We start from the raw sequence: 72089 nt of genomic DNA on the forward strand, positions 1-72089 counted from the left end.
TTATAGAGAATCAAAGAGAAAGAGGGTGCTGTAAAGAGAAGAGAAGAAAAATCAGGAAGAACAAATATTAAAATTGTTTATCAAGGGGATGGTGTCTGCTTTAGGTAGGTGTCTGAAAATATCAACAGGTTGGTGACTGCAAATAGTGGGAGTTTATAATAGCCCCTGATTCATTTTCTATGTAAATAAAATAAGCCAAAGGTCATGGGACACGTATTCCAAGTGAATGGTGGGCAGATATTATAGTGGGGACCACTTTTGGTTTAATTAATGGCTAAAGAAATTGGTCAAATCATTGGCAAAGGCAAAGAGACAATAATTGACATATGAATTTATGAAAATAAAGGAAAATAAGAGAAAATGAAGGTGAAGAGACAAATTTGCATGCAAGGGAAATTAAAGGAAAAATAAAGGAAAATGAAGAAATTAGAGGCCTCAATGATAAAAAGGCTTATCATGATTAATTCACAACATTTTTTTTGGTTTAGTTTTGGGTGGAGCTCTCTTTCATTCTCTCATTCTCTCATACTCTTGCACACTTAGAGCATTCTTGGAGCACTCTAGTATTTAGTTGGACTTGGAGAAATAAGGAAAAGGAAAGCAAGAAAGTGCAATGAAATAGTTGCATCAACATCTACAACTATATTTATTTGTAGGTAACAGGTTGCATGTGTGATTTCCTTACTGATTTCTAGATGCATGGTACATGCATGTGATTCTCTAGTTATGTGTTGTCACTGGCATGGAGATTTTCTTAAATTGACAGTGGTTTCAACCTTGCCTTGCCATTTCCTAGATAGCCATGGCGTTGTGGAATTTTCCACTTGTTGCTTTTCTAATTGGTGCTTAGGTTCCTTATGGCTGTGGGTTGGAACAAACACATTGGAAGCCTGGAACAACTTGGGTTGAGTTATTAGTCCTGGAGTATAGGTTGGGAAAAACACTCTGGAGCCCTTGGTGGGTTGAGTTACTAGTCCTTGGAGTCAGGTTGGAAAAATTCTCTAGAGCCCTAGAAGGCTGTGGGTTGAGTTACTAGTCCTTGGAGCCGGTTTGGACAAATGATCTGGAGCCTTGGAAGGTTGTGGGTTGAGTTACTAGTTCTTGGAGCCTTGGAAAAATTGGGTAGAGACCGATCTGGTTGGTGTTAGTGATGTCCGACTATAGAGGTGGAATCAATGTGGTTGAGGATTGAGGTGGTTTGGCCTCTAAAATCCCTGGTTTGTTTTGTCTTGGTTTATTCCATGATATTCCACATTCATGCTTGGAATATGGCGTGAGGGTGATTGACTGAAAGAGAGATTTGGTTTAGCCCAATCTATGGTCGAGTGGTACGTAGAATTCCTTGATCTATTTGGTATTTTCATATATTAATACGAGTTATTATTCTAATGTGATTCATGTATACTTGTAGTGATTATGTTGGCAATATTATGGCTGAGTTGCCATGGTTTCCACGTTGGTTATTTGTTGGTTATGCTGATTATATGATGTATATTATCTATGGAATTTGACATGTTTGATGAATATATGATTGGTTGATTAATGTATGGACTAATAAGTGTTGTTGTAGCTATGTGGAGAGGGCATAGAGCCTTCTTGGTGATTCTCGGATGAATCTTAGACTATTATGATCAGATATGTGATGAGCCATGGTATTGCAACAAGAATGTTGCGAGTCCCAATGATACCGACTTAAATTATCAACATGGGGTTCGTAAAAACTTAAGGGGGGTGAGAATTGTATGTGCAACAAACACCTTACTCTTTCTAGTCTAATTACCTTTAATGCCAATGAAAGAAGGCAATGAAATAATTTCAAATGAGTAAAGGATCTAGGTACATTGTCAATACTAAGTTGCAAAAGGTAAATAACAATAAGAAAACCTATTCTACTTTTGATGGAAGGTAAATGGAAGAAAGGAAATATATTCTAAAGCTAAGAAAACAAAAATTATCTTGTTGGAAAGGAAATGAAATTAAAGGAGGTATATATTACGCTTGCAAGAAGGAAATCACACTTTGCGTAAAGTAAATTGTAGAAAGGAAATCTAGACTAATTGAAGAAATAAACATTCAAGATGCAAGAAATGTAAGAGATAAATGATGACCTAACCAAGCATCAACTCAACCAAAGTAGCCTCATATAATTCATAGGCTATAAATCTACTTCTACCATGAATTTGGAGTGACTTTGGGAAAGGAAGATCTCGAAACAAACTGCTACATGAATGCTACTCCTCGAGATAACTTGTCGAATGCCCAAGAAAATAAAATGAAAATGAGATGAGACAAATTTTGTTATGAAGTATGATGTCTTAGGATTCCATTCCAAGTGGAATCACTCAAAAATACCCCTATTAATATATGCTAAAAAATAGTAGAAAATTAATATAAAAACCAGAAATTCAAGAACTAGTGAGCTAGTTAACCTACCAAATGCCTAACTTAATCAAGTGAAAATGATATGGGGTGAATTATTTTATTAACTTGAATGTTTTTATGACTCAACACAAGTGAAATAAAATCAATTGAAGCTCATTAACACGTTCTAGAAAATAGAAGAAAAATACTACTATTTTGCTAAAGAGACTTCAAGAAATTATAGATTTGTGAACTAGTAAATCAATCCTAGTAGCTCAATGGTGAATATGACTTTTTAAAAGCTATTATAAGAATTCATCATTCATTTGACTCTATAAATAACCTGAAAAACAACTCACTTCAATCATTTAACCAATGTAACCTACAACAAAAGAGACATGAGCACTAAATGTAGAAATAAGAGATGCAAGTGAAAAAGACATTCAAAGGAAATAAAGAAATTTAATATTATTTATTAAAAGAGTCCTTGCCAAATGTTTGAAGCCCCTTTTACTTGTCAAAATTATCCAATGTTCATCTTCTAAAAACCATCCCTTTGTCTATAAAAACAAAACCTTTACACCTTTCATTTGCAAGAACTTAACACATATCCTGCCCCTCTGAAATCATCGGTCACCCCTAAGGTAGATAACATAGAGATCATTTCGACTAGAGTTTGGTTATAATTTTCTTTTGGAGGTTCATTTCTTTTGAAGTCACCTTACAATAAGAATTTACAAACAAGGGACAAAATATTGGGAAGAAGTTCACACTTGTGATTAAGAGTATTCCTCCTTAAGGTAATAATTTGCAATATCTTTTATTGATTTGATCCAAAGTTATGGCCCTCAAAACAAAATATATAAAGGCTCGTTCAGAAATGAAAGTATAGAATGTGGCAGTGGGTGAAGTTCAGAGTTACTTATAGCATTAACTCGGTGAAGATTGTTGACCTAGGTTTTCATTGATGTCAATATGGAAATATTCTAGATACTAAATGACGATATGAAGCCAAGGGGAAGCAGAGAAGATCCATGAAGAGACAGGAGCAAGGCCATCAAGATAGCCAAGCCATAAGCAAGAGTCTGTTAACGGAGGAGTTAGCAAGAGAGGCATATTGCAGAATATCAAAGCAAACAAAGGAGGTCTCTTTGAAAGACATTGCCAAGCCAGAGGAGCCACATTTGGAGCAAGAGGAACCATGTCGGAGGAGCATTGCATGTAATACATGCCCAAGAAGAACCAAGAGGAGCTATAGGAGGAGCCATATATATATATATATATAATATATACACTATCGGCGGAAAAAACCATACATATATGCAATACACTATCGGAGCGGGCATATACATAAACATCGGCGACAGTGAAAATCGTCGGTTCAGCTATGTGCCATCACCCCAAACCCCCAATTGCGATACATATATGCGGACCTGACGACATATATGTCCGGGTATATAAACAGGTGAAGTCCAGGTAGTATTTCATATATATTGTTATGTATACGGGCCTTAAGCCTCGCCACGTTAAACACTTGCAAATTGCAATATATATATATATATATATATATCTATATATATATATATATATATATATATATATATATATATATATATATATATATATATATATATCTATATATATATATATATATATATATATATATATATATATATATATGTACATATACACACACACACACACACACACACATATATATATATATATTATATACGTGGACCCGCTGCAACATTGTGCTCTGGTTTAATGACATATCACATCTGCCATATCGCAAGAGCTTAAAGCCTTGCTGTTTCGAAAGTGCTGATTGCGATAGTTGCCGCGGACCCGATGGTTCGATTATAACACAATTAATATATATATCATGTCCATCGGCCATCGGCCATTAGCAATTGCCGATTGCGATTACAAGGCGGACCTGATATAGTATAGATGCGGGTATAATATTTTTTGAAGTCTGCCCTTAGCGCTTCGCTCATGGTTTTTTCTCATATTTCCTGTGTATTTGAATATTGGCCTTGCGCGTGGTTTGAAGGGCCAAAATGCATATGATAATGGTTCCGATAGTTCCGGAGGCCTGAACGATCGTTCCGTAGGCAGATGATGTCAATTGTGATTATGATGGTGACATGGTAGGTAAGGTCCGTCCTGATTGGTACAGTCATCTCCGTTAAGCTGGAAAAATCATGTGTATGTCCTTGATGATGAAAAAAGGATCGTTGTTATAGTTTAACTTGGAATATGTGTTCCCCGTGTGTTATTTGGTCCTTGCCCTTGAATCAACGTGTCTCAGGAGAGTTAGTGAGCACGAAGACACAGAGGAAGCCACAACGACCAAGGAGGGAAGCCGAAGGATTAAGCGATGTAGAGGAAAATACAGAGATCGAGGAGGAAGCCTAAGAGCCAGCGAAAAAAGGAAACCGATAGACAGAGGCATGAGGAATGCATAAAAATAGGAAAAATAGAGAAGAATGAGTGGAATGTTGTTGATACAGTTGGAGGAAACAGAGGCAGCGAGGGGGTCCAACATAACAGGAAAAAAGGGCCAAAGGACCAACAGGATAGGATATAGTCGAAGGGCAGAAGTAACTAGCAGAGAAACAGTCATGCTGAAGCATTCATTGTGACAATAACAACATATTCTTGAACGGAAAGCTGGTTCTTATGCAGAGCTTAGTGCAGCTAACAGTGGACTCGCTAAAGCTGTGTGGAGACATTATTAGAGGTCATGAATAATATTGAAGACTCTGTGAGGGCAGTATGAAGAGTTGTAAAGACTCCTTCATAAGAAGACTGGTTGTCATTGATGCTATAGCATGGAGACTACAGTGAAGCTGTAAACATACATAACTCAGTAATGAAGAGTTCTGAGAGCAGAACATTACTATCAAATGAGCCTTGACAAGATTGGGTCAGAACCCTTGGGGCTGGTGCCTCAGAAGTAAGAAGGATTGGAGTCCTTGGGGCTGGTGCCTTAGAAGTAAGAAGGATTGGAGTCCTTGGGGTTGATGCCTCATAAGTAAGAAGGATTGGAGTCCTTTGGATTAGCGCCTTAGAAGTAGGAAGGATTGGTGTCCTTGGGACTAGTGTCTCAGGAACTGAAAGGATTGAAGTCCTTGGGAGTTGGTGCTCCTAAGTCCAAGATTGTTGCCTTGGCGAAACAGAGTTGGAGCTCTGGAGGTTGGAGCCTCACAAAAGTCCAAGTTGGTGCTTGGAAATTGATTGCAACCACTTATATACTGTATCTATTTTACTGCAAAGATTATATTAATAAAAGAATTTATTCTTGTTGTTCATCTTGTGTTCTGAACATAAATTTTTTAACTTGCAAAACAATAGTCGGAAAAGAAATACTGATTCACCCCCCCTCAGTATTTCCAACAATTGGTATCAGAGCCAGTACCTTCATTCAAAGCTTAACAGCTTGAAGGTTGACCTTTAGAACACAAATGGCAAAGTCAAGGAAGAAAGTCTTTAATCCTCCTAAGGATTTGTCTCCCTCTACTACTAAAATAGAAGACAATCAATTGAGGAGGCTCCAAGGCTCAATGGGAAATTTAGTATATGGGAAGCAAGAATGAGGAACTTCCTACAGAATCAAGGCATTGAGATCTGGAAATCAAGGATTGTTGATAGCAGGATGGATGAAGAATCCAAGAAGTATAATACAAAAGCAATGAAGGCAATCTTGAATGGGCTACTTGATTCTATAAAGAACAATCTAGGAAGATATTCATCAGCAAAGGGTATATGGGACAAACTTCATGACCTTCACTCAAAAGGGGCATTGAGCATGACCATTAGTCAAGAAGATGATGGAAATCAAGAAGGAAATCTAGAACCAATCATAGAAGCTAAAAATGAGAATGATGACATCAAGGCTGAAGCAGGCCTAGAAGATGAAGAGAATGAAAAATATTTTGTAGAAGATCTACTTGCTTAACTTATGGCTGCCATGGAAGAGATTAACAATTTGAAAAAGGAAAATAAGGAACTTAAGAAGATAGCACTTGTTGGTGACCAAGATCAAACAAGGGAAAAAGTTGACCTTGTTAAGCTTCAAGTATAAGAAAGGGATGAAGAGCTTGCCAAGCTTAAGAAGTAATTTCATCAAAGCAAAAGAAAGCATCATGAAGAAGTCATATCTATGACAAATCAATTGGATAAAGCAAAGAAATGGGAAGATACTTTGTCAAGTCAACTTGAACAAAGGCACAAGAGCTTGAACAAACTTGAAGAAGAGATTGGTAAGTACAAGGAGCTAAGAAGACAAAGGAAGCTTTGGATGTCATAGAAGGACAGGCTGATGAAGTAGGAAAGGAAAGAAACACCATGATCTGTCAACTAAAAGAAAAGGATGAAGAAATCTTCAAATTAAAATCTAACATCAAGCTTCTCAAGGCTTAAACATGTAAAGCTACAAGGATCAAGCAAGAAATGGAGAGTAGTCAAGCAAAGAATGAAGAAATCTTCAAAATGAAGTCAGATATCATCTCCCTTAAAATAAAAGTAGATGAAGCTACTCGTATCAAGGAAGAAACTGAGAAACAACTTGCTAAGATGAATAATGAGTGTGAAAGATTGGAAGAAGAGATTGTCTTCCTCAGAACAAAGGTTGAAGGGTTGAACAAAATCTTGAAGAGATCTCAAGCCTTGGATAACATGCTCAACTATCACAGATGTCCATTTGATAAATCAGGTCTCGAGTATGCAGGTGAATCCTCAAGAAAGAATGATAATGCTTTAAACAAAAGGGATGTGAAGAAGCTAGAAAGAAATGGTGATGCTCCTAGTTCCAACAAAGGCAAGGAGAAACATCAAGGCTACAATAGAAGAAATCCTGCTCCAAGAAGAAATATAGATGATGTCAAAGATGCGAGAGGCAATGTTTATCATCAAAGGATCTCAAGGCAGAAAGGCTTCAGAAGTACATCAAGGAAATCTCCATCTCCCAGGTACCAAAGTTCATTTTTTGGTTATTGTTATTCTCGTACAAACTTTGGTCACATGGCAAAAGACTGTAAAGCATATCATAAAGATAGATGTTATGGTCCCCAATCATCTCATAGAGATAGATATTATGGTCCCCAACAATCTCCAAGAAACAATTTTGCAGGAAGAAATCATGAATTCTTATTCATGAACAATGTAGAATGCTTCAAGTGTCATAACATTGGTCATATGACACGTGATTGTAACTTAACTTGGGCTCTTACACAAGCTAGAACCATGCTAAAGAAGAAAGTTACACAAGTATGGAGAAGGAAGCAAATACAGTCTGAAAGTCCCTTGAGCTCTCCAGCCAACAACATATGTCATTGGCCTGAATTTTGACAATCTAAGAATTTGATGGAAAGACTCTGCCAAAAGAGATGATGCATACAGTTAGGGGGAGCCTGTGATTCTTGATCAGTATTACAGAAGCTATTAGTGAAAGGGTCCCTATGAAATCCTTGTTGAGCTATATTAACAATCATTCTTTGATAAAGATCATTTCTTAGGAGTACTCCATTGAAGAACATGATCCTATAACCATTCTTTGGACTGTTGTTAAAGATGCTTTCCACTTAATCACTAAGTAGTATTTGGAGCAACAAAGAAAGTCATCTAATGCTAGAGAAATAGGGAAAATAACTATGGTGCTGATATTACAGATGCTAAATGTCTTGACTCAGGGATTTAATGTGAGAGTAGATAAATTATAGACACTAGTAGAGGCAATCTTCAAACAAAAAGATACATCTGGAATGGCGTTTGAAGTAAGAGCAGCTGGCAGCATATAACAAACTGAAGCATTGCAAAAAGATGCAAATCAGTAGAATGATTTTAAAAGATAGTCACGGATTGGATATCTAAATCTGCTAGGGAAATAACTTGTTGAGATATGTACAAGAACACAAGGAAAAGATGGCTCATAGAAAGGAGAATGTTGTGCAGTCAAATATAACTTATGCTAAGACTGGTCACTGAGAAAATATAGCAACAGTAAGGCACAACTTCTCACCACTTCATCCAAATGTAGTAATGTTGAATACTAGATGGCAATGACCTAAGGAGAAGCACAAAGACACAAAGGAACTCAGATCTGAAGAAATATAACAAGAAATAAAAGTTAAGTGGCATTTTTCTCTTGATTCAGACTATGAAGGCCTCTCAATTCTGACTATGGAGATAAAAATCTGGATTGAAGCATAAAAACCTGAACTTGGACACTTGGTGTATGGTTATTTGAAATCTGATTGAAAGCATTGAAGAAGAGAATATTTAAGCATTATTGAAGCCATGATAAAGTAGTTCTGAGACATGAAGAGGGAATAATGTGATAATTGATGATAAAGCATCAATCCTTCTATCTTGAGTAAAAAGAAGAAGAGCACTATGACAAGGGGAGTCACAGACCCATGAAGATCTACCATTCATGAAGAACAGAAGCAGTTTGATAAGGGGAGTCCCAGAGCACTCCTTTTGCCATTGATGTCAAAGGGGGAGAGAAGAAGAATATTGCCATCAATAACAAAGGGAAAGATTGTTGACCTAGGTTGTCATTGATGTTAATATGGCAATATTCTAGATACTAGATGATGATATGAAGCCAAGGGGAAGCAGAGAAGATCCATGAAGAGACAAGAGCAAGGCCATCAGGATAGCCAAGCCATAAGCAAGAGTCTTTTAACGGAGGAGTTAGCAAGAGAGTCATATTGCAAAATATCAAAGAAAACAGAGGAGGTCTCTTTGAAAGACATTTCCAAGCCAGAGGAGCCACATTTGGAGCAAGAGGAGCGATATCGAAGGAGCGTTGCATGTAATACATGCCCAAAAAGAACCAAGAGGAGCCATATATATATATATATATATATATATATATATATATATATATATATATATATATATATATATATATATATATATATATATCTAGATATATATATAGATATATATATATGCCAAAACAGAGCTATCGGAGCTACAGGAGGAGCCATATATATATGCCAAAGAAAAACAGAGCAAACAGAGGAGCAAACGAAGCAAACAGAGCCAAAACAGAGCTATCGGGAGCTATATAGTATATATGTTCATTTACACTATCGGAGGCGCAGACTATCAGCGGCATAAACACACACACACACACACACACACACACACATATATATATAGGCCATATACACTATCGAAAACAAAAACCACACATATATGCAATACACTATCAGAGCGGGCATATACATAAATATCGAAGACAGTGGAAATCGACGGTTCGGCTATGTGCCATCACCCCAAACCCCCGATTGCGATACATATATGCAGACCCGACGACATATATGTCCTGGTATATAAACAGGTAAAGTCCGGGTAGTATTTCATATATATTGTTATGGGCCTTAAGCCTCGCCACGTTAAACACTTGCAAATTGCAACATTTATATATATATATATATCTATATATATATATATATATATATATATATATATATATATATATATATATATATATATATATATATATATATATATATATATATATATATATATATATATATATATATATATATACGCAGACCTGCTGCAACATTGTGCTCTGGTTTAATGACATATTGCATCCGCCATATCGCAAGAGCTTAAAGCCTTGCCGTTTCGAAAGTGTTGATTGTGATAGTTGTCGCGGACCCGATGGTCCGATTGTAACACAGTTAATATATATATCGTGTCCATTGGCCATCGGCCATCGGCCATTGGCCATTGGCGACTTCCGATTGCGATTACAAGGCAAACCCAATACAATATAGATGCGGGTATAATATTTTTTGAAGTCCGCCCTTAGCGCTTCGCTCGTGGTTTTTTCTCATATTTCCTGTGTATTTGAATATTGGCCTTGTGTGCGGTTTGAAGGGCCAAAATGCATATGATAACGGTTTTGATAGTTCCAGAGGCCTGATTGATCGTTCAGTAGGCAGAATGATGCCGATTGCGATTGCAATGGTGACATGGCAGGCAGGGGCCGTCCTGATTGGTATAGTCATCTCCGTTAAACTGGAAAAATCCTGTGTATGTCCTTGATGATGAAAAAAAAGGAGCGTTGTTACAATTTAACTTGGAATATGTGTTCCCCGTGTGTTATTCGGTCCTCGTCGTTGAATCAACGTGTCTCAGGAGAGTTGGTGAGCATGAAGAGACAGAGGAAGCCACAACGACCAAGGAGGGAAGCCGAAGGATCAAGCGATGCAGAGGAAACTACAGAGACCGAGGAGGAAGCCTAAGAGCCAGCAAAAAAAGGAAACCGATAGATAGAGGCATGAGGAATGCATAAAAACAGGAAAAACAGAGAACAATGAGTGGAACATTGTTGATACAGTTGGAGGAAACAGATGCAGTGAGGGGGTCTAGCATAATAGAAAAAAAGGGCTGAAGGACCAACATGACAGGATATAGTTGAAGGGTAGAAGTAGCCAGTAGAGGAACAGTCATGCTGAAGCATTCACTGTGACAATAAGAACATATGCTTGAACAAAAATCTAGTTCTTATGTAGAGCTTAGTGCAGCTAACAATGGACTCACTAAAGCTGTGTGGAGACATTATCAGAGGTCATGAAGGCTATTGGAGACTCTGTGAGGGAAGTATGAAGAGTTGTAAATACTCCTTCATAAGAAGACTGGTTGTCATTGATGTTGTAGCATGGAGACTACAATGAAGCTATAAACAGGCAGAACTCAGTAATGAAGAGTTCTAAGAGTGGAACATTACTATCAAACGAGCCTTGAAAAGATTGGGTTGGAACCCTTGGGGCTGGTGCCTCAGAAGTAAGAAGGATTGGAGTCCTTAGGGTTGGTGCCTCAGAAGTAAGAATGATTGGAGTCCTTGGGGTTGATGCCTCAGAAGTAAGAAGGATTGGAGTCATTTGGATTGATGCCTCAGAAGTAGGAAGGATTGGTGTCCTTGGAACTAGTGTCTCAGGAACTAGAAGGATTGAATTCCTTGGGAGTTGGTGTTCCTAATTCCAAGATTGTTGCCTTGGTGAAACAGAGTTGGAGCTCTAGAGGTTGGAGCCTCACAAAATTCCAAGTTGGTGCTTGGAAACTGATTGGAACCACTTATATACTGTATCTATTTTACTGCAAAGATTATATTAATAAAAGCATTTATTCTTGTTGTTCATCTTGTGTTTTGAATATAAATGTTTTAACTGGCAAAACAATAGTCGAAAAAGAAATACCGATTCACCCCCCCTCTCATTATTTCCAATAGATCAGGCTATTCCTTGAAGGCATTACCTCTGCGGCTTCATTATCTAAGAATATAATCTACTATAGCAGGCTTCTTGTGACTCTCGACGTATCTTATTTTTTGCAAGTGTAACATCATTTGATTGGGAATTATTATGAGCATAAGCATCCAAGTTATCAAAATTGAATCTTATAATTTGATGTCCAATGGTACAATCCAACATCACTTGGTAATGAAGTGTTTGAGGTACACAAAATAAACAAGTATTTAAAGATTTAGGAATTGAGATACTAACAACAACTTACAATTCTTTTAGTAGTGAATAATTCAAGTTCATTTTCAACGTTGAGTAGTACAATGTCCATTTTTGTTTCTATATAAAACAAGGAGGTACAATGGAAAACCACGACTTACAATTCCTTCAATAGTGAAGAATTAAAGTGCAATTTCAATGCTGAATAATACAGTGTCCAGTTTTGTTGCTATTTAAAACAAGGAGGTATAATGGCAAGCAGTGGAAAAATTGTATTAACAAGGTATGTGTTCTAGTTCCTAGAGAGAACCTCCGGGTTGAGAAAGAGATGAGTGCCTAGGACATCTTAAAGTGTCTGAAATATATATTAGTATTAATCAATATTTAAACACATGATGAGTTAAGTCTGGTTCAAATATATTATCCAAAGGTAGATTCAATAGACACACATATCGAGTGTTCTTCTATAGGAATTAACTTTCAGATTTGGTGGCCTATTTGCAGGACGTGTAGCTATATTGGTTGTTGTAGTTTAGATGGGAAAGAATAACACAAAGAAAGGAAATCAATGCAAAGGGTTGATATCAGAATCCTATGCATTAGACTCTGGTAAAAATATGGAACAAATTATGTAAATTAAATTCAGAAAACGCATAGCGCATTTTAAGGAATTCCAACCTCATACATCACATGCACCATTTATCAAAAACATGAATAGATGTATCCATGACTTTGAGATTATGTCCAACAACTATAATTACACATCTTCCGAGAGGAAAGGAACACATATGAAAAAATAAACAAAGGAATACTTACATACTATGCTTTCAACATTTGGAATCACAAAAACTTCATTATTAATCTTCAAAAAGAGCATACAACTTGTAGTTCTTCAAACACTTGCAAAATTGATAGGTTAGAGCTGCCACTGGACCAGAAAATTCAGAATCCTTTTAATAAGTCTCTCAAAGCATTTTTATAGGGTCACATAGACAAGGACTACTTACAAAATATTCCCTCTTAAAAATCTTATAACTTACTACCCACTTAACATCTCAAGCATGCTACTAGAACAATTGTCCTAATTATAACATAACAATCTTGATTCTATATTTGAAACAAAATATTTTACAAAATTTTCAAAATGACACAGATTATCATGACTAGCATATCAAAATATCTTCATTTCTAACCAACTGGTTCCATTGGGAGGGACCCTGACTCTATAATTCATACTTGTGGCAGAGTAATGAATTGGTCACATCTTTGCCATATGTTGGATTAGGTAAAGGATAGTGGATGAAATTCTGATAGGTTATCTTGAAATTGGTGAGCTCGGTGTAATTTGGCCTGTCAGAAAACAAAGTCTTTACCAAACAGAGTAGTTCGAAATCATTCTACAAAAAGTTGACTCTGGTCCTTCCTTTGAGTGTGGAAGTATTTTCATGAGAAGAATAAAACTTACTCTTGAATTATACTAGAAATTGTTGATACTATTCCCGTGAAAGCAAGGTCCCTTGTAAATCCTAGTAGCTGGGTAACCTACTATAATCCTCTTATCAGAACTTGAGAAAAATGTAGCTACAGATTTCAATAACTCACCTAAACATTGCTCAACTTTGGCTTGGGTTGTTTATTTCCGAATCATCTTGTAGATTTCAACAATTTTTCCTGTCCTAATGATGATTTCCATAGCCCTCAACTCATTGGTCGATTTCTCATTGAGGTACCTGGTGAATTTCTCTTATGTCTTGGCATTTTTACCATATTCTTTTTTGGGTGAGAGGATAAAGAACTCAGTCTCCTTGATTGAAATTTTTTTCTCTACAACTAGGGTCATATGCTCCTAGATGTTCTTTACTTCAGAAATAATTTCATCCCAAATTATATGCCTGGCTTGGATAAGAGACATATTACCTTTCAACTTATTTTTCAGTTCTTTGATCTCCTCATTTGCAGTCTCCAAGCTTTTGTTAATTTGCTCCACATTTTTCCTGGTTGCCTCAAGCTGCTTCTCCTTTTGTGTGAGTGCATGCTTGGAGTTCTCCAAATCAATTTGCACCTTTTTGAGCTCACCCTCTAACAACTGCAATTCAATTATAGCCTTGGTTAGTTGTTCAATGGGATTTCGTAGATTTTCTGGCACAATTACGACACAAATGTGGGAACCAATGCTCTATTGCAGTTATGCTACTTGTAGTTTGAGAACCATCATCTCATTGTTTCTGTCTATTAGCTCCTTGGCTAGGATTTATTTTTCACTTTCTACTTTGGCTAGCTCTTTAGACTATACATGTTCAAATGTAGGCATTTTCAGCTTGTGCCTCAACTCTTGGATTTTGGCTTGCAAGCCCTGAATGATGGCTTCTACAACAACTTTATCATTTGGGTTTACTCCTAATTTGACAATTAATTCTTTAAATATTTCATTCTGTGGGGGGCTCTAAAGTTAGCTTTTTCTTATTTTATTTTGTTGGCTTCTTTTTCTAATAGCTTCTCAGCCTTATTGATAGTCAAGGCATTTTTACTCAACTCACTATAGAGAATTTCTCCAGCCTGCCCATGCCAATTTATTTTGTCCTGCAGAGGAATATTAGCCATATCTAGTGATAGGTCCACCATCTTGAATTGTGATCCTGATGGAAGGGATTGTGCAGAAGGATGATACAAAGAGAAACTCATCTGGTTTCTCTCTAGGTCCATAGCAGCTAGGAGCCTGGTATGATAAGGAACCGAATGTGATGCCAAATGCTGCAAAATTTCATCTCTGACTCTTTTGTTTCTCTCCTATGTTCTTTCCCCTCTTCCCATTTAAGGTTTATTGTTGATGCACTTCCGAAAGAGCCTAGGATTGCTACCTTTGTGGAGGTGGAAGTGGAAGCTTGCTGAGAATCTTCTAGGAGTACCTGAATGGTCCAAATTTCTCTTGGTCAATCTGGTCTCAATTTCTTCATCGATTTTCTCCTAGATATTATCTTTCTTTCTAGATGATGCCTCCTCTATTTCTGTGTCTCCAGCTTCGTCCTTGCTTCTCTTTTGAGTCCTTTTCTTTGAAGCAGGCGTTTCAATTTCCATTTCTGTATTAATGGGCCAAGTATCTGAATTAGCCTTCCATTCAACTTCTGGTCTATACTCATGATCATAAGCTGAAGCATTAAGATCCCTTCTCCTCTTTGAGATGAAACCATGGGGATCATAACAACATGCCTCTCCCATTTCAAAATTAATCTCTTTCAACATGTCTTCTACTTGCTAAAGGGCTTGTCTGGTGTTAACAATGAATGGACCTACCACCCTACCCAACTTAAACATGTAGCCCATTTTGGTAGGAACAAAGTGGATTTGATCAGAGTTTAGACTCTGTTTGATAAATTATAGAGAAAATATTCTCATGGGCATGAAAAAAAGAAAGTGGTGCAGGGGAAGTTCTAACCCATAGACTCTGATTTCAGTGTAGTCCTCGAACAAGAAATAATTTCCCACTCAGGTACCTTCACTGAGTTGAAGATTTTTCTTTTGCTGGAGCAGGATTCTAGGAGCGGGAATGTTATTTATAATTATGTATGCAGTGGAAATATAAGTGGAAATGAATAGGGAGAAACCCTCATTATCAGAATTTTTCTTTAGGGAACTATCCCAATCGAACACAAACTTCCTCTGCTTGTGAGAATTAATGATGCTAAGGGATAAATACTGAAATTACTTTACACGAGTATACCATAAGAGATATAACCGTATAGAATAGTGTCTGAAAAAGGAAGTGACATGAAAATGGTTGAATTGGAATTTTATGGATTCTGCAAGGAATAAGGGTATGTCAAAGACAAACCCAGGTTTCATCATTGCTTGTAGGAAACTATGGAAGCTTTAGTAACATTAGCAACCTCTTCTTCGCTAAAAATCAAGGTGATAACAGTTAGAATGGGCTGCACAATTTCAGAAAACATGGAAATAGGGGATCTCTCTACGATGGGAGGGTTTGATTGTCATGTGCTAAAATCAACTGGAGGAAGTCTTGTTGTTCTCTAGATGAGAGCTCATTATAAGTGTAGAAAAGGGTAGCTTCTGTAAACATCTCAGGATTGGGAGATTTTGGGTACATGAGAGCATTTTGAATTAATTCTGGTGTGACTTCTAGAATCTTCTCTCCAATGGAGGATATGAAACAATTCCACTCTTTAACATAGGAAGCTGCGAGCCAAGAAACAAACTATGGAAAATGGTAGACCATGGGAATGATTTGGTGATACAACCTTGACTCTACGACCTAGAACAAGTATTCCTTCTTAAGGCGACATTCATATAGGTATAAGTGGAGATTAGATAGGTGGTAGGAGCATAATGGGTCACAAATTTCAGCCTCTGTGTCCATGAGAGGCTTAGTGTGGCCAGAAGGTTTCGTCTCTTGAGGTTTGGGAGTTACCTAGTGGCCGGAAGCAATTAAACGTAGTGGCGTTGGAAGAGCTCTGCACTGGCTAAAGGTCAAATGGGGTTGTGAATAGGCGAAGCTATGAGGGAAACTCGTTTGAATGAAGCAAATTTGAACTCTAATGGATAACGTGCCTCGTTTTATAGTTGGGGGAACACGGTGGAGTGACATGTGGGAAGAGACAAGGGAAGACATGTGGAAGGGACATGTGGTACTACCAGGTTGGATGAGAAGTGAGAGGGAGTGTCTGTGGCCCTGTAAAGATCTCGCTCGCCTGCTGACGTCAATGATACATTGGCATGATTGGTGGAAGGCATGGTCCCCGCACTCCAGCAAGGTGATTGAACGAGGTCAGAAGTGGGGCTCGACCCCCTGGAGTTGATCATGGCCATTTATCGTTAGGGCCCACCCCTTTGAATTTGACCATTCCTGGGCTAGTGTCAGCTTATCTACCTCGCTAATTACCCTGCTGAAATGCTTCCAGGACAGAGTGGCTTTAGGAAAAACGATGATCCTCCCCATAGTTTCTTGTAGTTTAACTATTATGCACATGATGCAGAGGCCAGGCCCATTGCATTTGTCTTTTATCCCTTTCTTTTTTCCTAGGTTCTCTACATTTCTCCAAGGTTCCGCCTTCACATTTTCTTTTGTCTTTTTGGCTTGTAGACTGAAATCCTCTACAAATCAACCATTATAGAAGAACATATAGGTCACAATAGTTTGTACATCCTACAACTATTCATTTTCAGAGTTTCATAATCTGTGTTTAAGGACTCTGTCAAATTTGTTAAGGCATGCAATATAATCACCATCCAGCACTGTTGTGTATAGGGTATTAACTCTTGTGTATTGAGTCTTGTTGATTGTAATAGGGAAGCAAGTAAAGTGGCCTTGTTATTAAAGTCTATCACAGTCAGTCCCTTGTAAAGTTGTTGTGGTTTTCTTTTGGAGTTCTAATCTAGATAGTAAGGTGTCCTGTAGGTCTATCAATATAAGCCAAATGCATTAAAAGTATGTCACATATCCTGCATTAAAGGTCTGTCACACACCTTGTTTTAAGTCTGTTATTAGGACTGTCAAGAAGTTTGCATGGTCTAGTTCTAGGTTGTAAACAAGTCAAGCATCTTTATGTGGAACCTTGAATAAATTTCTAGACTGTGTAAGGACAACATAAAAGGCACAAGCTACTACAGGTATGTTTCATTGTTGTTAATTAATATGTCTTCCATATTTATTACAAATTCTTGAATGGTTTTGTTATACTAACAAGTGTATTGCAGGGAGAGGTAAGTGTTATTTTTGTTCTATCTTTTGGATTGGGTCTTGTCTTTTGTTATACTAACAAGTGTATTCCATAAATCTCTCATGTTTTTCAAGGCAACTTTACTCTTAGCTTATGGAAGAAATCTCACCTATCCATGCATTTTATAAAGCTATGAATCATCTATTTCTAAAACTCATAAAATAGACCAACTTGGAAAATACAATTTATTTACATAGAAGAATATAAATGTCCCATTTTTAATATTTTACATATAAAAGATTTAATGGTTGAATTGTGGCTTTTGTGATCCATATCAAATTTACGAGAGATTTTTCGGCGTAAATCACAAGATAAATCATTTGTCGACGCGTTTTGAACCAACCAGTGTGGTTCATTGTCAGGACAAGTTGAAGAATCAGATCTAGCTTTGCATGTTAAATAGTTTGAGTAGAGCCTCCAACAGCTAACTAGACCAACAACTAAATTTGACTTGGGACTCGGGTCAAAAAACCAATTATTTAATAAATTAAATGGAAGTTAGTTATAATAAGGGACCTTACCTTAAAATAAATATATAAATTATATGTATAAAGTAATTTTAATTTAATTGGTTGTTAAGTTAATAGATAGTTAAAAGGCATTAACTAATTAATAAATATGTAGAAAATATAAATATTAGAATAAAACGTATAACTAACTAGTTATAGAGGTATAACTAACTAATCATATATATATATATAAAGAATTTTAAAATAGGTAGTTAAGTTAATAGTTAGTTAAAAAAAATAAAAAAAATTACGTGTATAAATGAATATACCTGCAGGATTAAACTACCTTATTAAATTTATAAACATAAATATAAAATATAAAATAAATTAATTAATTAAGATAGTAGTTAGTTATAAAGGCACTAATCATATAAAAATATTAAAAAAGCTAAGGGGGGGAACAATAAAAAATATTTTAACTAATCATAAAAAATAATTGTATATGCTAAATTAACTTATTATTATAATAATCTAACAGATCAAATAAAAAGACGAGTCAAAAAGCGAGGGGAGGGGGACGGGTGGAAAGGAAGAGAGTGACTAGGAAGAGAGAGCTGGGACCCAACACCTACTCATTTTCCAGCCATCCTCTCTATTGAGATTGCTTAGTCTCTTTTCAATCTCAAGAGCTTACCTAAATTTCCGATGATGGAACTGTGAAACTCTAGCAATGACACTAGCCTCCTCAATACAAACATGATGATTGGTTTTTTCCGCATGCTCAGCTAAAGCGGAAGACTTAGATCTCTTATGCTTAAGGTCAACTGCGTGCTCACTAATCCTTTGATTAATGGAGCGACCCGTCTCACCAATATAGGGGGTCCCACAGGAACAAGGGATAATATATACCCCTTTCATATCTTTAGGGTCGATAGGATCCTTGGCTGATCTGAGGGACATATGAATGGTGTTAAGGGGTCTAAAGGTCACAAGGACACTATGCATCTTGAGAATCCTTGCAATCTTATCAGTGGTCCCTTGAACAAATGGAAGATGGACACCAAGAATCCACTCCTTCGATTCCCTTTTAGCAAGAGAATTCTTGACAGCTTTTAGGAAAGCCTTCTGACTCATGTATCTACTATAACCATTCTCAACAAAGACATCAAGGAGATGGGATTTTTATTTCTCAAAACTCTTTTTATCCGAGATCCTTAGGGCCCGAGTAGAAAGGGTATTTAGAACCCCCATCTTCTGATCTGGGAAATGGTGGGAACTGGCATGAAGATACTACTCCATATGCATTTTCTTTGAAAAAACTTGGTGGGAGAGGGAACCATCACTATTCTTAGAAATAAGAATATCAAGGAAAGGGAGGCAACCATCAACTTCCTGCTCTTTAGTGAACTTAATGGCTGAGGATTGATTGTTGAGATGATCGAAGAAGAGATCTAATTCCTCTTGGTCGTGAGACCAGATAACATTGGTGTCATCCACATACCTTTTCCAAAGCTTGGGCAAGAGACGGGATGAGTTTAGAGCCTTGGACTCAAAATCTTCCATAAAAAGATTAGCAACGACAGGGGAAAGGGGTGAGCCCATGGCAACCCCACAGGTCTGCTCAAAGAACTCTCCCTCAAAACTGAAAAAGGTGGAAGTGAGGCAGATCTCAACTAACCGAGTGGTGTTAGGATTTGTTAGGCGGTTGATAATCTCCGAGGCCTCATTAATAGGGATGCAAGTGAACAGGGAAACAACATCAAAACTAACAAGAATGTCCCCAGGGTCAAGCTTAATGTCCTTGAGTTCATCAATAAAGGAAGCAGAGTCTTTTACGAAGGACTCCGTACGACCAACTAAGGGCTTAAGCTTTAACGCAAGGAACTTAGCAAGAAGGTAGGTAGGACCTCCAATGGTGTTGACAATGGGCCTTAATGGAGCTCCTTCCTTGTGAATTTTGGGGAGACCATAGATCCTAGGAGTGATAGGGTTGCTCTCAATGAGTTTATGGTGCAGGGAACTCACTGAGCTAATGGATTTAATGGCAAGAGCCACATTCCTAGCAACCTTTTTAACGGGTTTTTGGGAAGATTTTTATAGCTACCACTATTATGAAGATGATCCAACATCTTATTGCAGTAATCAACCCTATTAAGAATGACGGCAGCTCCACCCTTGTTTGCCTTTAGAACAACGATATCTTTGTTCTGGTTTAAGGATCTGAGGGCTACTGATTCTTCCTTGCTAAGGTTGCTCTTAGGGGGCTTAGCCTTTCTCAAGACAACCGCACAATCTTGCCTAATAGTGTCCTTGATCTTATCAGGTAAACCTCTGATCCCAAACTCTATGTCACAAATGATATCATCTATAGGAATTTTCTTAGGGGCTAAGGCAAAATTTAATCCTTTACCCAAAACTTTAAAAACTGAAGGGGGAAAAGAGAAACTAGAAAGATTAATAACCTTGTTATTAAAAAGAGAAGGAGGGGGAAGATTACTAGTACTATTATTATTAATAATATTCAATATCTTATTACTTTCCATGTTAGAATTATTTGTATTATTAAATACTGTATCCTTTTGATTAATATTATCATTATCCTCATTACTAATCTCGACCATAATACTATTACTATTACTACTATTATTATTATTCTTAAAAATATTATTATAATCATTATTATTATTATTATTATTACTATTATTATTATTATAATTATTAAATAAATTATTATTATTATTATTATTATTATTAAATAAATTATTATTATTATAATTGTTAAATAAATTATTATTATTATTATAATTATTAAAATTATTACGTGGTATTTTATTATAGGTTAGATTACAATTGAAAGAGCACAGAGGAGGGATAGAACCCTCGCAGTCCATACAACACCGGCCGGCAAAACCATCCAACGGCTCCGAGATGCTACTTCGCAACGAAGATGAGGAGCTCTCCTCACGCGATATCCTCGAGAAAATCACCGGAAATGAACCGCTCAACGCTGGACTGGAACGCGAACCAAGTAAACCAAACATCTGCACATAGATAGAGCTGCCCTCAGCAAGGTTGCTGTCAATAAAATGATTCATGGCGGGAACAGCTTCGCGTTCTGGAATCTTGGTAACAGGAGGAGAGCCCGCGGTAATGCCAGCGAGATCACCCTCTACATCGGTACCAGGAAGAACGTGATCTGGTCTAGCAGAAGCATACTCCAAATTGTAGGGTGCGAGGGCAGCGAGATCGCCTTCTGCGCAGAGAAAAGACCGTTCATTGCTCTCCAGAAAACTTGAACCAACCCCAGATAAAAGAAGATCTGAAGGATGAAGCGGATCTAGGGGACAAACAGGACTGGTTCCATCAGAGGGAGTTGAGTTATCAGAAACCCCATCCGAGCTACCAGATAACCAATCCCTAATCGCTGAAATTTGACCAAAAGAGATACGGCTACGGGAAACAACTCTCGCGGCTCTACCAGAAAACGATGAATTTCTAGCTAATCTCTGAAACTTAGAAACCTGATTCTGCTTCCGAATTTCCTCCAACCGAATGGATTTCAAAGCTAAAAAAGCAATTATTCTGGCCCAAAGGAAGGCCGAAAATAAGTTCACAAGTTTGAGATGCAAATCCAAAAGAGAACCAGAAACCAGATTCAGGGATCTCCTAACCCTGCTGATTTCCACTCTTATTAAAGCCAAACTCGCCTTAAGGAAAACCTGATGGTTCTGGGGAGTGTGAAGGTGATGATTAATCCGGGAAAGATAGGGATGATGGAGGAGTCTCTGCATCTTTTAAGGAAATCTAGATCTGACTTTAACCTTGAAACCTGCAAGCGTGCCCGTTCAAAATGATGAACCTTGGTTGCAATGGCTTCTCCGTGCAGGGATTCAATTGTTGAATTGAGGCTTCTGTGATCTGTTAGATTATTATAATAATAATTTAATTTAGCATATACAATTATTTTTTCTGATTAGTTAAAATATTTTTTACCGTTCCCCCCTTGGCTTTTTTAATATTTTTATACTATTAGTGCCTTTATAACTAACTACTATCTTAATTAATTAATTAATATTATATTATATATTTATATTTATAAATTTAATAAGGTAGTTTAATCCTGTAAGTATATTCATTTATACAGTTAATTTTATTTATTTATTTTGAGATATTCAATTAACTTAATATTATATTATATAATATATATATATATATATATATATATATATATATATATATTTAATTTTTTATTTTTTTAACTAACTATTAACTTAGTTACCTAATTTAAAATTCTTTATATATTTCTATATATACATATAATTTATATATTTATTTTTAAGGTAAGGTCCCTTATTATAACTAAATTCTATTTAATTTATTAAATAATTGGTTTTTTGACCCGAGTCCCAAGTCAAATTTTGCTGTTGGTCTAGTTAGCCGTTGGAGGCTCTGCTCAAACTATTTAACATGCAAAGCTGGATATTCTTCAACTTGTCCTGACGATGAACCACATTGGTTGGTTCGAAACCGTCGACAAATGATTTATCTTGTAATTTACGCCAAAAAATCTCTCGTAAAAATTTAATGGCTTGAAAAATCCAATACAACTGCATCACTAATACTATAAGTAAATCTTATATTAAAAACAAAATATTATAACTAAAACTAATAAACCTAATGTTACAAACCCAATATTATTAGTATTAATATTATTAAACCATTATTAATAATTATAATGTTACACATAAACCAAAACCTAGTAATTAACAAACTTAATGTTACAAATAAACGTTATGTTATAAACTCAATATTATGACTATAAATGTTAATATTATAAACCCATTATAAATAAACTTATTAGTAACCAATGTAATATTATAAACTCATTATTGTTAATATTAATATTCATATTGTAAACACATTATTAAAAAAATCTAATAATATTAATAAACCAAGACCCATTATAAATATTTATAAAAGAAATAATTGGAAATAAATTTATTTTCAAAAACTTAATAATATAAACCTTATATTGTCTAAACTATTTTTTAAAAATAATTATAATGATATTTTTTAAACTATTTTTTTCAAATTAATTTTGTGTATTCGTAATATATAACAATATATATCATTTTTTAAACTATACGCTATAAATGTTTTTTTTAAAGAACAATTTCCCAAATTTCCACTGTGTAATGACATGCACCATTCGATTAGATGTTAGATGATTGAAGGTTTTTAAACCATTAAATTAATAGTTAGTTGGGAAAAAAAACTAATAGTGAAGGCACTTAAAAACCTTAATAGAATAGTTAGGTCAGGGAAATATGATAAAAACCGTATACAACCGCGGTTTCCACCATTTCCCAGCACACCCATCGCGCACTGTATAGGTAAATATTCATTTATGTTCCCAGCACACCCATCATGCACTGTACAGGTAAATATTCCTTTTTGTTCTCAGCGTACCCATCACGCACTGTATAGGTAAATATTCTTTTTTGTGTTCTTTTTTTTTTTTCTCCAACATTTTTACAGCAATCTCTTCAGGGTTTTACGGTCTCGTTTCTTTTTCTCCAATGTTTTTACAACATTCTATTTAGGGTTTCACAGTCTTGGTGACAAGGAAAAACAATGAGTGTTGTGGTTTCGACAGGGTTTTCAACTTTCAACTTCAGTTTGAGGAGGTAGGGATACCTACTGAAGATGTAGGGTTGCCTTCTAGGAGTTAACCCTCGTTTCAACAGTTTTCAGGTAATATTTTTGCCATATCCTCCTTTTTTTCTTTAATTGTTACCTAAGTTCACTCCCTTCTAATTTTGTGTAGGGGTGGCTTGACGCCCCGTTACGAAGATTCGTCATGGTCAAGCTTTGCTCAGGTGAGAAATTTCTTCCTCCAGCAGGGTTTACTTAAATGTATGTCTTTCTTTAACTTATTTTCAGTTATATAGAGACTCTTCACTAATCTTATTGCTCTTGTGTTCTTTCCGTGGTTGCAAACTGCAAGTACCCAACCTGCTCCTAAGCTGGATATTCAGACTTGCACTCAACCTTAGTCCCATATTTGGGTTTCTTTCTTACGACTACGTTCTTTTCTCCCAGGTTGGGGCACTTTATCTGTAGATTTAAAGGTCTCTGAATGGGAAGAAAACCCTAACCTGGGTTTTGGTCTCACGCCTCTGGGCATAAGTTCTGGCTATCGACTGTTTTTTGGTCTTTTTTGGTTTAGATTATACCTATATCTATGAACATATTCTGTTTATTTCTCTGACTGTTTGGTTCAGCTATGTGTACCTCTAGTTGTTGAGACTTATAACTATCACCGCTATAAGTCTTTAGCTTCTTGTAGCTTCCAAGCAGTTTTTCTAATGCTGATTTTGATTCTCTCAACGTATTCATGATACTATTCAGGTTTTCTAGTACATGTTCGATCGTACACAAACCTTGATTAGTAACTTCTTTCACAAATCTCAACACAAATCTCAGCGAACATGTCATTTTTAACTAATTTGTGTGAAATAGAGTGAAGATGCAGTGGGATTTGATCCCCTATTGTTGTTCTAACCATGTTCCAATAAGAAATAAAACTGATTGTCAATTCGAAGGCTGCACCCAACATATCACTTTCCTTTGGAACTTCATTCAAATTATTTTCTTCCATACCCTCGGTGGTCATTCTCGACCATTTTTTTCTATGGAAGTAAAAAATACCTTCTTCTTTTCTCGTAGAGATGATAGTTGGTACTCATCGAGAGAATTATTATTTTCTCCATCTCCTTCATCTCTTCAATGTTTTGTTCTCTCTATGATAGATTGAAAAGCTTTCCTTGAAGCAGACTAAAGCTTGGGGTATCTTTTTGTTTGAATATCTATCACACGACATATGACTTTGTCCAGATACTCGCAGACATCGATGACTAAGTTTCTACTTATCTTAAAGACATGGTCTATCGGTTTCTTCTCAAAGACAGAGTCTATCTGTTTTTTCTTCACAGAGTCATGAAAGCAAGATGAGGTAAAAAGTTTGGAAGTGTTATGCCCTGTGCCTCTTCCAATAACACTAATTCCTCATATAAAAAATGATTTCCTGATGCTTCTCTCTCTTTCAATAGATCACAAAAATAACCCTTGAATTTCCTGCTTAGGCAAGGAGCCCAATGCATTTCAGGCTCATCCTCGAAATACTCAAATTCACCCATCAAAGTAATTTTGTTCAAGATACCTTTAATGACATATATCACTTTCATAAACTAAACCATTCCCTCAGCAAAATTAGAGAAATTTTGGGGCAATGCATCCAACTCTGACTCCATATTGGAAAGTGTTAAGTTTCTGCTTATCTGAAAGACAAAGTCTATCTGTTTCTTCAACAGAGTCACGAAAGTTGGATGAGGTAAAAAGTTTGGAAGTGTTATTCCTCGTTCCTCTTCCAATAACACCAATTCCTCGTACAAAAATCATTTGCTAGATTTATTGATGAAGAAAGAACAATGAATTTCTCACAAGTATTCCAATTTTAATCCATTTTACAAAAATCAGACAATATGTAAGCAATTTTCACCTATACATGGCCTTCTAAACAGGAAAGAAAAGTTAAAAACCTTAAATGAGAATCTTCAAAAAGTTACATTTAAACCCTTGTAGACCCAAACCTACCAACACCCCTAAAAGTGGAATCCAAATCCTCCACTTCTAGAACCTACGGGGTGAGAATTTTCTGAATAATCAACTGGGAAATATGATCTCCAACCTTAATCTTGAAACCTTGATCAAAGTGATTGAAGAGAAAAAACACTCATTGGACCACGGTAATCTGCATCTATGACGCTAGCACCAACGTCTATGGAGTGCTTCCAAGCAAGCCCAGAACTAGGAGCTATACAAGCATATGTGCCTTCAGGTATGGCAATGGACAAATCTATGGGCACCAAGACCTTCCCTCACGCAAGCACCACACAAGAATTCACATTAGATATATCACATCCAACGACCAAAGCATAACCTCTAGATGACATAATAGCATTAGGCGAAAGCTTCTTTACACACAACACTGGCTCAAAGGAATCTTTCATGCCATTTTTATTCAAATATGTAGCGTTCCCATTCAGGTCCATGCCTCCTGAGTATCCTGTATCGACCTTCTGCATCTTTGGAACAGGATCCTCCGGCTATGGGACTTTTTTTGGCTCCATTTCCCAACAGTAAGAGCCATTTCCCACCTGCAAAAAAAAACCACTGGAGAGAAATGTGTTGGAAAAATGTGATCTTGGCCTACTCTAAACTCTCCAACTTTTCTAGATTTATTGATAAGAGGGAGGATGATGAAAGGAAAGAGAGGCTTAAGAGAAAGCGAACAAAGAAGAAAATGGATCTGCAGTCTGAGATGTGTTAACCTGAAGGCTGAGCCCCTTACCTCCCTTAGTCAGATCTTTTCTATTGATCATGCCATTTCTTCTGTTTAGTTTTACACTTTTAACTACACTATTTCAGTTTCGGTTTGGGATAAGATTCGTGAAGGGAAGGATTGATATCTATTGTTGGAAAGGGAGAAATTTGGAACTATCGACATGCAGACCTTCAAATTATTTCCCTCTTTCCTGAACCTTCCACAAGACATATGAAGGAAGCCATGCTCTGTTAGGGTTTTTTTCTCGTTCCTTTCTGTGGTCTTCTTCCAAGTTGTAAAAACATTGTTGTTTCTTGTGCGCATGTTTTTTTACACTTGAGTTGAAGTTTTTTTTGCTTGGTAGCCATTTGTTCCATGACATGTCAACATAGGACAAGTTTTTAAGCTTTCCAAATCCCAAAGGAATGTGGCCGCTAAGCTTGTTTTGTTGAATTCTGACTCTATACAAAGTGGGACAATTTGTAAGATTATAAGGGATTTATGAAGAGGATAAGCCCAACTAACTGGTTCACATATCTGAGGGGGGATTAGTCTTGTTAATTTATTTAAACATGCCTCCAACCATTTTAGGCTATAATTTCTTCCCAACTGTTGAGGAAGGCTTCCTATGAAGGGATTGTTCCATATGCCAAGATACATAAAGCTGGCAAGATCACCAATTCCCTTAAGGATGTCTCCTCTGAGGTTATTAACACATAGGTTTAGCACTACCAATTTTTTGAGCCTTGAAAACCCTTCAAGAATTGGTCTAGTGAGCATGTTATTTGACAAATCTAATGACTTCAAGCTCGTGATGTTGCTTAACTGCCATGGTATTGATCCAGTAAGTCTATTTTTGTTCAACACCAACCTACTTAGATTTTGGAACTTGCCTAATTCTACTGGTAAGGACCCAGATAAGTTAGCAAATGGAATATATAAAGGCTCCAGCTTTGACAAGTTACTAAGCTGCCACGAAATCCCACCTGTGTAAGAATTGTACTCGATCATCATATGCCTAAGCTCTAGCATCTTCCCTAGCTCTATTGGGAATGAACCAATGATCTCTTTGCCCTCCAAATATAGGAATTTTAGGCTAGGTAAGTCACCATACTGGTTGGGAATGCTCGCATTAAAGAAACTTCTGCCAAGGTTCAGAAACTTCAACTTACTGAGCTGAGAAAACTGCAATGGAAAGGGGCGAGTAAAGTCGTTGTTGTAAGCATTGAACTCCACAAGATTCTGCAACCCCAAAACTATCTCTAGCAATGATCCATTGAAGGAATTCTCGTTGATATACAGGGTTTCTACTTTGGGGAGCATGAAAATGGCTTCGCCGATTGGTCCATCAAAGTGGTTTTGGCTAACATTTAAGTTGACAAGGTGGTCAAACAGCTCGATCGCTTGTGATATTTTACCTGTAAGGTTTTTTCTTAAGAGATCCAAAGCCACCACTCTATATTTATTGTTACATTTAATGCCAACCCATGAGTAATGTGACACATGCATGCTGTTATTGTTGTATTTCCTATGTGTAGCAGTAGGGTCTGGGGCAACTCATCCAATAAAGTGAGGGAGATCTTTTAGGTTAGGGGTTTCATATACCATTGGTTAGTTATATTTCCATTTCCGGTTTCTCGGGATGATGGCATTGGAATTTGTTACTGGTCCTGAAAATTAAATCAAATCAACTGGAACCGTGGTTATCATCTCCTTCCAAAAACAAATCGAGAAGATATTCCACCAAATAAGAACTATTTCACCGAGAGCCATTCAACCAAGTGACTATACAACCAAGTAGATTTTGAGTCAATCTGATACTGCGTTCTAACTTTGATCAACTATGGGATATTTCTCCCCTCTATTGACCTCTTGTTTGTTTCGAATGTGTATTAATGCCCTCACTCCTAAACACTGATGTCTTATCTTCTGAGGCAAAAACTAATTTTATTTAAAAAAAAAAACTAATTAGAATTAATGAATTAGAAATTGAAAAAAGTGGATTTTGGAGGATTCAGATGCAAAAGAGGTTTGTCTTACTTGGGAGTCACTTGTGTTGTGGGAGACCTAATGTCACAAATCCAATGTAGTGGCTCTTCTGCAGTGTTCGTTCTCTCTGTCAAGAGGTTTGCACTCAAAATTTCTATGAGTTTTGTGATGATAAACTTTATTCTAGAAAATATCTTTGCCAAGATTTAGTAGACTTGAGAGTTAGTTCAACCAGATTGCTTCCCTTGGGTCATGAACTAGGATCACCAATCGTGTTATCTCCAATTGTCAATTCACCCTCTCGGGTCAAAATTAACATGTCACCAAATTTGAATGCTCAAGCTTCAGTCTCGCCAGTTCTGAGTCCTATGCATTATTCTATTGCAAAATTTATTCCTCCATAAGGTTTTTCCTATGTGGGGGAAGGGTCACATTTTCTTTGTCTAAGATTTTCATAATAGAAACTCATATTGCAATTTCTCTAGTATCAGAATCAGAGGATAGAGTTAACATGGCCACTCAAACAACCTCTAAGGGAAATGTATCTTCTATTGACCTTAGGCTACCTCTTCATAAAACACTACCTTTTGGTAACATGAGTGGAAAAGGGCAAACATTCTAGAGTTGCAAGGGAATTAAGAGGAGCAGTGGCAGGCTTACACAAACAGATGAAAAATGAGTCATGTTTGACTCAAGGATTCCCTTGTGGGGAAAGGGTCCACATTTCCTTTGCCTAACCCTTTTATAGCAGAAACCCATATTGCAATTTCTCCAATATCAAAATGAGAGGATGGAGTTAACATGGCAGCTCAAACAACCTGTAAGGGAAATATATTTTCTATATAGCTCATGCTTCCTCTTCATAAAACACTACCTTTTGGTAACATGAGTGGAAAAGGACACACATCCACTTTAAGGGAACGAAGAGGAGCAATGGTAGGCTTACACAAATGGACTAAAAATGAGCCATGTTTGACTCAAGGAAGTCTTTCCTATGCTATCACCTTACGACGTTTCCTTTGCAACATGTGGTGCAATTGCTAGTTTATAACCATATAAACTAAATTTTATTGGTGAAAATTTACATTCTTGATATATTTTTTAAACTTATTTATTACGCATTTGTTATTCATGACTATCTATTATTTTAGTAACACTTTATATATATATTTTGTAAAAGAATTAATTAACATTTATCTGCAATGCTATTTTCTAGGATTTTAAACATCTTATATGGAAATGATTCGTAACTTAAACCCAGGTGCTCCATGTCAAATTCTATACATTAATTCTAATTGACACATCCAACATTGAAAAGTTGAATGGGGATAGATGAAAATAAATGACAACGGTAATTCATTACGGTAGACTTTACAGGTCCCTTTTAAATATGATAAAGGATAATATAATAACTTTCTATATGGTTTTAGGGTAAAAGTAATGAAAACATATCATTGAGAAATATATATACTAACATTTGCACTAGAGGGTTCAAAGAACCATCAATAATCTGTGCAAGTTTTTTTCTAAGGTTGGAAACAATGATTGCAGACCTAGTAGTGCCTTTGACCAAATTTGGATCACTCGACAACATTAAGAAAATTATTCTAACGTCCATAAAGAAATGAACCAAGAATCTGCCAATATAAATAGAACATAATAAGAAGATAATGTTGACTAGTACTATAACTACTTGGAATTAGACATGAGAGAGCCTGGACAACTTGATAAATTTATCAACCTTAAATTAGTAGCAATAACGAAAGCATTAAAATTGCTGATGTCAAAATCAATAAACAAACACTTTTAGTGACAGACCTCTAGATGATGTAGGGTGTGAGAAAAAGTTTGATTTTCAAAAAAATAAAATTCCAGAATATATTGATGGTTTTTTCCTCGCAATAAATCACTAATAACACCTAGTCAAATACTCTATCCAACAACTTTTGATTTCACTGGATACGACTACCAATCTTGCTGGATATACCTATCAGCACAACACTGAACATATTTATCATCGTTTTTATCTCTAACTAATGCTTGCACTTTCTACATCTCTCTGCCTTACTACTAAAATGCTGGAATGTTCATTGTTTTCTTAATTGTTGAATAATTTCAATAAACAAAGCACAGAACATGTGTAGTTTTCTAGATTTAGCCAATTATCGGAGTTTAGAAGCATAGTACATGGCATGGTTCCCCTTGTCTGTCACTATCAGTGCCACTTTTGGGTATTCATTTGAATTTTTATTTTCCAGAAATTCATCTCTGCACACTATAATTATCTATATTTTGGATGTCCCTCGATGTTGGGCTCTATGAGCAAAAATGAAAAATAGTGAAATGTAATGTGCATGAACCTTAACCATGCTATATGGATAGCAATCACGCTAGGGTTAATCGTTAAAAAAAAAAAATTCTGAACCAGACCATATAACTATAATGAAAGTGTTATCTTAGTCTCCAAAAAGATTTTAAAAATACATTATGATTATTTTACTCAGGTAAAAGTATCAATTAAAAAAAAAAAACAGTTGAAAAAAAATATAATAATGATTTTCTCACAAATTTTTGATGTAGGAGAGGTACTTGAATTCTGCAGATTAAATCACATCACATATGGAATCAAACTTAGAATAAAATTGATTAGAAGAAGTACATGAAAAAAGAAAAAAAAACATATCATATTTAGCAATTAAATAATACTTCAATGTTATGTAAAGCTTCGAACACTACATCATTCAATTCCCAGGTAAACTACAATGAATAATATTTAATATCATGTAAACAACTTCAAACCCTACATTATTCGATTCTCAGGTAAACTACAGTGAATCAGTAGTCTCGGAGGTTATTATTTCGGTTCGTTCGTCAAACAGACAAACCACAACTCCAATGGCTCCATGACTAGAAAGGCTATGAATTATTGTGTCTACTATGTTCAATCGAGACCATTTTTTTGGATTCAGGAGTCAAGAGAAAGTGCTCCAGATTGACACCACCATGCATGTAACCAATGTTCATTTTTATTTGAAGTATTGGAAGTAAAATACATTACTGTAGTATTTTATGTCATTTTAATATTAATTTACGAAGGTATTGTTTAATTATGGTATGCTTTAGAGTTATTAACTGGAATTCTTTTAAATAATATGAGTTTTTGAGAATTTAACATTCAAAAAACCCTAAGGCACTCTAATTATAAAGAGTTTACAGTTCAAATTTAATATCTTGAAAAATCTTAAGGCACTTTAATTGTAAAGAGTTCGTAGTTTTAACTTACAATTAAAATGTGTTTTACTGAGGCCACAATTTTGTTCAGGAAGCTATTTTCGTTGCAATTTGTACATCTAAATTTTTTCTGAGAATCAGAGTGTTTGTATTGTTGTTGTTGTTGTTTTTTTTTTTTTTTTATATGGTGGAAATAGATTCAACCTCATCAAAAAAACATGGGCAATCAAAATCTTAAAGGTTGATACTACAATTTTTTTTCAAAATCTTATAAAAAATTTCACTATTTTCCAAGAAAAAATGTTGCCCCTTTATACTACTCTTAATTAAAATAATTTCTTACCATATTTTAAACAAATTCAAACAAAATTGTTCCAAAAAAAAATCCAAAACTTATAACAAATAACTACAACATTGATTTCGTAAAAACAAAAATATTCCAAAAAAACTCCAAAACGTATAACAAATAACTACAAAATTTATTAAACTTGTGTTTTCATAAAACTATTATATTATTCTTTCAATCTCTTGTTCAAGCAATCACTTTATTATCCGAAAGTGGCGTTGACAGTGAAAGACAAGGAGAACCATGCCAGGTACTTTTCTTCCGAACTCCGATAATTGACTAAATCTAGAAAAAATACACATGTTCTGCACTTTGTTTATTGAAATTATTCAACAATTAAACAAAATGAGCATTCAAACCTTTTAGTAGTAAGGCAGAGAGATGGAGAAAGTGAAAGCATTAATTAGAGATGAAAACGATGATAAATATGTTTGGTGTTACACTGATAGGTATATCCAACGAGATTGGTTGTCGTATCTAGTGAAATCAAAAGTCATTGAATAAAGTATTTGACTAGGTTTTATTAGTGATTTATTGATCTGAAATGATCATAAGTTAAGACTGATGTAGAATTGATTAGCCATTAATGAATTGAATGTTAACTGAAAGTGCGGAAACCGAGAGAACTTCTCGAGAAGAAGACTTTTACAAAAGATGATAAAACATAAGTACGATGCAAAACATAAGTGAAAACAAAAAAAACACAGCGATACCAGACAACATAATTGATTATAGAGTTCGTCCCTAATTGACTACATTTTCGGGTCCGCTTTCAAGATGGGCGACTGCTTTATTAGGATTGAAACTGAACAGGTCGATTACACAGAGGTCGATTACATAGAGGTTGATTACACAGAGATTTGACCAAACAGAATGTACACGCAGGCACTTTTGGTCACTGTCAAAGGATAACTCTCTGAACCAGATTTCCAATGCCTACCACAGTTCCCAATTCCGACTATGACCTCCATAACCTACATGCAAAACCCAAAACCACTAATGTCCACTTCAATGAGAAAAATCTCCTTTTAAAACCTTCCAGGTACATTCAAAGCTCCCATGGCTAAGATAGGCATGAATGGGTTTGATTTAAATGGGTATATACTCGGTCTTATGCTTAGTTGACACCTTAGTGTTAAGTTGCATGGTGGTGGAATTACATTTATGCCAAAAAAAGGAACTAAAACCCAAAATAGACTTTATAATAGCAAATAGTCACTGGTAGTCAGGTTGACAGCGCGGAGTTGTTAACCGCCCATGTGAACAGGTTGTCAAGAAAACCATAAATTGACACGGTTGCAGTTTTACCCTGCGGTTTCAGAACCGCTTGTTGACGCTGCATATGGCAGTTGCCTCCGACGGTTATGGTGGATTCTCAGAGCAGTCAGTTTAATAGTTGCCATAACCCCGACGGCTTACCGTTCACACGCCCACTGTTATGGTCCCGTTGTGGTGAACCCTACAGTTTCAAAGCCCCGATGGATTACCTGCCTCTCTTCACATTGTAGACCAAGGTCAGACTCCGCTGTGGTTTAGGCCGATAGTTTAGGGTTGCGGTTAAAGTTGATGCGATGGTTAACTCTGACTCCACCCACATGAACCGCGGTTCCACTGCGGTCTCCTCTGTAGTTAGGACTATGGGTATGTATTTATATTGTTTTATAATGTTTTTGCAATAAGCCAAGGGTTTAGAACATAGTTTTATGTCATAGTTTTGTAATGATGTGGTTCGATAGGTTTAGAACTTAGGTTTAGGTCTAGAGCTTAGGTTTAATTTATTTTGATGCATGGATTTGATAAGTTAGGGTTTTAAGGATTAGGTTTGGATTAGATGTAGTTTTAGGGTTTTAATACATAGTGTTCATCAAAACCCATTTACAATCATTTGTCACAAAGTGACATTCACCCATACACACATCTTCATCACAAAGCTACTTTTGTGACGACATCACATGACGAAAACCCATATCGAACCCCTGCAATAGATGACACACCCATGTCGATGATCAACCCTAGCGAAACTGTCGATGAACACTTTTTGACAACCAGATACAAACCAATCACCATGAAAACCATTAACATCACCTGAACAACCTGAACCATAATCAACACTGTCGAAACTGAATGACACTGGACTGAATCGCTGATGACGAAAATGAACTTGTGTAACAAATCTGACAAGATCCTCCTGGATCAATCCTCTGCACTTGAAAAATTTTAGACCACAAAAGTTTGACTAAACAAATAGTCGATGAGGGTAGAGCTCCCTCACTTTCCACCTTGTCCTGATGATGTACCAAGACATTCGATCAATCACCTACAAGTGATGACCCTGATGATGTTGGCCATGGCACATTTTGATTCGGAGACCTATTCCATCCATCTGCAGTATGAACAACTTGCGACGATGGTCAAACAACATGTTATAAACATGGCAATTGATTTCTTTCCATGAAAAACCATGAGTTAGTGATTCACAATCATCTTTAAAAACAATCTCTATAGGATATTGTTCAATACCATTGACACGTATTAACAATCTATTTTACGGAATAAAAGAGACAATCAAAGATGTTTTTGACATCAAACCAGCTACTTGTCTTGACATACTTTCCTGCTTCCTGATTACTAAGTGAACTTGCTGCAATGAACCCATCAAACTGTAAGGTGAAAACTGCTGCAACTTAGTTTGTCTTTGAAAGTATTGAATTAGCTATTGATTTGTTTGAATCACTTTTACCTTATTCATTAATGATGTTTCCATTGATTAGCACTTTCCCATAATGCATAAGTTTCCCTTAAATACTTTGACACTGCTTTAGAAAAGGCTTTGATATGAAAACAAATGGGCTTCCTCTCCACTTGAAAAGAGGCTTCCAAACTGTTCGAAACATGAAATGGTGACACAATACAAGAGAAATTTAACACTTACTTTCCCCAATACTGTTATGTAAAAATTATTTGTAATTTAAATTTTATGTTTATTATTTAATTTTAGGTTAATTAGACGAAAGGGCACGATCATAAGATCATGCCCTTTCCCCAAGGGTGCCCATGGCGGTATATAAGCCAGGAACCCCCACTATAAACAATCATCATCGGTCAATTATATATATATATATATATATATATATATATATATATATATATATATATCTGCGTATCAAAGAAGTTTTTACTTCATCTGGTATCAGAGCCCAACAATCCTCAGTCACATCTACCACTGCGTCACTCACGTTCCTGTCACCATTCCGCTTGTTACCATTGCACTTCGTTGTCCCTGGTCGCTTGAAGCTGTTTATCACCACCAATTCCCCACGTCTTTCCATCCACCTCATCCGTGCACTACTCACCGCATCCATTCCCAATGCCGTTCTGCTGTCCGTCGAACCACACTGATTCCGTTGACTCTCTCTGACCACGGCTTTGTCTGGCCATTCTGTCCGCTGACCATCCAGGCCACCCGCATCTCCCTGCCACACTGTGCCCACACTGTTCACACACTGTCCGCCGTGTTATCTACCCACGTCTGCCCCAATCAACGTAGCCATTGACTTTTGGGTCGTGCCATTTCATTTAAATTCGTCCATTCATTTCATTATATAATCATAATATATATATATATATATATATATATATATATATATATATATAAATTATATTAAATAGTTATATATATTATAACATATATTATATATAATTTATTTATATATGCATATATTATAGTTTGTAAACTATACGTTAACATATATATATATATATATATATATATTATTTAATTTAATTATTTAAAAAAATAATAATTAAGCTGGCAGATAAATACACGCCCCCACAAACTCGCTCAATGTCGACAATGACAATGGTTGATTTCAATAAAAGATTGGTTGACGCGGAGAATAAGATGAATAACAACACCGATGAGGTCAATAAAAAATTAGCTGATTTCCAGAACAAGTTTAAGGGGCAGGCTGACGATATCAAGAGGCTTCAGGATACGACAAATCGAATAGAAATACAGATGGAGCATCACCATGTCCAATCAGACATGAATCAAAAAGAGACCTTAACATTGCTGAACCTTGTGTGTAAAAAGATGAATCTTACACCCGCACAACTACTACAAGAAGATGAAGAAAATCAATAGCACAACCCATCAGATTCAACGAAATCAACAGACTCTCAAGGAAAAGCTGAATCCCCAAAAAAATCAGCGACACCTCACCAAAAAATGAGTAACGCGACTCTTACAAATAAGAAACTCTGGGATACCTTTACCAATCAACACCCCTTTTCGCTCAACCATTAGTGACATACCAGTGAAGGGCAAAAGTCGAGATGCCTAAATTCGATGGAAATGAAAAAATAATGTTGCATGGATAAATAAAGCAGAAGAATACTTTGAGATATATGACATCAATGATGATGACGAAAAGCTCAGACACACATCCATGAAAATGGAAGGGGAAGCATATGATTGGTATATGTGGTGGAAAAAGACAACACACGTCATTAGTTGGAGAAAATTTAAGGATACATTTTTTAAAAGATTCCAAGGTGTAAAGGAATAAGAGTTCTTTTCAAAACTCATCAAATTACGAAAAAAAGGAAGTGTGGACGAATACACTCAAGAATGGGGGACCTTAGTAACATGATTACCTGGGTTATCAGAGTGTCGTCTAATTCAATCATACGTCTTGGGACTCAAAACCCATTTACAAGTAGAACTTGAGATGCATGACATTACATCAATAGAAGTAGCAAGACGAAAAGCAAAAACGGCTGAAAATAAATTCGAACAAATATTTTGGTCAAAATTGAAAAAAACATATTCAAGACGAAGAATACCCGAGTACGTGGACTTAAATAGTACAAGATATGTTCCACCACATCGTCGTGAAGATGAAAAATCTAATGTGGAAATGCAAAGGATAAAAGAAGGTAAATGCAAACGCTGTGGTGAGAAGTGGGACCTCAAACATAGATGTGCTAAAGGAAAAGAACCAAAGAACCTATATAATTGTGAAGCAACTAATGATTCAAACAATGAAGATTCTAACATAGAAGAAACAGAAGATGCCCCAAAATTCTCACCAGAATTAGATGTCGAAAGTATTCTACAAGTGTCGCTATCAGCTATGATAGGTATATCACAACCTTAGATGTTAAAGTTGAAAGGACATATAAAGAATAACAACATAGTGGTTCTCATTGACTCTGGCAGCACCCACAAATTTTTAGATGCATCCGTGGCAATGAGACTCAATATTTTTTCATTTCCCTTACCAAACATGAAGGTGATGGTAGCTGACGATAAGAAGATTGAAAAAGTGGGAAAATGCCATAAGGTCAAATTGCAGATTCAAGACTTTAATTTAGAATCTTCATTCTTCACTGTACCATTAGGAGGAGTAGATGTGGTCTTAGGTATCCAATGGCTACGAACTTTAAGTACTTATGCTGCCAAATATCAAGTACAATTTATAAAATTCAAATGGGGGGATCAGAGGTAGAAATTACATAGATTCCAAGCACCAGAAAATCAAGTTGTATCATCATCTCAGATGATGAAGATGATTCAAAAAGGAGCACCCACTTATGTAGTACAATGTCACCAATTAGAAATGTTATTTGCAAATATGATCAATGAAGAGTCACCAAAGATACAAGATCTAATTCAGAAACATGAAAAAGTATTTCAAGACCTACCTATGAAGATGCAACCTAATAGGGAAATTGAGCATACAATATAAGCCAAGGCAAGGTCAGACCCCGTCAACGTCAAGCCATACCGATATCCACATCACCAAAAAAAAGAAATTGAAATATTAATCCAAGACCTTTTAAAGTGTGGGATCATCTCGAAAAGTAAAAGTCCTTATGTTGCTCCAGTGGTATTGGTAAGGAAGAAGGATGGTTCATTAAGGCTACGCATTGATTATAGAGGATTAAACAAAATAACAATAAAAAAGAAGTTCCCAATTCCCTTTATCGACGAAATGTTGGATGAGCTACATGGCGCAAGGTACTTCTCAAAATTGGATTTAAGATCAGGCTACTATCAAATTAGAATCATATTGGAAGACATACCAAAAACGACATTCCGAACACACGAAGGTCACTACAAATTTAAAGTAATGCCGTTTGGATTAACCAATGCACCAGAAACGTTTCAAGCAACTATGAACGAATTATTTCATCTACATCTTAGGAAATTTATATTAGTATTGTTTGACAATATTCTAATTTACAGTAAAACTTGGAAAGAGCACTTGCAACATCTGGACAAAGTTCTTACACTACTAAAAGAACATCAATTTTATGCAAAAAAATCCAAATGCACCTTCGCAAAGGAAGAAGTAGAATACCTTGGACACATTATATCCCATGAAGGCGTAAAGGTGGACCCTAATAAAATCAAAGCTATAAAAGAATGGACCAAACTTGTCAATATATCCAAGCTAAGAGGGTTCTTAGGTTTGACTGGATATTACCAAAGGTTTATTAAAAACTATGCACATATAATTGCACCTCTGACAAATATTTTAAAGAAGAATTCATTTCTATGGGATGAGGAAGTAGGAAGGTGTTTTGAAAAATTAAAGGAAATTATGTCTAATGCGCCCGTATTAGCAACACCAGATTTTTCTAAACCATTTATCATTGAGTGTGATGTTTTTGTATTCAGTATAGGTGCAGTATTAATGCAACAAGGGCATCCAATAGCTTTTGAAAGTAGGAAGCTCAACAAAAGAGAACGCCTCAAATCCACATACAACAAAGAGATGCTTGCTATTATGCACGCACTAGCTAAGTGGAGGCAATATCTTTTGGGAAGTAAGTTTTCCATTCGAAAAGGCCACAACACTCTCCAGCACCTCCTTCAACAAAAAACACTGTGAAGAACAACAAAAAATGGATTGAAAAAATTGCTACCTTTGACTTGGAAATACTACATAAAAGAGGAAACGACAATGTAGTAGTAGATGCCCTATCCAGGAAAGATGAAGAACCAACACTACTTGCAATTTCGGTTGTTGTTCCTGAATGGCTTAACGAAATTCGAAGTGAGTATGCCAAGGATCCAGAAATAATGACAATAATCAATAACCTTCCCAACAACTCAAAATTTGAGTGGAAAAATGATATCCTATGGTACAAGGGAAGAATCTATCTAAATACAAATTCAAGTTTAAATTTAAGATACTCAAGGAGTCACGTGATTCACCGTCAGTTGGACATGTAGGATTCTTTAAGACATACTACAATGCACGTCAATCCTTCTTTTGGAAGGGAATGAGTCGCGATATTCAAAAGTATGTAGCAGAATGTGACACATGTCAAAGGAATAAAAGCGAAAATATTACGACACCGGGATTACTTCACCCTTTAGACATTCCAAATAAAAAATGGGAATAAATTTTGATGGACTTTATCGAAGGATTACCAGTATTTGAAGGCAAGGATAAAATTTTCGTAGTAGTCGAAAAGCTCACCAAATATGCTCACTTTATGGCAATAAAGAAATCATACTCAACAAAAGAAATTGCTGAAATATTTTGCAAAAATATATATAAGTTACACGATTTTCTGAAAGTCATTGTGAGTGATAGAGATGCCAAATTCAAGGGTAATTTCTGAAAGGAGTTGTTGAACCACATAGGAACCTGCCTAAATATGAGTTCCGCTTATCACCCTCAAACAGATGGCCAAACAAAGGTTGTCAATAAATATTTGGAGGCCTACCTATGTTGCTACGCTACAGAAAAACAAAATAAGTGGGCTCAATGGTTACATCTCGCTAAGTGGTGGTATGAACCCCCAAAATGGAAGGATCTAGCTGCTGTCCAGAAAAATCTACCTGCTGTTAAAGATCAACTAGAAGAAACCCAAAAAATCGCCCAAATATTAAAAGAAAACTTGAATAATGCAAGGAATCGTATGAAGCAACAAGCAAACCGAAACAGAACCAAAAGAGAGTTTGAAGTCGAAGAATAGGTGTTTGTCAAGCTCCAACCATACAAACAATTATCCTTAAACAAAAAGGAAAAAACAAATTGGCACCAAAGTTCTATGGACCTTATCAGATCAAAAAAAGGATTAGCCAAGTTGCATATGGTTTAAGCCTTCCAGAGACAAGTCGTGTTCACAACGTCTTCCATGTATCCTACCTTAAAAGGGCACTAGGAAACAATCAATCAGCGCAAACAACGCTTCCATCTCTGGATGATGAGGGAAGGGTCATTCTAGAACCAGAAGGTATTTTATCTACTAGAGAAAGAAAGCTTCGACATCGTATAATCAAGGAATATCTGATCAAGTGGAAGGAATTACTTGAAGAAGACGCTTCCTGGGAGAATGAATCATTTTGTCAACAACATCCGTCATTACGTATGATTTGAGGACAAAGCATTCTTTCGAGAGGAAGGCAATGTTATGTAAAATTTATTATTATTTAAATTTTAGGTTAATTAGACGAAAGGGCACAAACATAAGATCATGCCCTTTCCCCAAAGGGTGCCCATGGCGGTATATAAGCCAGGAATGCCCACTGTAAACAATCATCATCGGTCAATTATATATATATATATATATATATATATATATATATATATATATATATATATATACATATCAAAGAAGTTTTCACTTCAAATACTGACCTGTATCCCTGTAACTATTAATTTCCAAACGTGAACTAAATTGATTCATTCTGACATTAGGAAGAGGAGCTTTAGGCACAAACTGTAATTCATGTTGTATTCCCTGCTTATGAGTAAGATGTTTGGTTTCTTTAAATAGAACTGGAAAAGTTTCTACCTCTTTGATCAAACTATCTTCAAGCTGAGTCTCATGATTTGAACAAACATCATGTTGATTCTTATGTTGTTCCTTTACACACATGATTACAAATCTTTTATTTGAACCTATTAATCGCTTCATTTGATTAGCAACAATATTCAAGTGATTTTTGTTTTGATGTGCCCTGACAATAAATTAAACCCCATCTTTCTTAAGGTGATATTTATGCTCTCTCCTATAAAATACTACATCATGATCATAAAGATAAGGACTTCCTAAGACAACTCCACATATGTCTACTAGAACCACATCTAATTCCACTTCATCAATGTAATTAGTTGTAATGGCAAATCTTAATCGACACTGTTTGGTGACTTTTATCTAAGTTGATTTATTTAGCCATCCTAATGGGTAAGGTTTTGGATGATTCCATGTTTTCAAACCCAAATTCTTAACTAAATATTCAGATATTAAATTCGACTATGATCCATTGTCAAACATTGTATCTATCTTTGTATGCTTAGAAGTTATCATTATGTTAAACAATTCAACTCTTTTATCCTCATTTGAAGGATTTATGTTTGAGGAAGATGCAATAGTTTTCGAACTTGAACCAGTGTCAAAAGTTTTATCTATCGTAACCATAGCAGTTATCCTCCTTTCATCACCTAAATCTGAACCTAGATCTTGCTGGACTACTGCAATTGCCTTCTTTTCATCCTTCTCCTTAAGGAACTTTTTGGGCTTAAGTTCTAGATGAAGTTTCCAACACTTAGATTCATCATGGCAGATTCTTTGGCAATGAGAACAAGTAGGTCTTTCCTTTTGAGTTATCACTGGTTTTTTTCTCTTCAAATTGTTCTTCTCCTTACTATCATTGGAATCTTTGATTTCCAACTCTTTGGATGATTGCGATGAAAACTTGAATGGTCTGCCACCTGATTCAATATGTATGGCTTGAACACACACTTCATCAAAATCATCAGGATTAAACATCAATAATGTATGCTGCAAATATGAATGTAAACTACCGATGTATTTTAATAAATTTTCACGTGTATCCAATGAAATACCAAGCGCCAATGCTTTCTTTCTGAATTCCTGAGTAAACTCTTGAATGCTCTACCCTTTACCTTGCCTCAAATGTTGCCAATCAATAACAGCTTGTTGCATGTATCCTAAAGGATAGAATTGTTTCTTAAGAGCTTTTAAAAACTTAGACCATGAAGAGATGACTTTACCTTTTCGCTTTACATCTATTTGAGTTTTACTTTCTCACCAGATTAAAGTTGTTCACCCCATTCTAAGTGTAGCTAACTAAAATTTCGTTTTATCGCCAGAAATGTTCTGAATGCAACAATACACTTCTAATTGCTTAATCCAGTTATCTATCTTTTCAGGATTCATTTCACCATCATAAATAGGAATTCAAATTTCACATCAAGTTTTAAAAGAGATGTTTTCTTAGGTTTCTTTTCTGTTTCGGATTTTGCATTGGAAGAAGAAGAAGAAGAAGAAGAAGATGATGATGATGATGTTGGAGATGATGGAGGTAAAGGTGGTTTATCAGCCTTGCCTTTACCTTTGTCCTTCTTCGATGTCTTTGAAGACGCAGCTGCATCTCTTGCATTCTTGTCTTCGTACAATTATCCCAACATCTGTTGCATAGTAAAAAATTCTTGCTAAAACTGTTCATCACTCATCTTGGTTTTAGTATTTTCAGCTGCATCAGATCCTGTCATGGTCGACTTATGAACGACTCGTCGCTTTCCAATCTCTGGATCAATATACTCAAGGATTCTTTCTCCACATTGCAAATTTGACTTGGTTAACATTCAATGGCAAATTCTACAAATGCAACTTGCTCCAATACCAAATTATATGATCTAAAATGATCATAAGTTAAGACTGATGTAGAATTGATTAGCCATTAATGAATTGAATGTTAACTGAAAGTGCGGAAATCGAGATAACTACTCAAGAAGAATACTTTTACGATAGATGATAAAACATAATTACGATACAAAAAAGAAGTGAAAACAATAAAAACACAACAATACCAGACAACAAAATTGATTACGAAGTTCGTCCCTGATGGACTATGTCTCCGGGTCCACTTTCAAGATGGGCGACCGATTTATTAGGATTGAAACAGAAGAGGTCAATTACACAGAGATTTGACCAAATTGAATGTGCACGCAGGCACTTCTGGTCACTGTCAAAGGATATCTCTCTGAACCAGCTTTCCAATGCCTATCATGGTTCCCAATTCCGACTCTGGATGCTCCTGTTACACTAAAAACAAAAACGACTATGACCTCTAGAACGTGCATACAAAACCCAAAACCACCAATGTCCACTTCAATGAGAAAAACCTCCTTTTAAAACCTTCTAGGTACATTCAAAGCTCCCATGGCTAAGATAGGCATGAATGGGTTTGATTTGGATAGGTAGATACTTGGTCTTATGCTTAGTTGACACCTTAGTGTTAAGTTGCATGGTGGTGGAATTACATTTATGCCAAAAAAACAAACTAAAACCCAAAATAGACTTTATAACAGAAAATAGCCGTTGGAAATCAGGTTGACAACGCAGAGTTGTTAACTGCCTATGTGAACAGGTTTTCAAGCAAACCATAAACTAACACGGCTGTAGTTTTACCCCACGGTTTCGGAACCGCTTGTCAATGCTGCATGTGATAGTTGCCTCTGATTGTTATGGTGGATTCTCTGTGCAATCAGTTTAACGGTTGTCATAACCCTGACGGCTTACCGTTCACATGCCCACTATTACAGTCCCGCTGTGGTGAACCTTTACGGTTTCGAAGCCCTGACGGCTTACCTACCTTTGTTCACATTGTAGACCATGGTCAGACTCTGTTGCGGTTTAGGCCGACAGTTTAGGATTGCGGTAAGGTTGATGCAATGGTTAACTCTGACTCTGCTGACATGAGCCGCGGTTCCGCTACAGTGCCCTCTGCAGTTAGGACTGTGGGTATGTGTTTATATTGTTTTACAATGTTTTTGCAATAGGACGAGGGTTTAAAACATAGTTTTATGTTAGGTTTTATGTCATAGTTTTGTAATGATGAGGATCGATAGGTTTAGAACTTAGGGTTTAGGTCTAGAGCTTAGGTTTAATGTATTTCGATGCATGGATTTGATAGGCTAGGGTTTTAAGGATTAGGTTTGGATTAGATGTAGTTTTAGGGTTTTAATACATAGTGTTCATCAAAACCCGTTTATAATCATTTGTCACAAGTGACATTCACCCATACACACATCTTCATTACAAAGCTACTTTTGTGACAACATCACATGATGATAACCCATATCAAACCCCTGCAACGGACGACACACCCATGTCAATGATCAACCTTGGCAGAACTGTCGATGAATACTTATTGGCAACCAGATACAAACCCATCATCATGAAAACCATTAACATCACATGAACAACCTGAACCATAATCAACACTGTCAAAACTAAACGACACCAGACTGAGTTGTTGACGACGACACTGAACCTGTGTAACTGATCTGACGAGATCCTCTTGGATCATTTATAGCCAGGAAAAAACCATCAATATATTCAGGAATTTTATTTTTTTGAAAATCAAACTTTTTTTCACACCCTACATCATCTAGAGGGTTGTCACTAAAAGTTTCTGTTTATTGATTTTGACATCAACAATTTTAATGCTTTATGAAATATTGCTTTCCATGTTGCTGCTAATTTAAGGCTAATAAATTTATCAAGCTGTTTAGGTGCTCTCATGTCTGATTCCAATAGTTATAGTACGAGTCAACATTAACTTCTTATTATGTTCTATATATATTGGTAGATTCTTGCTTCATTTCTTTATGGACGTTAGAATAATTTTCTTAATGTTGTCGAGTGGTCCAATTTTGTTCAAAGACACTGCTAGGTCTGCAATCACTATTTCCAACCTTAGAAAAGAACCCACACAGATTATCGACGGTTCTTTGCACCTCCTGGTGCAAATGTTAGTTATAAAACTGTGAATGTTGAAGTAAATAATTCTACTAAATTTGTTTCATATGATTCCTTATAATTATAAAATTGTGAATGTGTATTCAGTTATGATTTAGTTTGTACACTAGAGACCCAATATGAAAAAAAAAAAAAAACAAACAAACAAAAAAAACATTTTTTCATGCTTCACAACATAACTTTTGCTGATTTGACATGGATTATAAAATGAAAAAGATAATGCAATCGAACATTTTATTGACACATTAGCACCATCTAGAATTTTGAACATTTTATTCACAAAGAATTATCAACACCTAGAATTACAAGGCTGCCACAAACCTATGTAACAAAATAATGCCACTATCCTATGTAACAAAATAATAGATTTATGGACATCCCTCTACACAAGAATTACAACGAGGCTGCCACTAGCCCATGTGACAAAACACACATATAACTTAGGTAACAAAATAATATAACTTATGGCATCCTCCTTCCCCTATGTATGCCATCCTCTCCCCCTATAGATCAACTTCCTTCCTGGTCTACTTTCACATTTCATCATCTTTGAGATTTTCTAAAAAAAACTTAGCTCTTGCACAAGTTTAACTGAACTGCAACGATCTTTAATTGCTAGGGATTTTTTTTTTTCATTTTCGCATGAAATGAACAATTTAGTTCCACTTTTCAACTTGTCAATCTTGGAAAGCATAAGATAGAAAAAAATGGCAGTATTGCAAAATCACGACATATCAGAAGTGGAAAAAAAGCGAAATCAGAAGCTAAATGCTTCAGTGCTTCAAAAACTGAAGCATGGAGAACTTGGGAAGAATCAAATAAACAAATATTTTTCTTGACAAAGGTGAAAAACACCAACACACGTTTGAGATTTCGAAGTCAATTTTTTTTCCCCAGAAACATGGCTTTCCGAAGGGAAAACCTTGATCCCAATGCTCCACCATGCAAAAACATGGGTAATATTATTATTGTTTTTTCTTTCGAATTTTACAGCTTACATAAAATTTTATTTGTAAATATTATATTTTCAAAATCGTTATTAGTTTAAATATTATATATTTTAATATTATTTAATTATTGATTATTTTTAAACTATTTATATCATTACAATATTTATATTTATAAGAAAATATATGATTTTATTTTTGTAAAAACATTTTTTGGGATTATGGAAGATCTATTCACTTATTTGTTGCTGGAAAAACAATGTTATTCAATCATATCTTTACATCTTTATTTTTTAAACATTGAATTTTATTTACATCGTTGTTTTTAAATAGCTCATATGATTTATGGTCTTAATTTTTTTTGTTACTATTAAATTGTTTTTGCTCTCCCAAAAATAAATCTCATCTTGTTGATCTTACAAAACACAATATCATTGATCTAAGAAAATATGATTACACAAACCACTGTTTCCTCAACAAATTGAATGTGATATATAATCTCACCGCCATGAAATTATATTCTTCAATTCTTCCATACTTTCAGATGAATTAAACTACCCGTATGATGTAACATTTAATGTGTGAGTTCCCATAAAATCTATGATTCGGGCCCACCAACCGATGATTCCTATTCGAGCTATGATCCACGATGTTAGTAAACAATTCTTTAATCCAATCAAATGGTTGAGTCATGGTTTAGTTTATAAACGAAATGAAATATAACAAAAATTTATAATAACTACACCATCAGGATATTAATGCACACAAGGAGCTAGATTACCGAAGAAATCAAAGTATTCATTATACTCCGAATAAGTTGTCACCCAATTCTCTGAATACAACCTTAAAAATGCAAAGGAATTCAATGATATGGACAGATTTCTATTACTTGTTTGAGGTATAGAATTCTCTGTGAATCGAGAGAATCGACGTGTTTGGAAGCACTGATGATATCATATCGTTATCGCTGCTCTCTTATTGTTTATTGTTCGGTCCGTCACAATCACTTCCAAACCTATTATTACCAACTTCCTCTATTCATTGATATCAATATCTATTCACTTAAAAATGAAAAATCAAATAATAATACATACATTAGGATTGAACGTTCATACATATATAATATCTATTCAATTAAAAATGAAAAATGCAAACCTTAAATAGTTGTGCATAGGTTAAGGTTGAACATTTGCTCAGCCACTGAAAGAAAATCAAGGGATTTTTAGTGGAACTACGTGATGGGAGGTAGCATTTATTAAGGGATTTACTACATCAATACCATTAAATATCACATTATACAATACAAAGACAATGCATTTCCCTCCAATTAGGATTTCCAAATGTCGACTCCATTTAATCTCTGTTCAATTGCTTTATGAAAATGATATGAACACAATAAATTCAAGGATTTACAAAGTTACAATAAACATGTACCTGCACTGTGGAGCTTTATCACTACCCTTTGTAGTGAGAAAATTTACCAAAACCAAAACTTATAAATAGAGACATAACTACACTCGACATTGTACCCGTGTCATCGTATCCATTGCAACACCAACACCCCATCATAATACAGTTCAAATAGACAATATTCTTTTATAAAGGTGACCCATAATCAGGCACACTATACATGTGTTGGAATGAATTAATTCCAACTACCCACCATTATCACAGCTGTTGTATTAATCTAGAATTCAACAGATGTTATAGGTGCAGTTTCTAGAATCCATTGATAAATAAGCAAGCTTCTTGAAGAAGCCACCGCCCCATCAAACTCCAAAAATTTCTCTGTCATGTATAAATACCTGTTCAATCATCGAATGAAGGCAAGTTTCTGAGTTCTGTGTTTCAATACATGCTCTCTGATTTGGTATCAGAGCAGGTGTGAGGTTGAGTGCTGGTAAAGAGCTGTGAGCTCGGTGTTGGTGAGCCATGTAAAGGAGGCAGTAAGTCTGAAGGCTCGGTTGTGTGCTGTGAGTTGGAGTTAATAGTAAGCGCCATTGGAGGATAGTTGAGTCTGAGTTGGAGGAGCGTTGCAGCAGCCGCTGTGGTGGAGAGTGTGGTCTTGGAGAGTTCGTGGTGTGATCTGCTTTCCGTGATATGGTGTGATCTGCTTTTGGTGTGTAGACTACTGCGGAGCGTAGTGCTGTATGTCCACTGTCTGGAGGTAACACGTATCTTTGGTTGAAATATTGATGCGTATGTTATTTTCTTCCTATTTTTGTGAATCCTTCTAAAAGTATAGCTATTTGCTGAGCTGCTTCTGCAACATCAAGGGCTGTCAAGAAGGACAAGCGCCCATTTGAAGTTCTGTGTTTAACTGTTTTTGTGTGTTAAAGTTTTGTCCATGTGCTTAACTGTTCTTGCAAATATTGAAGAAGGTCTAAATTTCGAAGTTTCCAGTGCCAAGGAAATACTCAAAGCAGCGGCATTTTGAGTGGTTTGGATGATACATATTGCTAGGCCATGGAAATTTGTAGTAGTTTTCACGGGTAAAAACTACCAGTTGAAAGATAATTGACAGGTGTGCAAGAACATGATTTTGGGCATATTACGTCATATGTTGATAACTAAAACTATATCACCGTTATTAGTCTTGTCTATTGTGCAGTAAGTATCTTGCACCTATATTTACATGGAGAATTTGGCTGGTTAGGTAAAGTCGTTTTGTTATTTGTCACTGGATCTTCAGCATTCTCCTATCGAACTATCAGCAAATCTTGGAAATGGCTGTTTTATTTGATTGCATTTTGAAGTGAGTCATTGATTACAACATAACTGTTTTGAGAACATAGTAAATAAATTAAAAAAGGAAGAAGAGAAGGCAACCATATATTGGATAATTTTTTTTTTTTGAGGATTTATAAAAATTAGTAATTTTTGGTGATTGGTAAGGAGAAAATAAGTAACAATGGCTAATATATTGGCTGAATCTTATATATCTGACTCTAACAAGTTAGATGGTGAAAATTATGCAAATTGGAAGTTTAAGTTGCAGACTTTGATGGAAGGCAACAATACATGGGCGATTGTGTCTGGAGCTGAAGTTAAGCCAGTGTCCCCTCAAGCCACAGATCCTGCAATTCAAGATTGGGAGTGACAGGAAAACAAAACAAAGGTGCTTATGTGGATGACAGTTAAGGACAACATTATTCCACACATTAGAGAGTGCAAAACATCCAAGGAGACATGGGACACACTCAAAAATTTGTATGAGACGAAGACTACAAATCAAATATTGTATTTAAAGAGTAAGCTTCTTTCAATTAAGATGGAAGAAAATGAAAGTGTTAGTGATTTCATTTCTAGAATTAAAGATTTAAAAGATAAACTAGGTGACATTGGTGAATCAGTATCTAGTACAGACTTGGTTACTATGACATTAAGTGGAATGCTTGATGAATATCAAATGTTTATAACTGGTCTTTTAGCTAGAGAGAAGGCTCCTACTTTTGATGAGTTGGAAGGTATACTTATACAGGAAGAAGAGCTGAGAAGAAGCATTAAACAGAATTCTCCTAATTCAGATTTAGCATTGATGACTAAAGGGAAGAAGTCCTTCAAAGGTAAACAATGGGAGAAAAATAAAGGCAAAAATCCACAGGTAAAATCATTTCAAGGTACCCCTTTACCAAGGACAAATGCCAAATCAAGTAGAGATGATGTGTGTTATTACTGTGGAAAACCTGTTCATTTTGCTAAGAATTGCATGAAAAGGAGGTCTGATCAATTTAAACAAAGAAGGCATTCCAGAAATTATGTTGATAGAGATGAAGCAATTAGTCAAGATGTTAGCAATCTTAAACTGTTTGTGTCCAATGCTGCTTTATTAGCAGACACTGATGATGATAATGCTTGGTTTACAGATTCTGGTGCATCAATCCATATGTCATGCAAAAGAGATTGGTTTGATACTTATCATGAGATTAATAAGGGAGGACACATCTATTTAGGAGATAATAGATCACATGAAATTAAAGGATATGGTAATATAAGTGTTATGATGCCTAATGGACAAGAAAAACAAATTCAAAATGTGGTGTATGTTCCTGGATTAAAGAAGAACTTAATTTCCGTCTCTACTATCACAAATCAACATTTAAAAGTTGAATTTGTGAAATCACATTGTTTGGTAAAGGATGTGTAAGACAATTACAAGGTTGTTGCAAAAGGAATGAGAGTTGGAGGCTTATACAAGTTAGATGTAATGAAGAATGGGCATCAAGCTTTGGCATCAATAGACGTGTCAACTATAGAGCTTTGGCATGAAAGGTATGGGCACTTAAATCATAATGAACTAATGTTACTACAAAGGAAATTGATGGTAGAAGGTCTTCCAATTATTAAGGGTGAACACTTTGAATGTGAAGGTTGTGCACTAGGAAAACAACATAGGGAAGAATTTCCTGTGCATGAAAATAGAAGAAAACGTGAAATACTTGAACTGGTGCATACTGATGTATGTGGTCCAATGCAAAATAAGTCACTTGGTGGAGCATATTACTTCCTTATATTTATTGATGATAGCACTAGATACACCTGGGAATGCTTTATAAGAAACAAAAGTGACGTGTTTGAATATTTTAAAGAATTCAAAAATATGGTTGAAAAGCAAACATGAAAGAACATTAAAATTCTTTGATCAGATAAAGGTGGTGAATACAATTCAAGAGCTTTTATCAAATATTGCAAACAAAATGGAATTATGCAACAATTTATAGTACCACATACCAATGTTTTAAAATTCGGCCGAATCGAATCCGAAACGGCTGAGTTGATCTGAGTCATTGAGGAATTTTATGATATGGCAGAAAAACCAGTTCGGGAGGCTGAGTCATGACTGACTCGGCCGAGTTATTGCATGACTTGGCCGAGTTAGTCATGACTCGATCAACCTGGCCATTTCCACATCTACTCGGCCGAGTCATTAAATCTGGCCAGTCACCCAAAAAAACAGGGATTTTTCTATTTTTTTTTTAACTTTTTAACATTTAGCTGATTGTTGCGGACTCCAAGGTGTTTTCTAAATTGGTTAAGTGTTATTTGGGGTCCATTCCCCTCTCCTAGTATTGATATGCTATTCAAATTTCATGGTAATGTTAAATTCTTCAAGTAAAAGTGACATTCTCCTTAATCTTCATTTTCATCCTTTTACTTAAATTTTTAACATTACCATGAAATGACTCAGGATGTTTGAGAGTGGTTCTGGCCTCATTGGATTTCATATGGAGAAAGTATAATTTTAGATTTCATTCAAAATCCAGCAGACTTATCATTTTTTCAGGATTTCAGGATTGGAGGATTGCAATGTTTCCATTGAATTTTGTCATGTATTAGGGTATGGAACTCGTATTTAATCAAGAGCACCAATCCCTCTATGTACCTTGATGTTAGTGACATTGGTTGTCGAACTCCTCCAGGATTCACTCCCAAACCAGGAGCTTCTGAAAAATGTCACTCCCACTCCCGTTTTCGCTCTTGCTCCCCACTTTCACTCCCGCTCCTAAGTAACACTGAGCCAGATGATGTTGGCAACTCTAGCAGTGGCTAGTAGTACTGGTCACAAACTTTTGTTGTAGAGGTCATTTATAGCCTCCTTGGTTATGTGTTTTTGTTTTGATCTCTATATCAACATCGTGTATGTATTGGATAGTGCACTGTGTGCCATTTTGATATAATGGATATATTCATGAGCCTACTTTGATCATATGTTGTCTTCTATCTATATTCTAATGCTGTGTGTTTGGAAACATGAATGAAAATCTTTAAAATTATGTGTTTTTATAAAAAATAAATATTTAATGTATTTTTTACAACGCCGAGTCACTGAAATCGAGCCGGCCGAGTCGATACCGAGTCAGAGTCAGAGTTGGAGTCGATCCTTGGCCGAGTCGGAGTCGGAGTCGGAGTTTTAAAACATTGCTACATACACCTCAACAAAATGGAGTAGCTGAAAGAAAGAATAAAACATTAGTTGAATGTGCTCGAAGTATGATGAAAAGTAAAGGACTTTCTAATAGTTTTTGGGTTGAAGCCATTAATACAGTTGTATATCTTAAAAATAGAATCCCTACTAAGTATCTTGAGCAAAAAACACCATTTGAAGCATTTTATGGCTTTAAACCTAAAGTTAATCATTTAAGGATATTTGGATGCAAGGCCTTTTCTCATATTCCTAAAGAGGATAGGAGAAAGTTAGATGCCAAAGCCATCAAATGTATTTTTATTGGATATTGCACTGATCAAAAAGCATATAAAATGTATGATCCAAGCACTCACAAGGTCTTTGCAAGTAGAGATGTTATATTTCATGAGCATGTAGATAAACAAATAAATAAAGATGAACATAATACATGGCAGTCTTCTTATGAAAACTTTAATGAAGAAGAAGTTGAGAAATCAACCCAAGAACTAGAACACATGGACATTCCAAAAGACACATCAAGGGATCAAAGTCCACAAAGAAGTGATAAAGGCACTCCACAGAGAAGAAAACGAGAAGGTACTCCACAAAATAATGAACCTCTAAGAAGGTCAACATGACAGATTCAAGCCCCCATCAGGTATAAAGATTATGCCTTAATGTCTCAAGTAATGACTGTTTTTGAGCCCTTAAATTATGAACAAGCCAAAAATCATAAAGAATGGATGGAAGCTATGAAAGAAGAGTATGACTCTATAATAAAAAATGAAACTTGGGAATTAACAGAATTACCTGAAAATAAAGTTCCCATAGGATCAAAATGGTTGTACAAGACAAAATTTAATGCAGATGGTAGCATAGACAAGTATAAGGCAAGATTGGTTGCAAAAGGTTATTCACAAAAAGAAGGTATAGATTATGAAGATACCTTTGCTCTGGTTGCAAAAATGAATACAATCAGAATAATGATAGCATTGGCAACTAAATATGATTGGAAACTACATCAATTAGATGTAAAGTCAACTTTTCTAAATGGTGACTTAAAGGAAGAAATTTATCTTGTTCAACCAGAAGGATTTGTAAAGAAGGGTCAAGAACATCTTGTATGCAAGTTAAAAAAGGCCTTATATGGACTAAAACAGGCCCCTAGATATTGGTATGAGAAAATCGACAAATTCTTCTTCCAGCAAGGATTTAAAAGGAGTAAAAATGATCCTAATTTGTATGTCAAGACATATATAAATGGGGATATATTATTACTTTCTATATATGTTGATGATATAATAATAACAGGGAGTGCTGATAAATTAATTACAGATATAAAAATGAAGTTATCACAGGAATTCGAGATGAAGGATCTTGGTGAAATGCACTATTGTCTAGGTCTTGAAGTATGGATAAATGATGGAAGAACCATAATCACACAAAGCAAATATACAAATGAAGTACTAAAGAGATTTCATATGAATGAATGTAAAGCAGTGAGTACTCCATTGGAACAAAATATCAAATTAAGAAGTGACGATGGAACAAAAGAGGAGAATGAGACATTGTATCGACAATTAGTGGGAAGTCCGAATTATCTCACTACCACCAGAACAAACATTGCTTATGCAGTAAGCATACTTAGTCAATTCATGGCTAAGCCTCATGAAAGCCATTGGATAGCTGCAAAAAGGGTCCTTCGATACTTAAAGGGAACTATCAATTTTGGTATTGAATATACTAATGATTGTAATGTTGAATTGATAGGTCATTCTGATTCTGATTGGGCTGGAAATCCAGATGACAAGAAATCCACCACTGGATACATCTTCAACATAGGATCAGGAGCCATATCATGGAGTAGCAAGAAACAGGCAACAGTTTCCTTGTCATCAACTGAAGCAAAATATAAAGCATTATGTAGTAGCACCTGCGAAGCTATATAGCTCAGAAGAATACTTGAAGATGTTGGTGAAGGTCAACAAGAACCTACAGTGATCAGATGTGACAATCAAAGCACCATCAAACTAGGGAACAATCCTGTATATCATGCAAGGTCAAAGCATATAGACACACAATATCATTTTGTAAGAGAAAAGGTCCAATCAAAAGAAATTTCTCTAATGTACTGTAATACAAATGAGAATGTAGCTGACATATTCACTAAGCCTCTTGGAAAGGAAAAATTTGAGTTTTGTAGAAGTAAGTTATGTGTTGTAGAAAATCAAGATTATATTGTAAGCCTAGCTGAGACTTAGACCAGCAGGCATGTCAATTAAGAGTATGTTTACAGTGTCTTATATATTTGTTATATGGTTGGAATTAAGGGGGAGTGTTGGAAGGAATTAATTCCAACTACCCACCATTATTACAACCGCTGGATTAATCTAGAATTCAGCAGATGTTATAGGTGCAGTTTCTAGAATTCATTGACAAATGGGCAAGCTTCCTGAAGAAGCCACCGCCCCATCAAACTCCAGAAATTTCTTTGTCATGTATAAATACCTGTTCAATCATCGAATGAAGGCAAGTTTCTGAGTTCTGTGTTTCAATACATGCTCTCTGATTACATTCACTCCCAATCACTCCAAACCTATTATTACCAACTTGACAATTATTGCTGGAGAAAATATTCATGCTGCAAAGAGCATTGCGGCCATTGTTTGTGATAACATTCTCAAGGTAATTCGATTGTGGGATTTTGCTTCAGTCTAGTTCTGCCAGAAGCTCGCTTTTGTGTTTATTTGCTCCCTTTTCTCGTTGTTGTTTGGTGTTTAGTTTTCTATTGCAAGTTCCTATGTGTATTACACAAGTTTCAAAGGTTATTAGTGTTTTTTCTCATAGTAATTTATTCAATATGTTAGTATTCCAGATTATTATTTCAGAGAGACTGTGGACTATGATTATATACCAATTTACTAAAGGACAACTTTATGTGTTGAACTTAGAAGGTTGCCCATTTTAAGCTATCTTAGAAAAAGCTAAGCTAAATAGAATGTTTGAAAATATTGCCTGCGAGTTTGTATGCGGATATGATTTTCTCTTAAAAAGGACCTTAACATGCAGTTTGGTAACAATTTTTATTTATTTATAGTTCTCCATCTTCATTCAACTCACAAGGTGAACCTAGGTTGATCTACTGCGTTTGAGTGGTTTTACACTTTTGCTGTTTGTTTGCTTAGTTTTCCATTCTAATTTGAATTGAACTTTTCAAATGCTGAAAATAGAGATTCAGATGAGAAAATATAAAATAAATTCTGAAAATCGTGCTATCATTTCCAAGAATATTCTAATTTCAAGGAACAAATTGTTACTATTTTTTTCATTTAGATCTTTCAAATTATTGTGCTTTAATTAATATCTGACAGACCTGTATGTATTCATGAACACATCATAGCAAGGAAATCCAATCCAAGGCATCTCTAGCGGGGATAGATAAATGGATAAATTTGTATGTCCATTGTTATTGTTATTCTTATGTGCTTTCTCACCATAAAAAACAATGGTGGATACCGGGTGGATATTGTATATTCCGCACCTGTCTGTAACTTAGAGAAGCCATATTAATCCTATATTCATCGGGAATACAATAAGTTCAAAATATGGGATTCCTCCCTCAATGGGACTCCGACTATTACATGCGAATCCTGATTGCCACACTTAATAGGTGACAGTCTGAGCCAAGAGTGTTTTAGAATAGAGTCGAGGTCTTCATCTGTAGAATACTTCCAGTCAAGAGGTTGCTATAAAAGTAGATGGACGATAGCTGAGTACATTTGCCTAGTGTTGGAGGTATCTCACCACTTAGAGAGTTGTATAAAAAGTTGAGTTCAGATAGGCGTGTCCGACACAAAACCGAAGGAATTGCACCACTGAGATTGTTGTTTCGAATCCACAATTCTCGAAGAGATGTGCAGTTGCCCAGAGAATTTGGTGAGAATATCAGTAAGTAAATATGAATCAACCTAAGACTATGTATGCCATCCTCTCCCCCATATAGATCAACTTCCTTCCTTGTCTACTTTCGCATTTCATCATCTTTGAGTTTTTCTAGAAAAACTTAGCTTGTGCACAAGTTTAACTAAACTGTAATGGTCTTTAATTGCTAGTGAAAATTTCTTTTCATTTTCATATGAAATGAATAATTTAGTTCTACTTTTCAAATTGTCAATCTTGAAAAGCATAAGATAGAAAAAAATGGCAGTATTGCAAAATCATGACATATCAGAAGTAGCAAAAAAGCGAAAAAGAAAAATCAGAAGCTAAATGCTTCAATGATTCAAAAACTGAAGCATAGAGTGTTAGTTCAGAGCATACATCACACACACAACATATTTATACTCATAGATTTAGATGACAATAACATAGAATAATTTCAGAGACAGACAAATGGAGAAACAACAAGATTACTCAATCAGAAACAACGGAATAGATAAAACAATCACTAGAGAATAGAAATCACTTTGCATTACGTAACAGACCTAGAACTTGGCTTGCTTTCCTTGGCCAGAGCAATTACAAATTTATAGAGGCTGAAGAAGGATCTAGAATCTTGCATGTGATTTAGATGGAGATCTAGAAACTAATGGCAGTGTAAAAGGATCTAGAATCCTGCATGTGATTTATATGGAGATCTAGAAACTAATGACGGTGTAGAAGGATCTAGAATCCTGCATGAATTTAGCTTCACACTTAACATTCTCCCACTTGAAGCCAAATAAGAGTCATGAATCAAGTCATACCGAGTCCTACCATGCCTCTACATAACTCATGTTTATTTCATGGTAGAATCTTAGTAAGCATATCAGCAGGGTTCCTATCTCTATGGATCTTTTCCAAGGATAAATGTTCTTCCTCCAACACATGTCGGATCCAATGGTACCTTAACTTAATGTGCTTGGTTTTTGAATGAAATTCTGGGTTTTTTGCCAAGTGAATGGCACTCTGACTATCAAAATATAACACATACTTGTCCTGCTTTATTCCTATCTCTCCTCGCTGCATCCACAACATCTCTTTACAAGCTTCTGTTGCAGCTATGTACTCTGCTTCTGTCGTAGAGAAGGCTACTATTTTTTGTAGCCTTGACACCCAAGATACTGCTGCACTTGCAAATGTATACAAATAACTTGTAGTGGACTTTCTAGTGTTTATATCTCCATCCATATCTACATTTGTAAATCCTTCAAGCACACTCTCATCATGACTAAAACATAAACAATAATGACTAGTACCCTTAAGATACCTCAAAATCCATTTTACTGCTTGCCAATGTTGTTTGCCTGGATTGGCAAGGAACCTACTCACTACTCCCACTGAATATGCAATGTCTGGTCATGTGCATACCATGGCATACATCAAGCTACCAACTGCTAAACCATAAGGAATCTTGCTCATCTCTTCTTTCTCCTTGTCATCACTAGGACGTAATTCAGTACTAAGCTTGAAGTGGGCTGCAAGGGGTGTACCAACTAGCTTGGCATCCTTCATATTAAACCTGTCAAGCACATTCTTGATATATTTTTCTTGTGACAGACACAACCTTTTGTTTTTCCTGTCACGCATAATACGCATGCCCTATATCTGTTGTGCTGGTCCCAAATCCTTCATTGCAAATTTTCTACCCAAATATTTCTTCAACCTATTGATCTTATTCTTATCATGCCCAACAATCAACATGTATCCATATATAACAATAATATGATATACTTTCCTTGATCATACCTCTTAAAATAGACACAATGGTTAGCTTCCAACCTCTGAGAACCATGTTCCAACATGAATGAACCAAATTTCTTGTACCATTGTCGAAGTGCCTGTTTCAACCCATAAAGACTCTTCTTCAACCTACAAACAAGGCCTTCTTTGCCTTTTTCTATGAAGCCTTCTAGCTGCTCCATATAAATCTCTTCCTCCAATTCACCATGAAGGAAATCAATTTTTACATCTAACTGTTCACATTCTAAGTCTAAAGTAGCAACTAGACCAAGAATAACTCTAATGGATGACATTTTAACAACAGGTGAGAAAATTTCAGTGAATTCAATACCTTCTTTTTGGGAAAAACCTTTCACCACTAGCCTTGCTTTATACCTCTCATTCTTTTCGTCACCTTCATGCTTAATCCTATAAACCCATTTGTTTTGTAGAGCCTTTCTACCTTTTGGGAGGTTTACCAACTCTAAATTTTTATTGTCCAACAAAGAGTTCATTTCTTCTTCCATTGCTTTCTTCCATTCTTCACTGTGCTCAACTTTATAGGCTTCCTGAAAACAATTAGGCTCACCTTCATCAGTCAAAAAAATATAGTTTGAAGGAAGATACCTTTGTGAAGGCTTATGAGGCCTAGAAGATCTGTGAACCAAATGTGGTGGTGCATAATAAAGTTGAATCTCCTATAAAGGTTCCTGCAAGATTCCTTCTTCTCGTTGTTCATCATTTTCCACTTGTTGTTCTTCATGCTCTTGAATTTGTTGTTCATTTTCTTGTATTGGTGGTATGTTTCCCTGCTGCTCTTCAAACCTGTCAATAACCTTCTTGACCTCCAACTCACCTACAGTCCTCTTGAACATTTTCGACTCATTAAATATAACATCCCCTACTCCTAATAATTTTATGTTTGACTGGATCCCATAGACGATAACCAAAATTTTCATCCGCATATCCCAAAAAAATGCATTTCATAGATTTATCATCTAGTTTAGTTCTATTTTCTTTGGGAATATGTACAAATGCTTCACATCCAAAGATTTTCAAGTGAGAATAATTCAAATTCTTACCAGCCCAAACTTCTTCAGGGATACCACCATCTAAGGCTGTAGTTGGAGATCTATTTATGAGGTAGTAGGCGGTCCTGACTGCTTCAGCCCAAAAATTCTTCTCCAAACCAAAATTGGACAACAGAATTCACACCTTTTCCATTATGGTGCGATTCATCCTTTCTACAACACCATTTTGTTGAGGAGTACCAGGCATAGTCTTTTCATGCTTTATGCCAAACCTGTTACAATATTCCTTAAATGCATTTGAGCAATATTCTCCACCATTCTCTGTTCTTAAACACTTCAGCAATTTGTTAGTCTCTCTTTCAAAAACGACATGGAATTTTTGAAATATTCCAAACACTTCACTTTTACTTTTCATAGAATATGCCCAAACCTTCTTGGATGCATCATCTATAAATGTTACAAAATATTATGCTCCTCCTAATGATTTGATGTTAACAGGCCTAAACACATTTGAGTGTACCAATTCTAACACATTTTTCTTTCTATCATGGCCATCTCTAAGGAATGAAACTCTTCTTTGTCTACCATATATACAATGCTCACAAAGATCAAGATTGTAGGATTTCAAACTTGGCAATAAATTTTTACCAACAAGTATTTTTAAGCCCTTCTCGCTCATGTGACCCAAACGCTTATGCCACAAATCTGTTGAATTTCCTTCTTTTGTGACAACATCCAAATATAATTTTCCTATCAGTGTCTTCAATGTGTATAGTTTTCCTATCTTGGGTCCTTTGGCCACGACTAATGCTCCTTTGCTAATTTTCCAGCCTCCTTCTCCAAAGCTTGTGGAATAGCCTTCATCATCCAGTCGTCCCATAGGGATTAAACTCATGTGTATTTCTGGTACATGCCTAACCTGTTTCAGCAATATATCTTGTCGATCTTTCATCTTGATCTGGACATCTCCCACTCCAACAATACTGCAAAAATGATTATTCCCCAAATGCACTTTACCATAATCACTAGGATTATATGAAACAAAACTATCTTTGCATGGGGTTACATGGTGAGATGCCCCAGAGTCAAGGATCTAATCAAAGCTACTACTATATGTATATACACATGCATCCTCTACTGAAACAATAAACAATACATCACCATCTGTGGCTACAACAGTAGGCTCACCTTCATTTGTGCTGGATGACTTATGATTTGTACTAGACGGTCTCTGATCCTTTTGTCCTTTCTTCCAGAATCAACATTCTTTCTTCATGTACCCGGGTTTGCCACAATGAAAGTAGATGATCCTTCCTCTCCTTGATTTTGATCGGCCTCTCGATCTTGATCTCCCTTGCCGACCCCGATCCATTCTCCTACCACGATCAGCTAGAGCTAGAGCTTCTCCTCCCTGGTTTTCTGCAATTGACTTGCATCGCAATTCCTCATTCATTAAATTGTTGCTGACATCATCAAACTTCAGGGTATCTGTAGTTGTTGAAGTGCTCATATATACAATTAAATTTTCCTTGCTGTCCGGCATAGAACACATTAGCAAAATAGCTCTAATTTCATTATCTAAAATGATTTTAATAGAGGCAAGCTGGTTAGTAATAATATTAAATGCATTCAAGTGCTCAACAACTGAAGCACCCTCCTTCATTTTGAGATTATAAATCTTCTTCATCAAGAACACTTTGTTTGATGCCGTGTTCTTCTCATATAGATCATGGAGCTTCTTCCATAATCCTTAAGCCGTCTTTTCTCCAGACACATTGAAATACACATTCTTTGCTAGATATTAGTGGATTGTTGCAATCGCCTTTCTATCTAGCTTATTCCATTCTTCATTTGTCATCGATGAGGGTTTCTTTGTTGTGCCCTCAATCGGCAAATACTGATCCTTCAAAATCAGTATATCCTCCATTTGTGATTTCCATAGGGCAAAATTAGCCTCGCTCAACTTCTCCATATCTGTAACTGTTGTCTCCATTTTCAATATATTGATGCCCAAAAACAAAAACTCCACTTAAAAATAAAAATTTAATTATTACTCTTTAAAATTTAGTAATAATGACCTTCCTCCTTTTTAAAATACCCTTTTCAAAATTCCTACTCCTTTTTAAAATATACTTTTCAAAATTCCAACATATAATTATGTAAATATAAAAACATATATAATGTTTTAACCTTTTCACATTTCACACATACATATGTTGGTTTGTATACGTGCAAGCTTGATAAAAAAAAATATTACGAACTCCACATAAAGCACTTAGGCACTCCACGTTTTAAGCTTCATGGCACGTTTCACCATATGCCCACAGCTTTTTTATTTCTTGAAACAACTGTCTTAACGTTCTTCAGCTAGTTCCTCAGCTATTTCCTGAACAAATCCTTTTCCTGGACTCTCTTCTTTCCAAAAATTTCCAATTTCCTGGACAGATCCTTCAACAGCTCCAGAGGTAACAACCAACGTTTTAATGAATGCTGCCAGAGTAAGGCGATGGCACTAAGAGGCTTGCACAGTGGATATTCGACCCTAGCTCTGATACTAGTTGTTAGTTCAGAGCATACATCACACACACATCAGATTTATACTCAGAGATTTAGACGACAATAGCAAAGAATAATTTCAGAGACAAACAGATGGAGAAACAACAAGATTACTCAATCAGAAATAGTGGAATAGATAAAACAATCACCGGAGAACATAAATCACTTTGCATTACGTAACAGGCCTGGACCTTGGCTTACTTTCCTTGGCCAGAGAAATTACAAATTTATAGAGGCTGAAGAAGGATCTAGAATCCTGCATGTGATTTAGATGGAGATCTAGAAATTAATGGCGGTGTAGAAGGATCTAGAATCCTACATGTGATTTAGATGGAGATCTAGAAACTAATGGCGGTGTAGAAGGATCTAGAATCCTGCATGAATTTGGCTTCACGCTTAACATAGAGAACTTGGGAAGAATCGAAGAAAGAAATATTTTTCCTGACAAAGGCAAAAAACACCAACACATGCTTGAGATTTGGAAGTTATTATTATTATTTTTTTCTAGAAACATGGATTTTCAGGAGGGAAAACCCTAATCCCAAAGCCCCACCATGCAAAATGCCGAAAGACACACCAAGTTAAAGTAGAAAATATCAAAAGCCAAAATAGTTGAAAATTTTAAGTTAAAATCTCTCAACACCCTACAAATAAAACTCATCAAAAGCAACATTAAAATATACCTTGAAACAAAGACATGACCAACAAATGTGATGATTATTGATGGCTCATATCAAGTGTGAGCTATAATCTCTCTTCGTCGACACTAGCCCAAATGTGGCATCAATAGATAATGCCTATCTCAAAAATGGGGGCATCTACTCAAGACCTCTCTCTTTTCGATCATCGTGTTATGAAACCAGCTCACAAAAAGATAGAAAGATAGATTAATGCCTTAGAATTTAGCCTCTTCGAGGGGGAAACCTACTTTCATTACATAAATGAACAATTCTTCGATGATACAAATGGCAAGACCTCCTTTCTATATATAGGAGTCTAAGGAGTCATAATATAATCAGATCCGACATAACAATAATAATGTAAGGGCACAATAATAACAATAGTGGGCTTCTATGGGGCACAATAGTAACAATATGGGGACTACATGGGTACAACAATATAATAAGGGAGTTGTACTAATAGAAATAAGGGGTTACACTAGTAGTATAGGGTCCTAACATGCCCCTCTCCTTCAAAAAGTGTTGTCCTCAATGCTTGAGTAGTTCTAGATGCTTCTGTAGGATATTCTTGTCCTCCCATGTGGAATCTTTAGAGGGTAAGTTCTTCCACTTGATGAGATACTCTGAAATTGATCAATTTCATAGCTGTCAGGTTCTTGTTTCTGTGACTGCTCCAGGTTCCAATATGATTTTTCCTTCCTCTTCAAGTTTTGGCAATATTGTTTGAATTGTGATCTTTTGCAACTTTTGAATGAGTGGCCACACTTCCTCATCCTTCTTCCATTCATCCCTTGCTTCGTTTATCCAATCTGGTTGGATAATAGAAATAGCACAAAACAATGCTTCCACATCCTCATCCTTTCTTGAGAGTGCATCTGCAACAAAATTTTGCTTCCCTTTTCTATAGATGATGTCAAAATCATAACCCAATATATTTGTAACCCATTTTTTTTATTCTTCTATAGATAATATTTGTTCTAAAAAGTATTTAAAACTATCATGATCCATTTTTACCTTGAAGTGTCTTCCCATTCGGTAAGGTCGCCATTTCTTATGTGCATGTAGTATTTCCAACATTTCCTTCTCATAAATAGCTTTCTTGAGATGTAGCAATAAAAATACCCAATCACCTACATCAAAACATTTTTCATTACAATATTGATCTACCTATTGTTTCATTCGATTTTGCACCAAAGTGGCGTTATGATTTAAAAGTTGGAGAACTTGTTGTTGATTCTTGATGTGATATTTCACTGCTTGAACCTTTTTCTTCTTGATATGTCCTTCTATCTTGAGAGTTTGAGGAGTGGTAATTTCTTCCAATGCTTTACAAGATATGGTCGGATTCATTTCTTGATGCTCGATGTGATATTTCACTTCTTAAACATTTTCTTCTTGATATGTCCTTCTATCTTGATAATTTGAGGAGTGGTAATTCTGGCCAATGCATTACAGGATATGGTTGGATTCATTTCTTCTTTCTCAATGTGATCTTTCACTTCTTGAACCTTTTTCTTCTTGATATGTCCTTCTATCTTGAGAGTTTGAGGAGTGGTAATTCTTGCCAATGCTTTACAAGATATGGTCGGATTCAATTCTTCTTTGTATAGGGTTGGTTCCTGGTGTATATACTCTTCTTTTGATGTTCCTTGATCCTTCTCTTCCTCCTCTTCATAATCTATGTAAAATAATTTCTTCTCAGCACACTTATGACCTTTAGTGTATTTGTTATCACAATTGTAACAAAGCCCATTTTCTCTTTTCTCTTCCAATTGTTGTGGTGTGACCCTTGTAGGTTGTGGAAGGCTAGGAGAAACAACACTTCCATTATTATAGTTGTGAGGGGTAGACTTCCTTGTTGCCATAATTTTATTTTCCACTATGTAACAAAGCTCTTTTACTCTTTCAAATTGTTGTGGTGTTGCTCTAAAGAAGGTGTTGCTCTTTTTATCCTCGTAATGTGCTATCATTTCCTCCGTGAAAATTGACCACATAACAAGTTGTTTACAAGAACAAAGCCCTTTATACCATAAAAATTGATCCAGTTCTAAATATGAAGATGCAATACATACCTTTTGTAACAGTGGTACACCATATAGATCAAAATATTGCTCCATATAAAGTATCCAATTTACCGGATCCTTGCCATCAAACTTCCTCATACCGCCTTTTCTTGATTTTAGGAGCACGATCTTGAAACGACTATAACTCTGTAATTTCGGTTCTTCCAGTTTCGAAATTGCGACCTGCGGTAACCCTCTGCGTCCTATTTCCAATGCCACTAGTCTGATCGAATTTAGATTCTCCAAGAAAGAGTTATGCACAATCTCCCAAGATGACCTGATTATATACCTTTTCAGAAGAGCAAACTTGTATGAAGTGCCACGTGTCACTGTTTCGACCTTAGGATCTGAAAAATATACACAGGAAACTACAGTCCGTCCTCTTTTTGTAACTTCTTACGAAATTTCAATCTGATGCTCAAAACAAAAGTTATGACTATTTTCCCCAGGTCACTTGTTTGGAATGTAATTCAGGAGTCTGCAAAAAGACCGACTTCCTCAGATCATATCTCCGCAAATATTGCGCGAAAAGCTCTGAAATTTGGACCCGAGGTTCAACGCGATATCTTCTCAATTTTTTTTTTTTTTGTAGCATCTGAAACATCGCAGAAAAAATATTATAGCGCAAATGCCACGATGACCTGTTTGGAGTAGCGAAACCCTAGAATTCAAAGCTCTAATACCAAATGTTATGAAACTAGCTCACAAAAAGATAGAAAAGATAGATTAACGCCTTAGAATTCAGCCTCTTCGAGGGGGAAACCTCCTTTACATTACATAAATGAACAATTCTTTGATGATACAAATGACAAGACCTCCTTGCTATATATAGGAGTCTAAGGAGTCATAATATAATCAGAGCCGACATAACAATAATAATGTAAGGGCACAATAATAACAATAGTGGGCTTCTATGGGGCACAATAGTAACAATATGGGGACTACATGGGTACAACAATATAATAAGGGGGTTGTACTAATAACAACAAGGGGTTACACTAGTAGTATAAGGGCCTAACACATCACCCTTCTCATAAATGTTCATTGAAAAATAACTCGTACACAGGGCCTCTGCAACCACGTCTCATTTTACTTAAAACACTTCTAACAAGAATGGTATAATGAAATATAGGCCAGATAAGTTCCAATCTAAATATATATCTTCTCTGTGCCAGGCCTTCATAAAAAAATCTGCAAAACAATCCTGAGAAAGCCTGGAAGAACCACTTAGATGGCTCCACCAAGAGCCCTTCCTTCCAGTTGAGGAGGCTTTGAACAATGCCAACACTTTGATTTGGCAAAGTCTTTCGCATCCTCCCTATAAAATTTTGAGCCCCAAACTTGGGCTTATGGTTTCATTAGCATACATGATTAAAAATTCTCCAAAAGACTTTCACTTGATTAAGAAATTGAAGAAACCCTAAAAAAACCAGAAGACAAATCAAAGATATATATAAATGATCAAGAAATCCAGCCAAAGACAAAATCAAGAACAACAATCGAAATCCAGAAAAACATAAGTCTCACACAATAAACAATACAGACAAGCTTCAAAGTCGTATTAGCCACCATTCCAATGTGATAGATCTCGACTACAAATCCTTAAAGAAAAAGGTACACCACTAGGGCTATAACTACATCCTTATCACTATATACTCAGTTACAAGAGAGCTTTAGTCGGAAGATGGTGATTATGTTGGATAATCATATACCAATCAACGTTTGGTTAATTCGTCATCTTCAACTACACCTTAATCAAGTAATCAAATAACCAATCTTAGCCAAAATGAAAAAATACGAAGCCAGAATGAGAAAATACGAAGGTATAAAATTGCACCCGACAACACCTGCATTAAAAATTAGGGAAAATAACACAAACGATGATTAGTTAATGCTTGAAAACTCTCCTTCTGTCTCGTCTTGCACACGAGGACCAAAGCTCCAAAGACTAAAAAAAATTACTCTTTGGAGGAAAATCTGTTGTTGTTTTCAGTTTCAGGTAATGCATTGATGAAACACCTGATCTTCAACAAGAAGAAGACCATCCTGGTCATGCAGAAGAAGAATTTGATCTTAAACAAGACAAAGAACCATCTCATCAGGAAGAAGAAATTCCCAGAGTGGATGAATTGTCTAAGGATAAAGACGAGAGAGGTAAAAGTCAAACTTGGCTTTGTTGAGATCTCGTATTAAGAAAACCCACAGTTTTATGCGTGGATATTGTTAAAAATAGCAGATATGGACCCAAATGAGAGTTCTCCATAGAAATCGCCCAAAGATTGAAGCTTTCACATCCCAAATAGCAGAATGAACATTGAAGACCATAATCGCTCCTCCTCCTGTCTTTGTTGGAGCATGCCCCCCCTCCTCCTGTTCTCGTTGGGTTTAGGGCGTCCAAAGGTGCAGGGTGGATTTTTTGATGCGGGAGGGCAAATTTTCTGACATCAAAATTGGGAAGCTAAGTAGAAATCGAATTTCAAACCCTTAGGGCTTGGGAGAGCAAAAAAATCCAAAGGGCATCCTGTCAGAGAGAAATACTGACCTTAATGCCCTGCTTTAATCATGAAGACTGCAACCACAGTGCAAACTAGTAAACCTTCAGATTCTTGAACATCTAGCTCAGCTAATGCCTTCTTCTTCAGAATCACCATAGAAGAGGATGGTTTCCCTTTTGAATCTCTTCTTCAGAATAGCCACAAAAGAGGATGGTTTCCCTTTCGAATCTCTTCCCCTTCATCTCGATGGATTTTGTCGCTAAGAAGAAACATGGAGATAATAAGGAGACCTTAGATAATCCATAGGGCAAGGTTTGTTAAAATCAACGCGTAGCCATGGCTTCCCTTTCTCGCTCCAGTGTATAAATGCAGAGAACAACGACTTCGAACCATGGGTATCTCCTCTTCAGTTCAAACTTATTCACTTCCATTCACTCTTGTCTAGCTAGTATACTACAGGAGAAGTAAATGCTGAAGGCCCGCCTTGCCAGTCTGCAGGAGAAGTAGACGCTGAAGGGAGAGGAGTATGGTAGGAGGGTGTAGGTGGACACAGAGGGCAAGATAGAAGGGAAAACATATGTCACGATGGTATTGATGGTATTGGTCAAAAGAACAAAATCTAAGAATTCTGATTGACTACGTAAATAATATTTGCCCATCCAACGCCAACAAAAAAAACACCTTTTAGCTTAATTATAAAACTTTTAATATATTTTTAAATATTAATAAAATTATTTTTATAAATAAAACCATTTAATTAAAAAAACATTTAATATTAAATATTAAATCATTATTTATAAAATAAAAATTATATTTAATATATTAACATCAATTTTTTTATACTTTTCATAATAACAATAACACTCATAGAAATAATATATGGTTAAAACCATTATCATATTCATAATTTATAAACCGTTGATATTTATATTATGAATAATATTTTATACAACACCTCCGTGGATTATAATGGATAAAAAATTTAATATTTTATATCGAAATCAACTTGCATTTTATATAAAATATAAAATCGATGATCAAATTTTATATCAAATTAACATCCAGGGAAAGTGACTATGAGAAACAGCATAGAAAAGACTTGTCTACCTGTTATAGGACAACTTTACAAAATTCCTAATCAAGCTGCTTCAAAATAATTCCGGTTACTATCGTAGCAGGAAAATGTTAACGTTGATCTTTCACCGAAGTCGGTTGTGATTCAAAACAACTGAATAAATTTTTGCTTCATTGTATGTTTTTGAAATTTAATTGAAATATGATTATGGTAGTCACACATGTTAAATTTATCTCTACTTAATTTTTTTATATTATTATTATTATCTGCGAAGTCAAATATCAAATTGGTGTATGAGACTCTCTTGTTTGTAGGACAAGGGATTTACCTTCGGGCAACTATTTGACTGCGAAGAAGTCTACGAAAGCATACATATTGTACCACTCTCTGGTTTTGAACCTATGACCTCTTATGATCTGGTACATATATTCATATTCTCAACAATTAATCCAAAGCATAAACAAATGAACTAAATTAAATGTTAAAGATGGGTGAACGCATTCATATATCGCACACAAATGCGTATGCGCTCAACACACAGATTATATTTAGAGATTACTTTAATATATAGAGTTTCTCAAATTTAATTTATTCTTAACTTAGAAGGAGAGTGAGAGAATTTATCAATCATCTCAAACCAACATCTTAAATATAAGATGTAAGCATTAACTCCAACATCCCTTCTTAATGTTTACATTACATAAATTTATTGAAATCATCCACAAACAACAAAATACACAATGATTCTTTAATTGGTTTACAACTTATCAGTATAGACTCCATCAAGTTGCCTCATAACGCTTGTAAAGGTGTAGTCGTCAAGTTGGATTCCTGAGTTCGACTCCTGAACCCTTGAATCAAAATCAAAGACCTTTTGAAGTGTCTGCGTTGAACACATTACATTCAGAGATTACTCTAATATATAAAATTTCTTAGATCTAATTTATTTTTAATCTAGAAAGAGAAGAATTTCTTAAATCTAATTTATTCTTAACCTAGAAAGAGAAGTCCAGAGAATTTCTCAACCATTTCAAATCAATATCAGATGTAAACATGTACTCCAACATTAAAAACAATTAAATGAGATAAAACTGTTCAATGTATTAGAATCCCACTGAAGTGAACCTGTGATTTTTTGTTTCTGCTAATTATTTTCAGCTCTCCATCTTAAAAAGTTGTTATTTTCTACTCTCCACAACGTAAGGATAGAACTGTATGAGTGAACTTTGCATCAAGATTTTATTGGAAGGCTCCCAGAGATCGAACTGGAAGGACGTTCAGGTTAGTATTTTTACTGATTCAGAAAACTGAAAATTGTGATTATGTGGTTTATACCACTGAAGAGTCTTGGAATCAGTTTCACTAGTTAGAAATTAATGCTGTTACAAATAATATAAATTTTTTGTTTTCATCTGGGCCCGAATGGAATAACAGTCATAGTTTGTGCAGCTTGATATGGTCTGGCTATAATCGCAGCCGATAAAGCTGATTTCATCTTAAAGTTTCGCATTTATATCGTTTTTTTTGGGCATTCTAAATTAGTTCAAAACATCACGTTTTTGGAAAATTAGACTCATTTATTTCATGCACACTTATGTGTTAAATCTGTACAGACATTCCATTAATCTTAAAAAACAAAATCTCTCCTACTCAAATTATGGAGGACCACGACGACTTCACTGAATAGTTGTGTTCTTTTTAATTAAATAGGTTATCTATTTTGGTTGCAATATGCATTTTCTATTTAAAAGGTCAAGTCGCATTTGTTATGGTTAATACCATAACAACTTAGGTAAACATTTTGAAGCTATTATTAAGACTGGTCGGCGATTTTAGTAGGACATAGGCCATTATTTGATAAATATACAGTAAGAATGGCCTTTTTTAATATTATGTTATTTTAATACTATTTTACATAAAGGAAATTTTTTTTTTTCATATTTTTAAATGTTACATCGAAAATTTTTAGATTACCACTTTTTTTATTTGGATTTTTTTTAACACAAAATATGATGTATTTAATAATATTTAAAATTTAAACAAACAAGGTTATTATTAAAAAGAAAAATAATTGTTGAGTATAGGTTTTTAAAAAAGAAAAATAATTATTGAGTATAGGTTTTTAAAAAAGAAAAATAATTATTGAGTATAGGTTTTCAAATTGAGTGATACTTAATTTAGGAGAAATAGTTATGTATATCAATTACAAGACCCTCATTTTGAGGGTTAGGGACAAAATAGCGAGTTTGTGTCAGCGACTATAAGAGATGCAAATGATGATGTCAAATATGTTATCTTTTTGTATATTGTTGAAATATCAATAGAAACAAGAGAAATAATTTTGTACATCAATTACAGGACCCTCATCTTGAGGACTAGGGACAAATGAGCGAGCTTGCACCAACGACTAGGGTCAAATTAGCAAGCTTGTGGCAACAACTAGAGGAGATGAAAATGACAATGCCAAATCAGAGCCAACTCCATTTTTAGTTAACCATCTCTGCTCTAACACACAACCAACATCTCTGGTGTTAGCAACTCCCATACCATAGCACCTTGCATACCTGGCGCACCTCCTAGCACCTCAAGTATCGCTGTTATTTCTGCTCATACATCGTTATATTATGCGTTATCTGGGCATGTTATGTTGTGAGTTTTGCAATTTAAAACAATGTTGCTATATATATATATATATATATATATATATATATATATATATATATATATATATATATCCCACACTACATAACAGTGGCACTTTGCATAAATCCTCTCCATAACGCATTGTATCAAAAACCTCTGATATATATTTATATCAGAATTGTAAATTTTTTTTACAAAACTACCACTGGAAGTTCTATTTCTTGGCAGCAAAAGTATATTTTTTATAGTACACAGATTTAAAAAAAAAATGCATTCATTGATATTTATCGTTGGAGTGGTTCTCACCGGTGAGGAGAACTATCTAGAATGGTCACGGAAAATCAAACACACTCTCATTTTTAATGAGTTGTGGAAAGGGGTATGTCTTGGAGATGGAGACAAAGAACCAAAACAATCTACCGCAGACAAGGAATTCGCCATATAGGAAAATATGAACAACAAGGCTTATGCCTTGATTGCAGAATCAATAAATGAAGAGGTGAGTCGCCATATTTCGTCATTTTCAAATCCTTTCGAAGATTTACAAACCCTGAAGGAACTCTATGACTCACACTCTGCACTTGAAGTTGTTCAACTCATGATTAAATTTTTCAGCCTTGAATTACAAAATGATGACCCTCTTGCTCTTGCATCAGAAGTAAAATCTATTATGTGTGATATCAAAGTCACTAATGTTAAAGTGGACATTCCTTTTATAGCTTCTGTCAATGCACTTTATCCCACTTAAATTATATTGAGTCATTGCAAGCAAATGGAAATGTAATGCCCCACTTAAATCTTATCATGCAAATTTTATTAATGTTTACATTACCTAAAAATATTGAGAAATATTGGTGAATACCTTCATTTTGGAAACTATAAATTTATTTACTAATATAAATTTCATTATTTCTCTTTTATTCAAATTCCCAACTTGCCTTCTAAAATTGAATCTTAGGTAGGATATGGTCTCCTCATATTATTCCAAATTTTATATATATTCATTTCACATTCCCCAATGTACTCTCACATTTACTTGGGAGAAGACATGGTCCTCTCCAACTATATATATATATATATATATATATATATCTCACATTCCCAAATGTACTCTCACATTTACTTGGGAGAATACATGGTCCTCTCTAACTAATTATCAATATATATATTCATCTCACATTCCCAAATGTACTCTCACATTTACTCGAGAGAAGGCATGGTCCTCTCCAACTAATTATCAATATATATATATATATATATATATATTCATTTCAGATTCCCAAATGTACTCTCACATTTACTTGGGAGAAGGCATGGTCCTCTCCAACTAATTATCAATATATATATATATATATATATATATATATATATATATATATTTCACATTCTCAAATGTACTCTCACATTTACTTGGGAGAAAACATGGTCCTCTCCCATTAATTACCCAATTTTATAATCATATTACATTTCCAAATGTACTCTCAGATTTACTTGGGAGTAGAGAAGTCAACTGTAAGGATGAAGGAGAAATTAATGACATTTATGAGAGGTGGTTGAGGTGGAGAAGAGAGGAAGGGTATAAAAGGGAAGGAGGAAGGGAGAAAAGGGAAGTGAGGTCTTGCTTTGATTTTGGGGTTGGTTGTGATTTTAGGATTGCTGTGATTTTGGAGACCTAAGAAACCTATGGAGGTTTCTAGGGTTGTTGAGAGGAGGGAAATATTGTTAATCTTGGTCTGGATTATTCATCTTGGACACACACTACATCTGGTTGAACTTGGGCTCGGGGAGCTAGGGAACCTGTGGAGGTTTCCTGGGCTAGGAATTATTTCCTAGTTGGCTGGGAGGTAAATCAAGTTGGGTTAGTCAAGAGGAGCGTTCAGCAGGAGCAGCAGCTCAAAGACATCTCCACCAGCCACCGGTACAAGTATTCCTCTATAGATTACTCATGTAAGTTTATTGAAATGAAATGTTCATTATAAGTTATAGGGATTAGAATGTAAATGGTAAAATTTTCGTTGTTTAAAAATTTTTCTAAGAAAATAAATTATTGCCTCTTATTGCATTTAAATTCCAGAGAAATAGATTTTTTAGAAGACCCTAGAATAGGGCCTTACACATGGTATCAGAGCTTTGGTTCAAAATCTGGACCCAAAGCCCAGTAAACCCCAAATTCCGCTATAAGATCTTGTAACCCTA

General features: G+C 35.5%; 1 long non-coding RNA gene and 1 pseudogene across 4 annotated transcripts; one reads left to right on the forward strand and one right to left on the reverse strand.

Annotated features, from left to right (window-relative positions):
• Window positions 1–23390: 23390 nt before the first annotated feature.
• LOC149241620 (uncharacterized) lies at window positions 23391–24409 on the forward strand. Of its 4 annotated transcripts, none has more exons than XR_016245647.1 (3): window positions 23391–23473; window positions 23690–23787; window positions 23861–23915. It is a non-coding gene; the product is annotated as an uncharacterized LOC149241620 (long non-coding RNA). The 4 variants fall into 4 exon arrangements; XR_016245646.1 differs by having other exon boundaries at window positions 23414–23520; XR_016245644.1 differs by lacking the exon at window positions 23391–23473 and adding an exon at window positions 24040–24409 and having other exon boundaries at window positions 23549–23720; window positions 23861–23912.
• A 1254-nt stretch (window positions 24410–25663) lies between these two features.
• LOC149241621 (deoxyuridine 5'-triphosphate nucleotidohydrolase pseudogene) lies at window positions 25664–26225 on the reverse strand (annotated as a pseudogene).
• Between the last annotated feature and the right edge of the window lie 45864 nt (window positions 26226–72089).

The sequence above is a fragment of the Pinus tabuliformis genome, chromosome 8 (genome assembly GCF_031772625.1).
Source record: "Pinus tabuliformis cultivar Carrire ecotype Pingquan chromosome 8, CPIR1, whole genome shotgun sequence".
NCBI lineage: Eukaryota > Viridiplantae > Streptophyta > Pinopsida > Pinales > Pinaceae > Pinus > Pinus tabuliformis.